This window comes from Pipra filicauda, unplaced genomic scaffold (genome assembly GCF_003945595.2).
Source record: "Pipra filicauda isolate LSUMZ 115617 unplaced genomic scaffold, ASM394559v2 scaffold4_size7858003_pilon, whole genome shotgun sequence".
NCBI lineage: Eukaryota > Metazoa > Chordata > Aves > Passeriformes > Pipridae > Pipra > Pipra filicauda.
Genome location: NW_024104643.1, coordinates 2,890,250 through 2,962,338, shown reverse-complemented (window position 1 = coordinate 2,962,338; position 72,089 = coordinate 2,890,250). Strand labels below are relative to the sequence as shown.

At 40.7% G+C, this 72,089-nt stretch overlaps 2 protein-coding genes and 1 long non-coding RNA gene across 4 annotated transcripts; 1 reads left to right on the top strand and 2 right to left on the bottom strand.

Annotated features, from left to right (window-relative positions):
- Nucleotides 1–7,729: 7,729 nt before the first annotated feature.
- On the bottom strand, nucleotides 7,730–12,770 carry PHLDA1 (pleckstrin homology like domain family A member 1). The gene is made up of 2 exons (XM_027747834.2): nucleotides 11,947–12,770; nucleotides 7,730–11,848 (listed from the first exon to the last, which is right to left on the bottom strand). The coding sequence occupies exon 1, from the start codon at nucleotides 12,408–12,410 to the stop codon at nucleotides 11,952–11,954; it is 459 nt and encodes a 152-aa protein (XP_027603635.1). The 5' UTR covers nucleotides 12,411–12,770; the 3' UTR covers nucleotides 7,730–11,848; nucleotides 11,947–11,951.
- A 5,276-nt stretch (nucleotides 12,771–18,046) lies between these two features.
- NAP1L1 (nucleosome assembly protein 1 like 1) lies at nucleotides 18,047–51,107 on the bottom strand. Of its 2 annotated transcripts, none has more exons than XM_027747833.2 (15): nucleotides 51,002–51,107; nucleotides 34,467–34,501; nucleotides 33,682–33,770; nucleotides 32,974–33,076; nucleotides 29,404–29,545; nucleotides 28,875–28,955; nucleotides 28,488–28,613; nucleotides 27,926–27,997; nucleotides 27,133–27,272; nucleotides 25,291–25,436; nucleotides 25,180–25,199; nucleotides 23,852–23,974; nucleotides 22,805–22,837; nucleotides 22,344–22,394; nucleotides 18,047–20,830 (listed from the first exon to the last, which is right to left on the bottom strand). In XM_027747833.2, exons 2-15 carry the CDS (start codon nucleotides 34,481–34,483, stop codon nucleotides 20,795–20,797), a joined length of 1,179 nt encoding a protein of 392 aa, XP_027603634.1. In that variant the 5' UTR covers nucleotides 34,484–34,501; nucleotides 51,002–51,107; the 3' UTR covers nucleotides 18,047–20,794. The 2 variants fall into 2 exon arrangements, with proteins under 2 accessions (XP_027603634.1, XP_027603633.1); XM_027747832.2 differs by having other exon boundaries at nucleotides 28,488–28,616; nucleotides 51,002–51,100.
- A 197-nt stretch (nucleotides 51,108–51,304) lies between these two features.
- Nucleotides 51,305–71,603, top strand: LOC114002070. Its single transcript, XR_005565621.1, has 6 exons — nucleotides 51,305–61,657; nucleotides 61,905–62,028; nucleotides 68,597–68,780; nucleotides 69,351–69,446; nucleotides 70,635–70,819; nucleotides 71,384–71,603. It is a non-coding gene; the product is annotated as an uncharacterized LOC114002070 (long non-coding RNA).
- The last annotated feature ends 486 nt before the right edge of the window (nucleotides 71,604–72,089 follow it).

The following is a 72,089-nucleotide window of genomic DNA, read 5'->3' as shown; positions in this document are numbered from 1 at the left end:
GCCGTTTCACCAATGTGTTGCTCACAGCAGAGGACTGAGGCTCTCCCTGTGCTTAGGCTGAAGTGCAAATGTTACGGTATGGCATGCCCTTCCCTCTGGGCCAGCCTGCATGATTAGGGGATCATTTTGCCAAGGAGGCCAAGCTGTTAATCAGAGGAAGAGGTGTGAGTTATGCAGCACCCTCCACTGTCCACTTTCCATCAACGTGCCAGCAGCAAATCCATCCTCTGCAGAACAGCCTTGCAGAGTGCCAGGGGACTACAGAGGAGGAATCTTGATGTCTCCATCAGGGACTTCTCCCCTTTGTGGGCAACTGGGCTCTGGTAGGCCCTCTATTCCACCACTCCCATGATTCACCATGGGGGTGCACACATTTCCACTTCTGTGCACGCCTTCATGCACATTGAAGTACAGGCTTTAATTTCTCCAGCGGAGTAGACCCCAGAGCTTTGCAATCATCAAATATGAAAAATTCTAGTAACAAATACTTCCTATGTCCTGAGCGTCAAGATGTAGAAATATGACAGCTTCTCAAGGGTGGGCAGTTACTGAACATCTCTGGCTGCTGAATGAACTGATTTTTCCTCAGTCCTAGCACCTCACTTACACATACATATGTGAACATGAAGGATCTGAACACTCTGAGTAGATGGTGTGCAAACCCGAGGCTGGAGATCTCTTTGAAGCTGCTGACAAACTTAGGAGCAAGGTTTCTTGGAGAGGGGAGGCCAAGTATACAAAAATTGTATGCCAGTAAAGGATGTGAAGGAAGAACAGTGACAGAGATTGTAAAATCTGAGGATTTTTATGGGCTGGGAGTGGACAGCAACTAGAACAGCTCACTGCAGCTCTGAGCTATTTAGCCCACTGATACTGTAGCATCTATAGCAACACTGCTAAATAGACCAACACAGTAAATTGCAGATACAGCTTTCCAGTGTCATGTAGTCAACATCTGGGAGCTGAAAACAGCTGCATCCCGATGCCTTCGTGCACAGGAACATGGGTGATGCTCGAGGGGCCCTAAATCTGGGCTAGCCCTGCCAGGTCCAGTGAATGCTGTGCTATTAGGAATCACGCTGAACAAGGTGCTGGCCCTCTGATACTTATTTCACCATGAACTGGGAATTCTTTGTTATAAAAGCATTTTTCTTTTCCAAGTGGTACATACAAACCTTGCCACCCTGACCTCTCCCAGCCTGCAGGTCAGTGAGCTACTGGATTTTACAGCAGCTCTGTGAGGTCAAGGCTAAAGAAAGGCCACACACATGCGATTTAAAGACCCATTAAGAGCATCACATAAATACCCTGTGCTTTCAGACCATTCCTTGCTTTCAGTGCACCTTAACTCTTGCCTGGAGCAGAAACACAGCAATGATGGCAGCAAAGGCAAGCCAGATTTCACCCTAACCAATCACATGTGGAAAGCAGTGTTAGCAGCTGTGAGAGGGGGAGCACAATTCCACCTCCTTAATGTCTGGGAATGATTTTCAGCGACTGCAACAAAGGTGTAATAAAAAAAGACCCCCGTGAAGGACACCAGTGAAGGATTGCTATTGTAGGGCTCTGCCTATCAAGTACCCCTGGGCCATTTCAGGGCGGACTGCGACAGCTGAATTACGAGCAAGCTCTAGCTATGCTGGAGTTTCATTTTACAAGGGCAAATCTCACAGAGGATGGCTGCATACAGACTGAGCAGAGGACGTATCTGTGGCTGCTCAAAGGCTACCATATCTTTACAGGACGCTAGCCTCCTCAGGAAGGCACACGTAATGGATGGCAGAACAGCTGCTATTATCATGGTTTGCAAACCTCTCCCACTAAATGCTGCATGCTCAACTCAGAGATGAGGAAAGGAAAAAAGAGGGCTGGAGAAAGACTAAGCATAACCAGAGCTCAGCAAAACTAAATTACTTCTCCCAAACTCAGCTTGATTTAAGGTTTCAACTTCAAGTAAAAAAAAATCCTTCAGTGAATACTCTGAAAATCAACCATTAAATCTACTCAGATTCAGTTAAATTAAAACATTAGGAAATCAAAGACAGCAAAATGATCTTTGTAGCCATGACAGATTTGAAAATACACATAAACTTTACTTTTATGCAATCTTTGCATTGTGTTAGATCCCTGCCATTGCCCAGAACAAAAATTAAATACTACATTAAGGCTACCTGTATAAACACCCACCCTTGCTCAGTGCATTTTATCAACAAAAGAGATTGCTGAGGATTTTCAGCTGACAGGAAAATCGACCAAATTATTTAGAGTTACTTTTGAGAAGAAAATACACTTTGGTAGGTGGCTCTATAGCTGAAATAAGCAGAATTAGGGAAAACCTAGGAAGGAAGGAAGGAAGACCCCAACCCTGCAAGAGAAGGTGCCACCAAGCATGGTTGCCACAGTCCCACCCTGGGATGGCTAGCACCTGGCTCACTGGGCAAGGGAACCTCTGTCCTCGAGGTACGTTTACCACACACCTTCAGCTCAGAGCACCATTTCCCCCCCCCCAGCCCCAAATCAAGACAGGTCACTGGACCTGTTTCTGAGGTTATTAGCAGCAGAACTGCAGAGTTAAAGGTGTTCTGGAGAGCCCTTTCAAGCTTTCAGACCTCATTCAACTGGTCATCTTCAGTGTTAGAGCTCACAGAACCCTGGCAAGGAACAGCAGCACTGGTGAAGCCACCAGCAAGGCAGTGGCAAGCACAACCCCAGAAGGCCAGTGAGTGCCTTGAATGTCAGTTATGACAAAGCTTGTTCCTCTTCTGTGTGAACCCCCATGGAGCAAAGGTGGTCCAGGAAGGCTTCTCTGATCAGATGTACCCAGCAGCAGGACCACAGAGGTGAGCTCAGAGCCCACAGCCCACCCATCTGCCTGCCCCAGAAGGCAGCTCCTGTCTGGGAAGCACCTCCTCAGCCTCCCTCCCAGATGACTAAGGATGATGGTGAGGAAGGCAGGCAGCTGATTGCCCCATGGCTGCAATTTCACAACTCTAGCCATCTGTGGGCCACAACTGCAAGCTTCTTAAGCCTCAGGAAAACACATAGGAACAATTTCCAGATTGTTTGGGAGTGAGTGCAGCAGCTTCCCTGGGGCAGCAGCAGCTAAGTGCTCCTTTGCAGCTGCTGCTCTCAACTCTCTGGGCTAAATCTTAAGCATGAGAGCAGGCCCACAGAGTAGCTGCAGAAATGATCTCAGTTCATCCCAAACACACCCACCCCGTGAGCTATCATCTTCCCCTTTTATGCAAGGTACTCTCTCTTCTCTAACAATGAGGATGGGAGAGAAGGGGGGGAAATGGCTAATTGTTGATAATTATCATCATGTTATTATGTGTTACTGCCATCTCAGCTATCAGATACCTCTCTCTCTTTGCACCCAACAACTCAGGTTGTACCTGCAGAATCATAGCAGTTGCTTTGGGCTCTACAGCTTTATAGGTCTGACTCTACCTCTGCTCAAAAAGAGATCAGCTGACCATCCCTCTCCATTTTTCTCAGCTCTGGAAGGACAGTCTATTTTAGGGGCCCAACCCCCAAACCACCAGCATTTTCCCAGGCCAGCTGGGTGCCCTGGTGAGGAATGCCGACAATCTGCCATCCCAGAGCAGAGCTGTCAGCGTTACTTCCCTACTGCTGAGCCCTCAGTCATCACTCACATAAGGGATAAGTATGCAGCCCGTTGCCTTGTGACAAGAGCTGTGACTTTGTTTAGGAGCCAAGCACTAGGAAAGAGTACCAGGGAAACATGGCTTAGTGGAACAGGAAATATTAACGATTGGTGATAAAAATAAAAAACAAGCAGCCAGTGAACACCTAACTCAGCTGGAAGCACTGCTCTATGACTGGCTAAGAGTAGCCACAGACTCACAAAAAGCCAATAAAGAAATAGTTTTTCTAGTTCAGGTCTGACTTTTATAAAGAACAGAGTAATTTTTCATGTGTTCATCTGTGTACAAAAAAAGGCTCTAAGCAAAGTCATCCGCATATTGCAGTAGCTGCTGGCACAGGAAAGTTTGGAGTTTGGCACATGGAGGAGTTTTCAGCTCTACAGATGGTTTAAAGAGCTGTTGTGAAAGCCCACAAAGACAGACAGCTCCGTCACCCTCCAGCAGCAGGTTAGGATAAGCAGGTTGGGTATAAGCTACTATAGCTTTGTGCATCAGTCATTTTTAATTTTTTTTTTTTTTTTCTGGTAGAAAAGCACATGATTGGGATGTTTCCAGTTATAAGGATTTCTCTCAAAACTCCTGTTTCTCAGTGAAATGGTTAAATGACAGTAGAATAGTAGAGAGAAGAAAATTATTCCCCCCCACCTTTTTTTTTCTTTGTGTGTTTTGGTCAAGGCAGGTACCAGGCTGGAAAAGCTGCATTAACACTGGATTCATATCTACAGAGTCCTTTCAAGTTATGAGACTGATAACCTCTCTTTGTCCTTGCCATCCGCAGTAAACAGAAGAGCTTAATCGCACCGGAAACAGGGAACAACTTGCAGATCCCTTCGTTCGTAGTACAGTGTTTGCACAATGCCTGGTGCTGGGAATAATCAGAAACTGATTTAATAATCCGAAGTCATCCAAAGACTCTGCTAGATCCCATGTGAAGGCTAAGTGTTTTTGTCTTGCTCTTGTCTCCAAGGGGTGAGTAGCTACACCATGATGAATTTTTAAGGCTGAAACTTAGCTGGCAGGGCAGTCGCCCACTGGGGTCTCCATCCAAGGACCCATGGTACTGATGGGGGATTGGACACTGCATGTGCAGGTGGCTGTAAGGAAGATGCCTACCAAGCACAGAAACCGAAGCAGCTTCTGCTGTGAGAGGCAGCATTTCTCCACAGGGACAGGGCCCCTGCCTATGGAACGCTGCTCTTCGGCTCCCAAGGCATGACCTTGGGCAGGCGGCATGGGCTCTCCGGTCCCGAGTTTCCTCTTCTCCAAAACAGAGATATGATATACAAGTGGGCTGAGAGCCTTGCAGAGAGGTGCTATCACTGGTACAGGGAGTTATCATCCCCAGGCCCAGGTCCAAAGCACACAGCAACATGGAGAGCTGTTCCCTCAAAGGACCCTGGCTCTGGCACCCAAGCCAAGAACAGGCTATATTTGTTCTCCAAGCTGCAGGTTCACTGCTGTACTTTTACCTTTGTAAAAGGCAGTAGGTGCAAAAGATCCTGAAAGCCGAGCCTCAAAACCCAACAGAAATTACCAATAATGAAATAATCTCCTCCTAGATGGTATATGACCCAATTCTCAAGCCTCCTGCAAGTTATAATCAAAGCCATATGTACAGGCATAAATATCAGAAATATTTACAAAACACTGACAAGATCTTAAAAACAAAAGTAGTGATTTCTTCATCTCACTGGAAGCCTTACAAAACATGGGGCAAATTGTCTTGATCAAAACATTCTGCTGACCACAGAGCGCTCTATGCTTCATTGTAATGGTTAGTCATTCTATACGTATTTACTCGTTTGGTTAATCTACTATGGCTGCTCACAAACTATTGCAAGGCAAAGATTATGAAGCAGGGTCATTAAAAATTTCGTTTATGCAAAATCCACTGTGGTCATAGCACAATACAACACAAAAGGTAAATCAAACCCCCATCCAAACAACCATTTCCCCTGCACTGGTGGCTAGCATTGCCAGAGACATCTAATAGAATGACCAGGAAGGGCTGTAAAAGTGGCTAATTTAAAGTGCCTGTGATAAATCTATAATCGGGTAAATGCCTCTGCTTTGATGTTTTCCTAAAAACCTGAACAAACCAAGAAAAATCCTATGCACTTAAGCACAGAAGCCTCACTTCTGGCTTTTTCTAAAGTCTCTAAGGAAAACTTGTAGGTGCTGCAATCCAACCAGGCTGCTGAGCAGAGCACGAGCTTCATGTGGGTGCCAGCTACCAGCATGGGCTCGTTTCCCAGTGCTTCACCCAGAAGCTGACGTCGATGTCCCTTTCCTTGTAAATTCAGTGTGTAACATTAGGCCAAGACCCTACAAATAATCGAGTCCCATTCTGAGGTCCCAAACAGCTCTCAAGTCCTTTGCGTGTTAGGACACCTTGAAGATGTTCAATTCTTAGCAGGACCAAAGGCACTTCTGCTCTGCTCACCTTCAGTGCAGAAGGCATAAAGAAAAGTTGTAAGGAGTGTGTATGAGGTTCCTTACCTCACACATCAAAAATCCCCCAGTGGAAACACAGAAAAAACATTATCACAAACACCTAAAGTACTGTTTATAACTTAAAAAAAAAAAAAAGCTTATTTCAAATTTATAAAGGACTTAAGTTGAAAGTTTTCACAACAGTTTATTTTCAAAAAAAAATTATATGTAGGTGTGGAAAGTAATTCAGCACTTTCTAGGAAGGACTAGGATGTTCCTAGTCCTTTGACTGCTAGAAACGAGCAGTCAAAGAAGTGAAAGTTTTCATTTAGTTCTGGTCTGGGTTAAAGTACAAAAAAAATTGTTCCATTTCAGCTGTGCTGTGAATTCAGTGAAATTGCTAGAAACCATTCTGGTCTAGATTTTATTTTGGGGGTGGGGGAAGGGAAGACATTTAGACTGGTCTTCTTTCCTATTTTATTTTGCTCAGAAAGCATAAGCATTATTTCATCTTCTTCTTCCTCTCCCCCTCATTTCATTGGAAAATACGAAAGACCAGAATGTCAGTGTTATCCTAGTCACACACCATTGATACTGGCACAGATCATAGGCAAAGGTCTTGCTCTGGGTTTTCGTTCCTGGGGTTTTTAAACCGAAAGAGAAGCAGCCACCATTTGTGAAAAAGGTCGGCATCTGTCCTAGTCTGGAAAAATTCCAGTTGATTTCAATGAATTTTGAATCAGGTCCAGATTTCCTCTCTGTACCCTGCATTGTACTTCAGATCAGAGAAAACTTAAGAGAAAACCCTAGTAAGACAATATTTCCCACTAGGAAAATAATGGCCCCAATTTCTAGGACCATTTCATATGTACCATGAATATGTGAACAGTCTTATTTTACATCCTCCTAATCAAAATTTAAAGCAGAGAAACAGTTTTTTATGCACTTTTATAAAGATGTCACCATTGCTGCAGGAGTAGAAAGAACCACAAATTATTAATTTCTTGTTCCACTACATTTATGCCCTTACAGAGACACTTACTTATCACTGTTACTAAAAGCTCATAAGGGATATCTCTAACAGCTGTAAGCAACAGTGGGTCCTTCACTAGATAATAAATCCAGAGATGTTTAATTGGCTTTTCAAAGCTGCTGAGCACCAGCGCTTGTGAGGTCAGGTCTTTAAACTATCATTTGCGTATCAAATATTAAGTTCAAATGCCTACATTTTAGATGTTTACTACTGGAAAGAGAATTTGTACTTGTTACAGCAAAAGTGTTCTTATGGAAGAGGTTACTGAGACCTCCCCAGTGAAGGCAAACAGCACCAACAAGTCTAGGTCAATGCACACTTTGTCACGGAAATTAGTACACTTTTGGAAGATGCCTGAAAGTGAGGACCTGCTGCAATACAAATACACCTCAGGGGAGTTCAAGGCATCCGAGCAGCTGCAGCTCTATGGAGACACCCAAACAGCAGAAGTCATCGTATATTTTTCTTGTCATACCTCATTTCTTTTCCCACAAAGCTAGAAAAGAACAGGTCGGAGCTCACGCCGAATGGTGGAAGTGTTCTTTCTGGACTACTTTCAGGTAATTTGAAATTCAAACAGTGCTTAAGATCCATAAAAAAGAGCAACAAGGCACATTTAATGCTTCGGTTTAGATTCCTAATGTCACACAGAGCAAGGCATTCACAGGTAAAGATTATGAGTCTGAATTCTGCGTCCCAAAGACCTGCTGTATGAGAACTGTGATGCCGAGTCTTACAGAAATCAGCTGGACTCAGTGTGGGTGCTCACACATCAAGCACAGCAAGAAGCAGAACTGAGGACTGAGACTCATAATTGTGCTATATATATATATAGATTAAGTGGAGCATCTAAGTGGATCTTTTTTTCAGAGGGTATCTACACAGGTTCAAAGCGTTCCTCTTAGGCCCTTAGATTCAGCTTGACATTAGAAAAGCTTAGATCAGGCTTTAATCACAACAGATAGCCCACCAAACCAATCATTCTTCCAACATATCGAGAGCTCTTTCAATAGATACCTCTTTATTTGAAATGGAATGTATCTTGAAAAATATGAAAAATAAATCACATCTCTCAGAAATCATCTATGAGTCATATTTACACACAAATTTTTTTGACGACACTGATATTTCTTCTCAGAATAGGATATGCTAGAAAACATTTGGTACATCATTGCAGCTATAATTCAGAAGCTGGCGTTTGTATATCATGAACCTTAAAAAGGAGGAATTCCTTCTGGATGTCACAGAAACAACATCCACTTGATCTTCCTTTCTCAGTTTCTAAATTGTCTTGGTCACCAGAGTTTAGATTTTCTTGCTGAATCTGCCCCTTATTCACTTTCTCTTGTGGTTTTTTTTTTTTGTTTGTTTGTTTGGTTTTTTTGGGTTTTTTTTTGGTTTTTTGGTTTTTTGTTTTTGTTTTTATTTTAGTTAAGACACATAATTTTGACCTTTTTATGAACTGACTGTCCCCACTTCTGGTACCTATATCAAGCATTAACCTGTGCTTTACAGCATTTTTGTTTATTCTCTAATGAATTTACTTCAGCCACGTGCTGTTAGATTTCTTTTTTTTTGGTAAGGGGAATGACAATTTCTTTACTTTCAAAGCTCTGATAAGATGGAGCATGATTTGCTGGACGTATTTTCATAGCCATTGCTTACAAGGCAGTAACAGACAGTATTTAATCCAGAAGTTCAAATGAAGACCATGCAGTAGTAGAGGGACAAGACAAAAAAAAGACCAGAACTACCTTTTAATAACATCAAACAATTTCTTGGTCTAAAATTACTATCAGTCAAAAAAAAAAACCAAAAACCAACAAAAAACAACCGTGGAATTTAGAGCATGAGAAAGTTGTCAGAGTGTCCACATCAGACAATTTAGCCTTATTTATACCAACAGGGCATGAGCCACACAGTCCGACTGTCCCCAGGGGACCCCAGCCAAATTGTTCCCATTCACTTTTGAGGAGAAAGTCCAGAGACACAAGGGGGAGGGATCCTTACACCCATCCCACCAGCTCAAGGGGGATTTTGTGATGTGACCACCTCTCACACTAGGACTCTGGCTGACACCAAGGTTTTTAAACAGGTAACAGAGCAGGCAATGGCAACCAGCAAAAGTTTGTTGGTGAGCTACCTCAGTCCAAAAGGTTTTCAGAGCATCCTTCAGACCAACTTAAAACAAGAAACATAAGGTGAAATGGGACATTGACCTTGAACTGGTGAAAAGGAGCAGCAAATTCAAAATGAAAGCTATTTTCTCATACCTTAATGAAAATTTTATCACTAAAATTTTCATCTTTTGTTTTCAAAGTACAAGTACTTCCAGAAGAACAGTAAAATTTCAGCTTTAGACTACATCCATAGGCTTTTGTGGCATTCAGAGGCATTCACTGAGGACAAGAATATCTGCCTCTCTTAGAGAAATACGTATGTCTCTGATCACACAGGAATTAATTTTCATCAGTTACATTTATTCTTCAGTAGGCTAAAATATATTTTAGTAGGTGAGATCAGTGATACGTCTGTGTATCTGAAAAGGTGGATTAGTTACTCAGTAAACTGTAATTAATTGCTCTAAATAGAGGAGCCAAATTACAAATTACAGTCTATTTTGTAAGTCTTTGACTAGCTCATTAGAGAATCCCCTTGCAGCTCTAACATCCAAGCGTTAGCAGAATGATAATGGCAGATGTACAGAGATGTGGAAATACCATTATGATTGCCAAGACAGCAACTCTAATCCTAGAAGATGTGGGGCACCTTTGATTTTAATTAATCTCAAAATAATAACTTTGTTAGAACAGCCGTAATCTACCACCCCAAGTTCATCATGCAACCTTGTCAAGGGCCATATTGGAAAGAAGCGCTCAGGAGTAACTACAGAGAATGGTCAGGATCCGGGCTTTAATTCTGTTACCATGACGTGTTTTGCACGTCTAGGTATGTGACTCCAAAACCTGGGGGCAAGGGACAAAAGAGGAGGGCTAACACAGATCCCAACTTTTTCCTTACTGACTGAGCTTAAGCTTAGGGTGCAGAGGAAGGGACTGACATGCACAATAGCCAATTCTAAGATCTTCCTTTGAGTATCACTTCAGCCTTTTGCTTTACAGAAACAGCTTAAACTTACAGAAACAGCTTGAACAGAGAATGTGGGGCTCTTGCTGTTAATTTACACCTCAGTTACACCAAAAAAACAGTCCTGGATGTGAAACTTTAAATGATTCTGTTTACATTCATGTAACTTGTAAAGGGGCCAAAAGCAATTTTCCTCACCACACTAATTAAAATAAATAGTTCCATGGCTCTGACTTTTTATCTTGAACCAGAGATAATTGGCCACATTGCTCTGTTCCACTTACAGCCTCCCCACTTCATTTAAACCAGAGAACCTGCTGTAGGGGCACACAATATGAAGCCACCCATCGTCTGAAGAGCCCAGTCCTAGAAAGCTCACCGGCCCACGCCCAACTCCCTCCTCTACACCGGCAAAGAGCTCTGACCCATTCCCACCAGCATCGACAGCCGAACTCCCACTGACTTTTAAGAGACAGAGGAAGACACAACAGCTGTGCAATTAGCCCTTTGTTTTCCAACTTCATTGCTTCGTCAACGTTTTCAGAGGCAAGATCATACGCCTCTCTCAACATCTGACAGTGCTAAACACCAAAATTAGCCTAGTTCATCTCAGCTAGAGAGCAACCTTATGAAAACTGTGACCAAAATAATCCATTTGCACACCAAGACATATATAAAATGGATTTTAAACTATGGGCTGCTTTAATGCAAGACATTTAAAAACCGCCATGAAAAAGCAATACAGATTGACAGCCCAGATCATTTAAAAAACAAGCGTGCGGAGGGAGCCCTGAACTTGGACAGTAAGAAACGTTCGTGAACGCCTCAGCTCTGGCCCGCCAGCCCAGGAGCAAGCACATCACACTGATAGCTGGAATCCAACTCAGATTCCTGCATCACAAAAGAAGTTGGTCGGGTTCTCCTCTGCTCATACATAAAACAGATGGGTTTTAACCTCAGAATAACAAGCAACATTGCTTTTTGAATAGTCAAGCATGAATAACTTTTTACCATCTTCCACCACGTTTAATATTTTAAAAGGCAATAATTTAAACCTCAGACTACAATTGTTATTCTCATTAGAGAAAACAGATTTCATATGCAGTATGGGTTTCACATTTTCCATGTTAGTGGAATATAGTGTATTTTGGATAAAAAACGGATAACTTTTTCGTCAAATTGCACACAGCCAAACTACCCAGAACTTTTTAGTTCCTTCAGGGAGCTAACATGCATATTGTTTTTTCCTTTGCTTTTATGATACAGCCTACATTCAGAAATATCCTGCAAATAAGCCTTAAAAAAAAAAAAAGAAAAAAGAGGAAAACAAAACCAAAAGAAAACAACTCTAATAAATAAAATACATTAAAATAAAGTTACAGTACATCATGTCTCCTAGAAATCCCATCGCACCAAAGTATCCTTTCCAAGGTTCATAAATAATAGATTTGAAATGCTTCTCGGCACCGAGGGCGGCAAAGCAGCAGCAGGCTGGGGTTCAGGATTTTGAGCCGCTTCTTTCCGGTCTACCTGCCCCTCCGGCGCTTCCCCAGTTTCAGACCCCCTGGCGCAGGTCCGCCACGAACGCTCTTAGTCCCGCTTCCCCGAAGCGCTCCGTGAACGCAACCTGCAGTGAGACAGAGAGCAGAGGGCAGCCCGTGAGGCGAAGCAGCGGCACCCGGAGCGGGCAGTGCCCGGCGGGAGCGGCGTGGGGCCGGTCGGTACCTGCGCTAGGCGGAGTTGGACGCGCCGCGGAGGCGCGGGCCGTGGGGCGCCGCCAGGTGTTGCTGCTTCTGCCGGGTGGAGCGCACGGCCAGGATGGCCTGGCGGTTCTTGTACTGCACCATCTGCAGCGTGATCGCCGCGTTCCAGCCCTGCTCCTGCGCGCACCGAAAGTCGATCTCCTTCCCCTCGGCCATCACCACCGTGAAGTACACGTACTTGCCCTTCCGCTCCACGCAGTCCACCGTCTTCATGTTGGAGAAGTGAAGCTCCTTGATCTTGGCCGCCGGCTCAGCCGGCAGCGGCGGCTGCTGCTGTTGCTGCGGCGGCGGGGGATGTTTGGGGGGGATGAGGAGCAGCCCCTCCTCGGTGAGGATGCAGCGCTTCTTCTTCCAGAGCTGCAGCAGCCCGTCGCTCCTCTTCTCCAGCATGCCCTCCTTCACCGCCTTGCAGCCGCCCTCCAGCATCCTTCTGGCAGGGTTAGGCGGCCTCCGTCCGCAGGGGCTGGGCTCGGGGGGCAGCCGGCACCAGCCGAGGACTCTCCGCCGGGCGCCGGCTCCGAGGCGGAGGGCCGGGAGCGCCCCGGCCCGCAGGAAGCGCAGCGGCTGCCGCCCGTGCCGCGGCGTGGCGGGCGGCGGACGCTGCCGGTGCGGGCGGCCGGGGCTGTCGGCGGGCTTTTCCCTGCCCTCCGCTTTTGAACGCGCCTCTCCCACCCCAGAGTGACACCCAGCGGAAACGGCGGCTCCTCCCGCCCGCCGGGCGCGGGGAAGCCCCGCACGGTGCAGAGCGGAGCGGAGCCGAGGGGCGCGGCGGAGCAGCCCCGCCCGCGAAGCGGGGCCGGGGGCTGCGCTCCCAGGCAGGGGGCCCGGCCCGGCTCCCCGCCCCTCCTCCAAGGTGCAGTGGCCACGGCAGAGCTCGGCCGTGCTGAGGCAGGAAGGGTTTCCCCGCCGTAGTTAACCACCGGTAGACTAATGCAGGGAGGTTAACAGGACAATTCAAATGCTCTATAGCGCTCGTTTGCCTTCCTCGGGGTGTTCCAGCAGCATTTGTTTGAAACAGATTTCCTCAGCCTGACCCCGTGGGGAATAGCAGCAAAGGGCCCTCCTTCTCCGTGTTTTTGATTCAAGCCCAGTATAACCGGTGCCAATTTTTAGCAACACCCTGATATTTAAGGGATCATCGCTCCATTAAACAAAGGAAACAGCCTGACACACAACCTGGTACAACGGCTTGATCCCTACGCTTCCGAACGGCTTCCGGCTGTGCTGGGGAGAAGCAGCTTCAAATGTATATATATATAAAAAATCCTCTACTTTCTGCAGCACTTCCAGTAATATCTAAAGAAAGCAAGTATCCATATCACTTCCCAAAGTAAACAGTAGAACCTCGGCACTTGGAAATTGTAAAAGCAGACTAGGGAAAACAAACAAATAAAGAAACAAACCCAAACTGGCAACAGCTACGACCATTTATCTGCTTTGTTGCCACACATTTGCTTATTGTTCAGATTCTTCCCCAAGGTTAGCTTTTTAATAATTTTATTTGAGCAGAAAAGTGACCTAAGGTTAATATGAAACTATTTTTTAGTCCTTTGATGTATTAGATGTAAATCAAAAGCCCACATAGCTGAATTTGGCAGTACATTATGGCCAAAGGAAACTGAATGCTGGAAGTTTCATACTACATTTGAGAGCACTGTTTTTAAACATGCATTTATCATGGCCACAAAGAAAACCTCCTTGCAGTAATCTTGGCAGCTAGTAAGCAGGTCATGCTGCAGCATGTGCTGTGCTCTAATAGCACATTAGGAAAAAAAAATCAACATTAATGATAGCTTTAATGGAGTTTATCTTTGATAACATTTTTAAAGGATTTCCTTTTTAAATCTTTTCCTCTTGACGTTCAAAGTTAATTTTGATAAATTGTTGAGGTGTAAACAATTAAGGTAATAACAGCAATTAGAATTTAGCTGGTTTACCCTTCCTGAGGTAACTGGAAGACACTCAAATCAGTAACAAAAGCAAATTGGCTAGCCACAAACTAAACAAAAAAGAGAAATGAATATCTTAAAATATCCATTTATGTAAAGAATAGTCCTGTCTCCTTAGAGCTGAATAGATATGCTCTAAGATACAGTTCATTCTCACAACCATCCTATGCCCATTTTAACAGAGGCACATGCTGATTTTCCAAAGATTTGAACACCATTCACTACTGCCTCAATCTGCAGTTCAATACCATTTGAACCTAAATTCCGCAGCACAAATATCTGCACCTTCAGCTGCTGGTGCATATACAAGGTGCCTCACAAATGGCCTGAGTGACATCCCTTTTCACCTGATATGTTTTGCACCTACTCCTTCACTCCTAATTAAGTCTCTGCTCATGTGACACACTTAACTTTGAAACTGTCCAACTAAACCAAACTGGTTAAAATGCATTTACCTATACAGAGCAGCTTAATTAAAATACCAAGTTTACATAAGGCATAGGACACTGGCCTACACCTACACAAGACCAATTTCTAACAATTCACCTGTTCAGTTCCGGTTGCTGCTCCATCGCTCTAAGTGAACAGTCATTTGATTCCTAGTAAATGCATTAACCGGTAGTGTGGAAATTCGCATTAGATTCAGCAGTCCCACATGTGACACTGTGTAACAAGCATTCAAGAACTTTCCCACCCTCGCAGAACACTGCACTGTAACACTTAGGGACAATAGCACACAACCTCTATCTATATACTTTAATGTGAGCTTTTTCGCTTGTTCTCAGTACTAAGAGTAAATTGCAGTTAACCAAAGGAAAAAAGTGAGACTAGTGTGGAAGGACAAATGTTTTCATCAAATATACTGGAGAAAGGGACTAAATTCATTCCACTTTGCCCTTCCATGGCATAAAGTTCTCTGAAGCATTGATTGTGGGATTTTTAACCCAACCCTAAACACTGAAGGACATACTCTGCTAATGTATAGACTTACAACAACTGTTTATTCCTGGTGAAATTCACCTAAGCATGTGATCAGAAGCAAACATGCAAAACATCCATTTAAACTTGTACTCTGTAAGCCAACAAATATTAAAGCCATTTAAAATACACTACATTTGACTAAACCCACCAAAAGCTAAGAGAATGGGGTAAGATGAAATACTGACAATTACATGGTAAAAGAACAAGATAACCCAATTTCACTGTGCAGAATTTGCTAGTAAAGGATAACAAACTTCATTTTCCTAGATGCAAGTCAAAACTGAACTTTTGTAAATATTTATGTTACTATTTTGAAAAACCACATTCAATACAGTTAAGCACACTACATTATCCCAGTGAGATTTTACTTTCCTTGTAATATACATTTAAACCACTGCAATTTTATTAAATGTTCCACATCTGCTACCTTTATTGCAGTTTCACTAAAACACCATGCAGGTTCTGCATCCACCCAGAAATGGCTGATGAGAAGATGCCTCCTACTGTCAAACCTGAGATACTACAACCTGAAAAAACACCTAATCTGATTCCTTGAAAGCCTCTACCATGTGAGATACATGTATTTCATACTGAATTTTTCCTTTTCTATGTTCAAAGTTGATACGGGTAACAGAAATGCTTTCTTGTTAAATACTCTGGTCTCCTGTATCATAAGCTTCCTAACTTTGTTGAAATTTTGTATGTGCAACCTTAATTAGAGAATAATTATGGTTAAGAGTATTTAAAGTCTTCTTTTTAAGTCCTGAGGCAAGTTAAACATTGTTTTGGGAAGTGACTGTGAAAAACTAAAAAGCTCATATTTTCCTAGTGTTCTGCCAGAATCTGCAGACAGCAGCTTGACATCACCTATCAACTATTAGTTTCAAAGGGATGCTAAACTTATCCTGAGCGAAAACCCTGAAGCATCATAACTTCTTCTGAGAAGTGACTAAAACAGAAAAAGGGTTAAGAAGGAAACTTAAATGAAATATGAGCTGGTCATTGCTAAACAGAAGGAAAATGAGGGAGAAAATAAGTCAGGGGAAATTTCATGAGAAATACATGACAAATAGATGTGTTGCAATATGTCATTAAAGCAAGTGGACAGTAAGTGGCTAATCCTTAATGGATTTTCTTGACCATTACTATCTCCCAGTAATTTCACTGGAACTTGCTGCTGACAGAACACTGAAACACTGAACAGGTGATCTCAGGGAGAGACTTCTTTTTATGAACTCCATCTCACAGACAGCTGTATATACCTCTTTCTTCCAAAAATATTAAAAAAGTACTTAAGCACACATTGTAGAGAAAAACTAGTCTGTAAAGGGATTTAAGTTTCTCAGACTTGACCACCACAGTAAAACATCCTGCAAGTTCAGAACATACTGTTTCTCCACTGCAGGGCAAACATAAATTTGGGCAATTACTCACAACACTGAAGGACATAGAAGCCAAGCTCATAAGAGGGTCTAAGCCCCTCCTGTATCTGCAGAGCCAACTCATGTTGTCAATTTACATGCTTTAGTTAAATGCCTGTGAACAAAAGAACCCTTCTGCCGCAGCCCCTCACGCCTTGTACACCCATTTCTGGTATACACCAAGCAGAGCCAAATATAGAATAGCTTATCTGTACTTTGTGTGTCATCCTGCCTGCTTTACTTGTTCTGATTTTCCTAAAAAGCTGAGAAACAAGTCACATGTGGAAGACTACTAGGCCTTGCCAAAGGTCTAACAGGAGGATTTAAAGAGCAATGAGATAAATCTTGTCCAACATCCCACATGGACAAACTTCAACTCCTCTTGCTAGTGTATAGGAGTAAGACTTACTATTTCCAGTAGGGAATTTATGTTCTCTTCAGGTAAGCATTAGGAATTATTTCGACACCTTTTTGAAAACCTGAGGGGAATCAGTGCATCTCAAACAGAACTGAGCAGTTATTATGAAACAAAACTGGAGGTGTGGTAGCAACAGCTTCTCCAACCTGCACAAGAAAGTCTTGGACTGAAGGAGGACACATCTGCACAGAATAAAGGAAAAAGTGCTGTAGAGCTGAGTCGACCTACTTCAATATCCATGCACCTGTAGCCCCAACCTAGCAGACCATGAAGGCTGTTCCATACAGAAATGCCTTCATTATCAGGCTGCCCCCTCTGTACAGAGGGGTTTAGCATTTTGCTTCCTTAAGCCACTGAAAATGCCACACCACAATCCTCTGCCCAACAGAAAGCATCTGAGAAACAACTGCTGCATAGATACTTTAGGAAATAAAAAACTTTCGGCAGACAAGGTAATCGCCCATCCGTATATAAGCTTCCCATCAATTTCCAAGTCAGGTCTACAACAACTAGCCTTAAAACACAGGGAAAGTTGAAGTACCAGCTGGAAGGCAAAGATGAACACATTCAATTTCTGTATTTTTCTATATTCTAATGAGGTTTTCACTTAAAAACCAAAACATGTCAAAATTACAGTATCTGCCATTAGCTTGGGAAACATCAGTTCCAAGAATCCAAGTAAGAATCCAAGCTTATGAAGCTAGTTAGCTGTAGGAGACATCGGTAAGCAGCGTTGCTATGATAGTGTTCATGTAATCCAAGGTAACACTTCTAACTGCACCTGACATCACCCTTCTCCAAAAAGTAAACCCTCAGAATACTAAGCTTAAATTTGGTCTCCTTTATTTCAGGATGCTGTCGGGTTTTTTTAATTATTATTTTTTTTAACACAACCAAAATTCTATCAGACAAGCAAACTCTTTAGTGCTAATGTAATCTAATCTAGATTGCTAAAAGTATAGAATTATGAAGAACCATCCCCTCTCCATCAAGTATAAACTCTGAGCACACTTCACTGTCATTCAAGTCTCATTAAATTCTCCTACCTCTTCCCTCACCAACCTCCCACTTTTCTTCAAGATAAGTCACCCTTTGATACAGCAACCAAAACTGGACAGAAGACACCATTTACACAGATGCTAAACTTTGGTGTGGTACTGCAACTACTGCCCAAGAAATTCCATTTCAGTGACATATTTTCCTAGCATGAACTTCTTAACATGGTAACTTATCCTTCTCAAATACTAAATGAGGACATGCTCTATGTGAAAAGAATGAGTCATAACACTCCAATCAATGTTGAAAGTTTAATGTTCCTGCTACATACTGCCTTTCAGAACTGCTAAACAACAGTGTCGTTGATAACAAAACTATGTTAAGCACCAGAAGTTTTTATTTAACCAATGCCATAAGAAATGGCACCTTATTTATATTTTATCCTTCCTTTTGCTGCAGTCTGGAGACCACAAGAACTGCTGCTTTAGAACTAGGAAGTCAATCCAGAGAGAAGCTTTCCAAAATCTGTCAGTAAAGATGGATTCATGGCCCTGGATCTTGCAGGCTGCAGGTGTGCCTTGACATGTACCAACTCCCCTTTTGAAACATTGTATCCCATTGTATGTTATGAAGATGTTAAACGAGAAAGCAATCAAAGAACAAGCCAAATTTGTTAAGTACAGTGAATTTTGAAACTTAGACAACTTTTAACATTTTCTTTTTAAGATACGGATTCCAGATGCTGTTAGCAAAAATGGGCTAGATCTAAGTAAGGACTTCAGAGACTTCGCATGTCCAGAAGTATGAATCCCGAAGCCCCATATTAATGACTGCTCAAGCTCATAACATGCCATTAGTTTGGTCTCCACATGCCCTGAAGTTTAAACTTAAACCTGGGAGATGCTCAGCAAAGAGACCATGTGAAACCCAAACACCTGGCAGGGTCACTGCCTCAAAGGACACGCATATTCTGGTATCACAAGAACACAACCACACCTACTTTAACACACAGCTACTAGAGAACGATTGTTAACCTTTCATAACTGCGTTTTTCTATGCTATGATATATGTGTTACTTAAAACCACCCAAGATCACAGCTTCAACAGTCCTGTTTTATATACAGCTATAGATAACATGAGCTCCTTTTCCCAAATCCATGGATATCCTGAGAGGGACAAAGCCCAACAGGGATTCTGAAATGAAGCAGTGTGATATTTAAACCTTCAAGGCATTAAAAATAAGAACAAATAAAACAAAAAACAGTTTAGTCAGAGGACACTAGACCCACATCCTCTCAGGGGGCCTGATGATTCAGAAGGGCACTTGGGATAAGGTTCATTCTGCATTACTTACCCTCCAAGCAAGAGACACGCTAGAGAAACTCTTCTACCAGCCCTATCCTCATGTTATTGACTCCTGCTTGCCCTGGTCTTTCCAAACTAAGTCAGTATACGAGTGGCACAAAAAAAAAAAAGTAGCTACTGCAGAAATAAATCCACAGATAGCTGGACATTTCTTTCCAATCCTACAAGGACCCTTCTATGCCCAAAAAAGCTCTCTAACTACTTATTTAGAAGATCAGAACTGATATCTGTGAAGGACAAGACTGCACAGAGTACAGTAGCATGCTACTGACTGGGAAAACTCAGCATACATAAATTCAGTCTCCTTCAGCTGAGTGAGTTCAAATCTACATCTCCAGCATCATCCAGCACCTCCACTAATAGGCTAGAGGCAAGGTTAGAATAAGAAAGGTCTTCTAGCCCATGTGTTTCAACTGAGAATAAACATCCAATATGGACAAAAGTATGAACCAGAACGTGCCAACACAAGCACATGATCAGAACATTAGGTGAAGAAAGAGGAATTCTTTTTGGTTTGTTTCCTCCTCTATAGATAATACAGTGAGGACAAACTAAAATAGAGCTAACTGTTCTAGCACTCCCTTCGGCTGCAGGGTAGGTTTTGTTCAGGATAACACAGCTCTGTTCTACACAGACTGAAAATCCAAGGCACTTTGCTTCAGATTTCATACTAATATGCAATGCCTTAAAGTCAGGCACGGCAATACCAAAGTCCTTTATCAGATCTAGCCCCATTTCTAAGGACTTGTCTTCTCTAAAATGGCAGTGTGGACCAATCACTGGAACATCTAGCTCAGATTCACAAGTATCACACTGCAAACGGAAAGTACTGATCAAACTTTCCAAACTATTGTGTTTGTTTTTCAAATGCTATATAACTTACTTGTCAGTAATTATCAACGTTTGTTTCAAGTAAAACATGAACTGCAGCATGTAAGATACATCTTACCAGTTTACACGTGCAGATACAAACATAATAAAACAAGACTAGCTTCTGAAAATACTAGGTTTTATTCACACCCCAGTGGTAAACAATAACCTTAATATGATGACTAGGTTTCTTTTGTAGATCACTGTGTCACATAAAATACAAAACCCATAGCATAAACAAGCTGACAGTTATGAATGTTTAATGTGGTCTCATCGGAAATTAAACAAGTTATACTAGTCTTCTCAAGTAGTCAAATTCAAAATGCATCATCATCTCCTAGTTAGTACAAGTCACTGCCATTTCTATAACAAAGTAATGAAGGCACAGCTAGTGCAAGCAGACTTAAACCCGTTCAGACTACTGGGCTGAAAAATACTTTGGTTGGTTCTTCAGGAGAGAGTTTTCTCTAAACAAATATTGGTCTCAGTTAACAGTTCTGATAATCTTCACAGCTGCAGTCTAATAGCTACATGACAAAGACTTCACAAGAACCAAACTATGTAGCAATGAATTAACATTCATGCTTTAGGGAATTTACTGCATTCTACATATTGGCAGAAAATTATACTGTTAAAATGCTAGGTAGATTGAACCTACATTTTAAACTGGTTCTTATGTGTTTGATTTCTTTTTTTAACAAATTGGTTACTTAATTCTACCAAGATACAAAACATAAGGCTGTAAGTAACTAATAGTTGTGTTTAGGCTATTACAGTGCAGGTAATCCTCAAGGCCACATACACACTGCTTCACTGCTGCTTGCATTCTGCTGGGTTTTGATCCTTCTGTTGAGAAAAAAGGAAACATTAGTTTACAGAAATCTGAACTTTAAAAGAACTATCAATATTGCTAAACATGTGTTCTTAAGCTGCAGTATTCAAGTTCTTCTTCCATCTTTTCCCTTGCACTAATTGCCTAGTATTCGCAATACTGCTCTCTTTGGACACAGCATTTATTTTGGCTTTGTTAGTGCATTGGTATACAATCCAGAACAAAAACCTGTTCAGAACCGAGTGTGGCAAAACACTCTGAAAGACACTGTAACTGTAAAAAGGAGAAGTGTTACACGTAGTAACAAACAACTCAGCTCAGAAGAAGCATCCAGGCCTTCTACTCAGTTTAAGACAAAACAAACTTCCTATGGGCAGTAAAAAGGGTATGTATGTTCAGCCAAGTACTATGGTCTTATTCTGGTCTTATTCCAGAAGCCACCCTAGAGTAACCACCCATTAGATCAGAGACTAATAATGAAGATCACTACATCTGGACAATTGTTAACAACTCAAAAGGTAGCTTTCGGGAAGGATGAACTGCTAAAGTTGACTAAACTAATGTGATTTGGAGAGCAACTCCAAATCACAGTATATTCTTAACACTCTTGATTCCAAAACTTCCTTGACTAGGAAGCAATTTGAATACACTATAGCAGATGAAACATCACCAAGAGGCTGTACATTTTGATTAACAGTTCTTAATCTATGTCTTAGATTACGTAATTCTTTCAATAGTACTTTGATAGTAGCTCAAACCACAGCTACTGAAAAACACAGTGTCTCCTCATTTGAAATGGAAAGGACATTTTACAGCAGGCATTTCAGAGTACTTCAGACTTCATTTCCATGACTGCAACTTTCACCTACTACCACCAGATGTTTTTAGGTGGCCAGATGTGCCTTTCCCTCAACTATTAAAAAGGTATGAACTAAGTGGTTCACAATCATTTTTCCAGCCTGATTAGTGATTTGCCCTTCCCATGGATTAAGAAACCTGTCAATTGCGCTTGGCTCTTCACATTTTAGTACTTGGCTGAAGATGTACTTCCTGAACCTTGACTTTTGCTACCTTAAACAATAAAAGACTTGCTATTTATCTCCCTTGAAAAAGCCTCAGTTTTGTATTCTGCTGGGAAAATCTGTGCCAGAGCCAGCTTGTAATATGTTTCTAAAAACTGAACCTGGATACACAGTTGTCTGCATCTCCTTACAATCACTACAGAATATTTACATCATTAGCAGCAACTTGGTGCAAGACAAGTTTATAGAAAACCAAGCCTGACTAACCTCAGTGCTCAAAGTCAAAAGTTACTGTAACAAAATGATTCTTGGAGAAAAAACTTTGTAGAAGTTTCTCTGTCAACATTAGTTTGTCCGAACCAGGACTGAAACGGCCTCAGCCAAAACATACTCACTATAGGAACTATTGATTAAATACTTAAACTAAAATAAAAATTTAATGTACATAAAACTTTAAATATCCATATGTGTACACAAACTTCAAACATTCGTTTTAATTCCTTACTTTTGGGTCATAATCAGGATCATTTTCTTCATCTGCTTCTTCTTCCCCCTCCTAAAAGAAAACACTTGTTTATATTTCTGTAGCTTATTCACATTCAGCCTCCTGAGCCATTTTCATGAAAATTAAGATTAAATTATATTCAGAAATACATTCATTACAACTTCATGCTATACATATTGTATTAGCTAACCCTCCACAAAGCATGCTATCTTTTGACATCAGTTGCAACTTAAATTTGTATGATACCTTAAGGATTGTCTTAGTTTGGTTTCCATTTTCTTGTTATTCTGTTGTTTTTAAAAAATTATTCATCCTAGATCCACAAAATAATATGTTCTATCTTACTTCCTAAGTAATTCTTAAACTTAGTGTCCAGAGCTTTCAAAAACGAAAGGAACTCTTATTCGTATAACAAACTACAACAGAGAAAACATTTGAACCAAAGGCATCTGTCGTCTTACCTCGTCATCTGCCTCTTCACCTTCTTCATCATACTAGGAGAGAAAATAAGTGGTTTTGAAAGCATCATAAATGCAGCCATTTATAGCTCAACTATAGCCAGATAACTCAAGCAGATGGCAAAGACCACACTGTATGGTGCTCTTGAGAGAAGTTCCTGTATCTGTCAAATTTAAAAATGCTGTATGCATCAGCATGAGCAATGTTTAACCTCTCAAGCCAAGCAAGCTCCGGCAGAGGAGACAGCCAGAGCATCCCTTTCCGCAGCACTGGAGGAGCCATGAGACTGCGGTACCACTTGTGGCCGGCAGGGGGCCGTGCAGCCCACAGCAATCCATAGTCAGCTCCTCCCTCCTCTGCATCCCCACCCAAGGCTTTGGACCAAGGGTTAACAGTTTAGATTCTAAAAATTACATGTAAGACAGACATATCTAAGCTATCTTAACTGTCAAACTGTCCTTGCTTAAGGGGAGGCAAGGGACAGAAAATATTTTACCTGTATAAAATTCTAGGGGGATTTGTGGTTTGTCGATTTAAAGCTTAGCTCTTTAAATGCACTTAATTTAAGCTTTTGCAGAACTTGCTTTGAGTATTTTGGCATGCTTTGAATGCGCTTATCTAGCAATTTTTAGTAAGAGTGCACTCTTGAAAGGATGAGGCCTGAATCTCATGAAACTTCGTATCCCAATATCCCTACAAGCACAAAGAAGAGCTGAGCAACTAGATAAACAGATTGATTTGTTCTCTGGCAGTTCATTATAATTCTATCAAAGTATTGGGTACACCTCTCTAGAAATGCCTTTACACAAAATTCTGCTAAGACATCCTCTAGAGGTTCAGCTTCCACCATTACTTTTGCCACAAAACTCTGAAGTCACTACTTCAAAGATGAATTACTTTCATGCTTCTCTTTACTCAACACTCTAGGAAGCTCTGCTGAAATCAACATTGATGCATCCCATCTAAAGATACCAATGTCAAAAATAACCAAAGTCTTTAAGCAGCAATATTTCAAAGTTTTTAGTGTTTGGAATGAACACTATACTTACGTCATCATCATCATCTTCAATAGCTTCTCCCGTGAAGTACAATACTGATCGGGGGACTATACGTTCACGCAAGAAATGACCTATTTCAAAGTCTGCAGCGAGGATTGCCTCAGAATCATCATCCTGCATAAAACAACATTATTTCCTAAACCATAAGGTGATAATAACTACTTTTGACAGATAAACACAAGTTGCACGGATTTTGATGGGGTCAGATTTATACAAATCCCATGTACTGATTTTTTTTGTTTCAGGACCTGCTTTAGAGAATTGAAACTGAGGAGCCAAGTTTGACACTTTAAACAGCCCACCTACATTATGCAGTGGGAGGCTGCTGCATCAGTAAGCTTAATTATACAAAATTCTGGAGTTGAACTTCTATTCTTCCCCCACCCCCAACTTCCTTTTGTTCCAAGCAGAAAGATTGTTTACTCTTAGTCCCATAGACTTCAGTTCATATGCACAGTACCCTTAAAGTAGCCAGGTAAGCCCATCTTAAAGATTTTACAACCTACTTCTGATTCCTACAGTGCATCACCTCCATGATTCTCATTAGACAAGCCAGTGTGAAGCACCTGAACACCTAAAATACTCTCTGATCCAGTCCCAGTCTCTCAATCCTTTTGTTTTCACACCAAGTGTTCTGCTGTCTTCCATCTGAGAATTATCTTCAATTCAAAAGGCTTCTTTTCTGGGTTTGTTTTTTTTCTTTTTAACATTGTGAACATAGTTTTTGGTGTCCATGCCAACTGGAGTTCTAACTGCATGCCTCTGGAACCTCAATGTCATTTCTCACTCAAGCTGCATAAGGTATTCCTTCCCAACTGTTGAGTATTTTTGGTAGTTTTTCTCCTAACAAAACCACGGCTTATTGCCACAGTGAGCACACAGAAAAGTGGGTTCTCACAGGTTTCTATTATTGTTTTATTACTTTCTTCAAGAGTTAATAGCTCGGGAAACTTTCAACAAAATAAAATACAACCAGATACATTCAACCACTAGATAAAATCATCTAAACAATGCCTGAAGGGAAAGACTTACAACCACCCATTAGATCAGAGACTAATAATGAAGATCACTACATCTGTACAATTGTTAACAACTCATAAGGTAGCTTCCAGGAAGAATGAACTGGTAAAGTTGACTAAACTAAAATCTACCAACCAACTCAACAAACACTCCTTCTAATAAAGAAAACTCAAATACATACTAGTCCTCACAGGTATTATCAGTTAAATATAGAGGCAGTTAAAGCTGAAGCCATTTAACAACTTCCCATACAATTTTCATAAACACGCCACCACCATATTTTAAATAAGCCAACTCACCAGATCTCCACTTTCGGGAACTGTATAAAAAAAAAAAAAAAGAGAAGAAACAAGTCAGTGAAGTACATTCTACATTATAAGTTAATGCAGATAAACTAGCATTCAGCTTACCTTCAGGAGGACTAAAGAAGTTGAAGAAAGAGTCATTGGAAACAGTTTTTGTCACAGTTCTAACTGTTCCACGGCCCTTATGTTTCTGCTTCTTCTTAATGGTCTTCAAAGTAACATTCTTTCCTTTTTTCCAGTCTATTTGACAACTAAAAAGAAAAAAGGGAAAAAAACAAACAAAACCAAAAAATGAGCTGCAGCTTAATCACATTCGCCTTGTTACAAGTACCTACTGAGGCTATCACAACTGCAAGACAGTGAAAAGAAAATACTAAGGTAGTATTTATTCAGTGCTATCTTTTCATTCCTTTATATGTGGAGAACAAGAGTAACAGGCTCATTTTAGGATTGTTTCCATCCAGAAATTTTTCCTCTCCACTCAATCTCTGAAATACTAATTTTTATTAGATACCAAGTACTGCCTATTTTCCTATCAGAGAACAGTATCACACTGATGAGAGCCACTCATCCACTATAATGTCATATTTGGTCATGTTAGTAATATGCCAAAGTTCACCACATCTATCATTACAGTCAATAAATCCTTAAAATAATGCATCAAGCAGGTGTGTAGTTTTTGGTTGATTTTGAGTTGTTTGTTTGTGAGGGTTTTGTCTTCTTGTGTTTATTTGGGTTCTGATGTTTTGGGTTTTTTTTTAACTCTATCCTGCTTCCAGAGCCAAATCATACCCACAGACTTCTCTAACAGTCAAAACATTTTGGTGACATGTAAATGAAAATGTCATATCTGTGAAATTATCTGCATTTGCAGAAGTTTCTGATTAGATTCCTTTAAAGACTCAAAGGAATGAAGCGAGTTGCTTCAGGACAAGAAGAGGCTTTCTTAGTTAAAAGACAAAACAAGGACTAGGAATTAACCATTTTCACAGAAGCAGAGTGTGACTGCACATCATACTCTGCCAGGATTCATGGTTTTCAAAAACAGTCCAAACTGGGAAAGACAAAACAGTTTGATCAAAGCTACTCAAGCAACTAAAACTAAATCTTACAGGAGATTTGCAAAATATGTTATATTAAGTGACTGGGAAATGAAGTGGTAAATAAGTCAGTACCAGCAACTGCAGATTATTAAAAGGGTAAAACCAACCATGACTTTACAGTGATAATTTGTAACTTAGTTGCTATCATTCAGAAGACCAGCCAGAACATTAGAGATACGAACATGAAATCAACTGAACAGGCCCAAATGTACCCGGATAATTATGTATGATTCAGGTTTCTCTCGTCCCTGTGTTCACAAAAAAAAAAAATTTAGCTAATTTAGAACAAAAGATTTCCCTGAAAAGGAGTGTGACAGCTTTTTAGACTAGTAGCCTGGAGTTAATAGATGACTGCTCTCCATTTCTCAGATAGACACTCTGAGGCAAACATCTGACACTTATAAAACAAAATGGAAAACTGCAGTGTAAGTAGCAAAACTGGAATAGACTTCCCAAAATGCTGCATGTCAGAAATACAAAAAGATTAAAAGAAGTTATCAAATAAATTTTGGATAAAGCTATAAAGGACTACTAAAAGGTAACACTATCCACCTTCCAATTAATCTTTAGTGATTTGCAGAACAGGATTTCTAAATAAATACTGATTACATGTTTATGTATATGCATATATAACATTTACACTTATAAATCATGTAATATAAATAATATATTTTCTATACTATATTGAAGTTATAACAACTAAAAAATTCAAGACAAACCCAGCTGTTCACAAGTTATTAGAAGTATCTTTTCCAGCCCCTTCCCAAGATGCTGTAAAAGCCTACAGTTGGTTAATACTAAGGAAGAAAGTGTTATTGCCTTAAAGCTATCTGTTAGCACTTACCCTGTACAACCCATGATTTCCGGTCCATCAAAGGAGAAGGGATCAGAATCATCTGGTTCTGACCTCATTCTGTATGTCTTTGTCAACACTTCATTTGTGAAGTAGTCGTTTGGTTCAAAATGAAATTCTAATGTGAAACTCTTAAAAAGAATTGCAGAGCAAGAACTTTAGTAATTTACAACACATACCTTTAATTTCTGAATATCTAAAATCCAAACCCAAGAAAAACCACATGCAACAGAATACACCCTTCTCCTCCAAAACATCCATAACTTATTGTAGAATTTGCTACCCAAGTTGTACAAAAAATCTTCAAATATTTTAATTTATCATGTTGATCTTGTTCTTGTTAGTTAATATACTGTTTGCAGTAATGACAGAAGATCTCCTAGTGTACAGCTTTCCTGATGCCAATGTATAAGAGAGTTTAAAATTTAAAAGAGAGTCTAAACTTAAAAATATCAGAACTTAGAAAGCTGCTTGATTTCTGTCAGGAAAATATATCAAATTGTAACAGTTACACAGAGAGTACCTAAAGGTATCAAAATGCAAAGGTGAAAGTCATCAGATATTAAGGCCAATCTCATCAGAAGTTGAAGGTTAAATTTAGTATAAAGTCATTTGCAGGGTAGAGCAAGAGTAGTACAAGTCCTTGTACTGTTTCTCAGAAGAAACAGCTGTATATTTTCTCATGATTTCCACAAGACAATTGGCTATCACAGACCATGTTGCTAATATACAAATAAGTGTTAAGATAACACAAATGTAATCTTGTTTAATAAGTTAAACTAACCATAGGCTGTCCAACTTCTGAAAATTTCACTTTTATATCTTTTAAGTGTTTCAGGATAGGTTCATCATGTTCCTGAAAAGAAAACACAGTGTATTTAATTTTCATAACATTACATTATACACAGATTTAAGACCCTGCAGAAACAAAAATGTTTAGAATGAGTTTTCCTTAAATAAAAACCTTGTTCCAGTACTGAAATACTGTCATGAACGTGACCAGCAGATGGCAACAATGGCTGTACAGACTCTCTAATGCAGCACACAACCAAAATCCATGCAAATACCACATACAGTTTTTAGCAGTGTCTAATACATATCACACACACTCCTATAAGCACAGAAAATGTATTAGTATGGTAAAATAGGTTCCAAAAATAAAACAGTGAAGAAATATTTCAGCGTTCTACACTCTCAGTTGAATGAAGTACCAGAGATGAGAGCCAAGTAATGGTTCCATTTTCACTCTTCAACAGACATATCAAGCAATGGAGTGTTCCTTGCTCTCTTCTTAAAGACACTTGGATTAAGTACTAGTACTACTATTTAAATAAGCCTGGACTTACCTGCACCATATCACTGAGCAAGTCCACATTCTTGAATACTGTCAGCCAAAACTCAGGAATTCCTTTGGGGTCTTCTTTTTCTTCATCTTTTTTTTCTTCTTCAAGCTTGGCTTTCTCTTTCATTTCCTCCTTAACAAAATAAAAATGTTAGGTTTCCTTAATTTTAAAAGAGTGCCCATAAGATTCACTAACAGTTTCATGTCAATACCAGTACCAGTTTAAGCTTCACGTGCATGCTTTAAGCAATCATTAAGAATTAATATAGTTATTATAAGCAATTAATCATTAGGAACCCAATCTTTCTTTATTTTAAACTTCAGTTACTGTATTGAATCTTGTTTCATGCTAAAGCTTGAGATATTGATGAGAACCATTTAAGATACTCACTGAAATTTCTTCTTCAATATCTGCTTTCCATTCACATTCTTCTTCTGTAGGTTCATAAATTGCATTGATGATTTCACTTCGCTGGAAGATTAAACCAAGAATATTTTTGAATTTCCTAGCCATTTACAATCAGCAATACCCATATCAGTAAATTCTTAATCCTAAATTACACAATTAGTACTACATTAACTATTTATCAAAACATTTTCTTCTGGCTCTAGAAGGCAGACCCAGTAGTTTGGAGGTTTTCAACACACTAAAACACTGAAGTCCCAGAAAGGTTACAATATCATCTGACATCTGCTTAATTAAAATGAAGTCTGGTATACTGAAGTGATTTTGGTAACCATGAACCTTTCACTCCCTTAACTTAATCAACGTTCACATGGATGCCGAAATTGTATCAATTGAATTAAATGGGCACATATGAGACCAAAGTAATTCTGAACTGCATAAGCATTCAGTTTATTATATTCCCTTGTATTTTAGCTGAAGCCTTAAAGTACAAATCAGAGTAGCATTAAAATACCTTGTCAAATAAGGGTTGATAGAGAGCAGCATATTTTCTTTCCAGCTCATGAACTTCCTCATAGAACTTTGCTTCTATCTGTGCACACTGAACTTGAAGGTTCTTGAGAGCATTCACACGTCTTTTAACAACTTTAGGCAAGCTGAAAGATTCAGTGACAGAATTGTTATTAACTCTGCTTTCTAAGCACATATTGATTCTTCCTTAACCAGTCCCCTTGCAAGTTAACCAGCTTGTATCACAACACGTTTTGCATTCTACTTTAAGCTTTAGAAAGCTGTACAAACCAAAACTCTGACCTACTGCACCACAGATTGAAACCGTTAGCACAAGCACTTAAACTGAGCTTTAACCTCAATTCGAATCAGAGTATTCCACACCTGGGTCAATCATACGACAAACTTGAGCAATAAATCTTCATCCTAAAAACAAGTTCTACATTATCAATGAGCGGCACAGTAAACTCATAGGGTTGAGCATTATTAAGAAAGGTTTTATCATTAACTCCCTTGGTTTTATGAAAGAAAGTAATTTTTTGCTAAGGAATTTGATCTTCAAAATTCACCTTTTTGTTTCACTAAGCAAAGCAACTGGTAGAACTGTCTTCTAAAATACTCCCAAAGTGAGCCAGAGTATAGTATAGTTAGTATGGCCAGTCTTCGCAAATGAAGATTTGGGAAAGGTCATTACCCTTCGAGCCTGCGCAGTGGATTTTTTAGGTGAGACACAGTGTGCGCTGAACTGAGCCCACCCTTTAATACTGAGGTTCATCTGCCGGGGCCGAGCGAGCTCGGACGGTGGCAGTGAGGTCCTCAGGACGTAGGTTTGTTTAGAGTGACCTTCTCTTAGATGGATGGCCTTACAGGGCTGACGAGCTCCATCTGCCCGGAGGGGTTCCCTGACCGGGAATCGAACCCGGGCCGCAGCGGTGAGAGCGCTGCATCCTAACCACTAGACCACCAGGGGGCCCCCTAAAGTGAGCCAGAACTGTTTTGCTAAATGAGCCACCATATTACAAATGTGTAAAAGGAAAGCAATTAATGCATTCCTTATTATAAATACTGGTCAGCTACAATTCCAGTATTAGTTTTGCTTTAGTAAACTAAGCCAACACTAAGTTACTGTTAGGATACAAAGTTAGCTACACCGAGGCTACTGGTGAGACTTACAGGGTAGACTGCTGACAGCCTCCACTGGTGGACCAAACCCCAGCATATGACTACATAAGATTGTTATGTTAGCTTCCCATATTTATTTTATTTAAGCAGTTGTGCCGTGTTATTTACAACAAAGTAGTAAGCAACTGCTTTGAAATGTTAGGACCAGCTTCAGATTAGAGGAATTACCCAAAAATATATTAAACACTGAGGGTTCATATTAATTATTAAAGCTATCTTATCTCTATTAGGCAGGACAAGCACACGATCCAACATCCCTGTTCACTTTAAATGCAGAATCCTTCTCCCTGACATCTTTATGAATATACTATTTCTGTTTACTAAGATAACATGCATTCCATCATTAAATCAAGGTTGCCCTTAACCTTCTAATTTTGGCAAAAGTACATCTGTTACACAAACTATGAAAGCCACATAAGTTCAGGCGTGTAAGCTCATACAGGGCTGATAGCATTCTTGTTATTCTGGTATTTTTCCAGAAGTTAGTCAAGTTAATAATTTGCTGTAACTTTATCAAGTACAATATCAGAACTAACAGCAATTTAAGAAACAACTTGAGTTAGAACAAGAAAAAAGTATTAAGGAAGAATATTAACATGACCACACATCTAAGTCATACAACAATCACCCACTTAATGCCACATGCATATATCTAGACTAAGAGTACTGGTCCTAGCAATTGCTTGTAAAGCACTATGAAATTTCTAAGATGTGGTGCCATACATGCAGCATGTCCAAATCTAGTTTGTCAAGAGTAAAGATTTCAACCTCTTTATTAGAGAATCTAGAATCTTTTGCATGTGTCAAGCTGCATTTCATTACATTCCACGTCAAGAAGTTCAAATTTCACAATTTATATATTCATACTTTTATAAACTTGGTACTTTTAAAAAAATAAAGGTAGTTTCATGAAAGAGACAGCTCTTACAAAATAAATCCAAAATGGAGAAGCAGACCAAGAAATCTGAGCTGGACTGCACAAATATAACAACAGCAACTAGAACCTGTTGCTCTGAATACAAGCCACTAGCAAAAGTTATGATCACACAAGCATACAACTTCCTGTGAACAGCTGAGGGAAATTCAACTCTGTGAAAGTAAGTTTCATTGAAAGTATTGTGGCCAGGCACAGGTAAAGGGGTAAGTTATTGGACAGTTGCCAAGCAATTAGCATGAGCAGACAGCTGTTTTCCTGGAACCTGTTTAGCTTCCCACCAGTTTATGCATCTAGTTCCTTAACAGCCCATATAACAGGCTTTTAGGATCCCACATTCCTGCTGACTTCTATGCCATCTCAGTGTCTAGACTCTGTAGATAAATAAGCTCTAAATAATACTTGGAGAGACATGTAAGAAAGAGGCACCAGAAAAGCATGGTTAAGTCAGCATGCATATGTTGAGAAAGTGCAAGACTCCAGTTACATGTGTCTTCCAGATACTTTCATATTGCAAGTTAGGTAAGCATTTGGTAAAATGGTGAAGTTGCAATGCTTTTGTGGTAGCGAATGCACTGCTGTACTTGGACTTGGTGAAGAAACAGTACAGCAGCTGACTAGAAGAATGCAAAACAATGTTAGCACTTTTGTTCACTTCTTAGATCAAGGACCTGAAAGATTAGTAGAGGTTAATTAATATCTGTTGAAAAACAGAAGAAAAATATTGGATGTGAAAAGCCTATAGTGTACAATATCTTTGTTTTGGCTTATTTTTGTTTAGGCTTTTGTTCTATGCTATAATCTGTAACAGGAAAGTGGTAGGAGTAGGAACAGCAGCAGCAGCACCACTGCCTGTTACCCAGTAGCTGCCCCAGTTCAAACCAATAGCAACGTAGGACTCTACCACAGCAAGAGAGCTGTAAACTTTACACTTCCTGGGGATGTGGTGAAATATTCATACACAATCAGAAATTACCCGAGAGTCAGAAAATTCTATCTGTTAATGCAGATCATGCAAAGAAACTTTTAGCAAGAGTTTATTGCAAGTGAGAATACCACATGAAGTACTGCTAATAAAACCTGAAATAAAAACTCTTCAATTCTGAGATGCACTACAGACAGACTATATTAGTTTTTCTGCTATCTGAGCAGCACAGTGGTTTCTGACTACTAATGCCACAGACAACAGAATCATAGAATCATAGAATCAGCTGGGTTGGAAGGGACCTCCGAGATCATCAAGTCCAACCCTTGATCCACTACCACCCTGGTTACTAGACCACGGCACTAAGTGCCACATCCAATCCCATCTTAAAAACCTCCAGGGATGGAGAATCCACCACTTCCCTGGGCAGCCCATTCCAATGCCTGATTACCCTTTCTGTAAAGAATTTCTTCCTAACAATGTTCAGAAAGCAAAATTTATACCAATCTGCTCATACTGACCAAATGCCGTACCTTTCTACATATCCTGCAGATGTTCCTACGAGACCATCAAGTCTTTCCTGAAGAGCTGCAAGAATCTGAGGATTTTGCATCATCTGCACAGTCAACTGCCGAGCTAAATTAAAAAAGAAAATTACATTAAGTTACATTACATTAAATACAAAGTATGAATAAGACTGTTCAGCACTGGCAAAACATGTATTCTGATACAGGCTCATGTTTTTTGTTGAGGGGGGGAAAGAAGAAGGATTTATTGATTTTAAGAGTGGTAAACACTAAGCATGATTTTTGTTCTGTTCACAGTCTAACAACTCAGCAGCAAATTACTAAGTAACTAATCAAAAAATAAGAGATACACACACACACATATGTACACATGAATTTTTTATACCCAAAGCTTCACAGGTGAAGTTTTTAACTGTTGTGAGTTTTGAAAGAATTCAATCGCATATCCACAACAATCCTGTCTTTTCCAGTTATAGAGGTGGCCAGCACTGCCTGAACTGGTATTAAGCATGACTAAAATGAGTAACTGCAGACAAATAATAAAAATCACATAACTTGGGGAAAAAAAAAAAAAGCCCTTGCTTCAGAATTTTAACAGTTGTACACTCAAAATTGTTTTACCATTTATTGTTGGTTTTAGCAGTAAGTTTCTTTTAATACATTAACTAGAAAGCACATGTGCAGCTGTTTAGAAACCCTTGGTTTCAACATTACCTTTGCTGTTGGCATCTTCACCAGTTTCTTCTTCTTCCACTTCTTCAACATCTTCCATATCCTGCTGATCAAGTTCAGACTGTTCTTTGCTATTAAAAATATTCAATAACAGGATCAAGAAGTTAACTTTATAAAATACTGTAATGAGCCTAAAGAGATCAAACTAGAGATTATGAGAGTAGAAGCAAACTGTTGCATCTTTCATCTATGACAAACTAGCAGTCTTAGCAGCCAATCGAAGCCAAATTTACCTTCATAGAAGTTTCATATCTGACAATCTTGGAACAGTTTAAAGAACTAGTAACTTTCCAGAACTACAAAGTTTCCTTTTTACAGAAGAATTCCTTCATCTCCTGTGCTTATCAACCAGTCAAAGCCTCCTGCTCTACAGATCTCTTTATTAAGATGTGCAGGCCTTGACAACTGTGGGTAGGTTCATCTTAACTGTACTTCAATTGCACAAAATGTGAGCAATTCAAAGTACAGAAAAAACCTACATACAGTGAAACAGTAGTAATGGGCAATACTATCTGTTTTTCCCCTCCAAAATTCCAACTAACATAGTAAGTTGACTTGTGCCACTTTTAGATTTACTTCCAATTAAGATCCCAAACCCAGTTGTTGTGAGCAACTCATTTTTCTCCCAAATCCTATAAACCTCACATCTTGCCACAGTGCAAAGGTCAGTATCTAGACTCTGCCCATCAAGTGTCTGGAGATCCCAGCCATCTCAAGTACAGCACAGGACACGGTCAGAGCCTCAGTAACCTACAGATTTTACTTACTTGTCTATGTCTGCCATTCTGCTAGATTTCAATCACTAGAAGAAAAAGAAAGAACGCATAAGAACAGCAGCACTAGATTGGTGTTACAAACTCTAAAGTGCTCTAGTACTTAAAGAAACACAAACCATGTCAGCTTTATGAAATAAATACATATTATACTCTGAAGAGTGGCACATCTGCCATGCACTTTTTGAGCTCTCAGTCTAAAACATACAGAAGCACTGAAAAACTTTGTTCTGGTTTAAAACCAGAATACTCACATAAATTAAAGTACCATAAAAATGCCATGTTGAGTTTTATATCATAGCACTGTACTTATATCATTGACTGAAAACTAGTCATAAGTATAAAATTGAAATATAACTTGAGAAAAACTGAAGTAAAAAGGGTGCTGGAACCCTTCTGGTAACTGTTTACTCATTTCCAGCATGTAATTGCAGAGTATACTTACAGCTAAATCAGTTTAAAACTAAAGATGCCTTTTTGTGGCTTTACTTTTAATCCCAACTTTACAAAACCAATCCGAGTAGTTCTTCAGAATACACACAAAATTCCAACATTTTACCCCCAGAAAAATTATGCCAGGTGCCAAGCTATTTAAGATGACTTTATTTCTTAAATATCTCAGTATCATCATAAACACATTGTAGACACAGTAACTTTTGACATCAAGAGTATTGCAAATCTTGCACACCATGAAGCATCTATGTTCTCATATGTATTGTGCATAATATTTTCTGCCAGCAAAACAGTACTTAGGAATCTAGTATCCAAAAAGATGTTTCAGGTGAAGTCGAAGATAATACTACGCACAAGAAAACACTTGTCCTGTTACTGCCATCTTAGGTCCAATAGTTCAGGAGGCTCCAACTACCAGAAATAATTACATGTCCACAGAGCATGGAAACCATTGCTTTAGAGTCCTCATTATAGTTGCTGTCCTGTAAGCTAAATAAATTCAAGTTTCGTTCAGGAATTTCAACTCCTTATAATGCATTCCAATAACAATTTTAGCAAAGTGTTGGAGGGATATGTTCCAGAAAAAGTGAAAATTGCATTTGATCTGTCCAAAGTGTAACACAAAACCACAATCCCAGTAAGATCAGGATATTAACAGTCAATACGAAAAAACATGTTAGAATCTAGACTTCAGAATTAAACACCTACATTCTATGTAGACAGAATCAAAACATTTTTTCTGGTGTCATAACTACATCCCAACAACTACATGGAAAGCAAGTGTTCGATGTCCTCATTTAGAACCACAACTTTACAGTGCCATTAAAGTATTTAGAAGACTGCATGTAATAAAAAAAAATTCCCTAATATGCAGAAAAACTAGAGAACCAACTACCTGTCCATCTATTTCAGAAAAAATAATACAGTACTTGCTATCAAATAGAATAGCAGCACTGCTGTAAACCAAAGGACATTTAACAATGCAATAAGAAACAGAGGAGTTACAGTAGTATTCTTAACTCATTTTATTCAGATCTCATTTGCCTGTCTTATGATTTCAGGTTTGCACATGTATGCAAGCTGTCTATAAAACAATTCCAGAGTCTCCTTTGTATATTGGTCTCAAAGCTAGCATGGACTGAAGACCTATAGAAACTGAGAGCATGCTACAATTACAACTCTCATTAATGGGTCCCTGGTTTTTTTGAGCAACAATAACAATTGGCATTATTTTTTCTTTATAGAAGACTTTATCCATTTTATACAGCTTTTTCCTTACATAATTCCTCTTAACTTGTTCTTAACTCAGGAGCTTTTCAAGGAGATCGATAGTATTGCTGTACAAAAGAGCACAAGATGCACAGTTCCCCTGCTTTTCACATATTTTTATGCAAATGTGACAGTGATGCTGTTCACCAACTATTGCTCCTTACTGAGACCAGCATTTCCACTCTCCATTCTTCTCATCAAATACTGCTTCAATTTCCATACAACTAAAGGCAGTTCTTTCAACAAGGGTGTGACCAGTTGCAGCACAAACCCTGTGGTCTCTCCAAAGCAGTGGGCTAAATGGTTAAGAATTCCCCCAGAAATCCTTCTAGCTTTCAATCATGTTCAGAAAAAAACACACTGGCTCAGAAATGCAGGTATTTGACAATGTCATAATCGATTTTTATTTCATAAACTACTCCTCATTTTCCTCAAAACCATGCAGGTAAGCTGATGATATCAGTCAAGTATCAAAGTGCTAAAATCCTGCTTCTGAGTTGCAATATTCAGCTCAAAGTCAGATTTTTCTATACTGCGCAACCCTATGGCAGAGGAATTTTCACCAGCGGTCTCTCTGTTCCCTGAATTCCTCAGAGGGCCCTTGTTTTCACCATTCTGAACAACTACTTGTCATCAGCAACTTTTGTCCATCCTTTCACTGATCACCCTCTTTCCAAGATCATTTCTGACCATGCTGAAGGCATTCATCTCACTACAGCACCCTGTGGAATTCCAGCATCTGCCTCATTGCAACGGGCAGTTATCATCCTCTGCTTCCTGGCTTTTAAACAATCCATGCAAGCACTGTATGTTTTCAAATTATGACCCAGTTTACTCAAAGACTTTGAATAACATTCTTCAAAGATTTTTTTGAAATTAAAATAGACTGTATCAAGCAGCTGTCAACTTCAGAGCCTCCCTCTAGTGTTTGCCTATCTCTCATACCACTTTTTCCCATTTTTGCGTCAGTCTTTTTCATGACCCATCCTTTAATCTTCCCTCCACTTTTTACACAACTCAGTATCAGAACATTTACAGTTAGAAGAGTTCTTCTGCAAACTGAGGAGATAGTACTGTTTGTCATAACACTGACATCTGCCAGCTCTAAACAACAGTTTTTGGAATGAGAGCTGCCAACAGAACTACACTGGCAGACATTTAGACTAATCTGTGCAGCCCACTAGCATGGAAGGTATATAGTTGCATCACATTTACTTTACTGTCATTTACCTAAACAACATAAGCTTCTCTGCAAACACAGCTCTACTGGTAAAAAAAACTCCAACCAACAAACAACAACAAAAAAACCTGAACAGATAAAAGCAACAACAACGAAACAAAAATAAATCAATCCAAAAAACCAACTGTAGAAGAAGAAAAGCAGTGAGAAAATGCATTCCTTGAGAGTAAATAACCTCCACTATCTTTGCACAATGCCCAGTACAAGGTCCCAGTCTAGTCTCCAGTATTTTGAATATAATATGTACCACAATCAGTAATACTAAAATACATCACCCCAGTATTTATTTTCCAGTATCTCCCCAATACTAAATATTTCACTATTGTACTGGTATCACTTGGTGTAAGACACAGCTGTCCTTCCCAGTTCATTTCATAGGTGTATTTCACAGGTGCATTCCAGATTGTAAACAGCAGCTGCAACTTGGCACATGAGCATCAAGAACCACTCTTGGCACTGGCATCACTCCCTGAAGCAGACCCAGAGAGATACCAATTCACCAGTTGTCAATGCAGAACGTCTGGCTACAGCTGGTATGTTACTTCAAGCGCAGTGTCTAGGCAATTGCTTTGGGCTGAGATATTACTTAGAATCTAGGCCTCCTGACTGCAAGAAGAAGCTTATGAGTACATAAAGGGTAGCCTAAACCCCTGTACAAAAACCAGCACGCAAATAACCTCCTTATTAGTAAAATATTTTACTTCTCTTTACTTGAAGAGCTACAGCCAGTAGCACTGCATTACGGTCAGAGGTGCCCAAAGGCTTCACTTACAATGTTTTGCTGCTCACTGTAAAAATATGCAGAGAAAAAGAAACAGTTAGGGCTTGAAAGTGAGCGCATAGGAAGTTTTTGCTACAAAAAAGCAAGCAAAAGTACAGAAAAGCAAGCTACGATGCAAGTTTTCTAAAGGTTGAAGTGTAAAACCTCTTTCATATAGGCAGCTTAAGCTTGCCTGCCATCACAAGAAAATGTGTTCTTTATCGGAATGGAAAGGTTAGGAAACTTAATCTGGCACAAGCTTAGCCACAGTTTTGAGTGCATCCCACAGAATTACTGAAAATTGGAAAAACCCTCTTAAAATTTACATCTTACCAAAACAGTATAACAATTTGCTATTTTCATTATGCTTAAAGAACTCGTCCCCTTTTTAATCTGACATGTTTTTCAAGAAATGTAGTTAGATATATGCAGAATCTAATAATGATATTGCCATCTATTCATCCTCAAGTTACCCATTAGTAAGTTTCCAGGGGTTATTGTTTTTTCACTAAGTGATTTTGCTCAAGTGAAGGTAGAAATATAAACCCTAAGCGTTCAACACTGCCTAATCACTCCTTCATCCACACAGAAACTAGTCTGAGTTTGCACAGCAGCATAAGCCATGTTACATCTAGGACACACACACTTTGGTGAGAAGCCTTTTCTTTTTGAAGATCAGCTTTAAGTGTCCCAAGTAAGTATGCCAGTATTAGATTACCCGGACATCCGCTCAGCCTCGGGAAGACAGGTCACAGCAAGGTGAATTGTGAGTCAGCTGAGGAAGCAAGACATTGCTGAGACACAGTTGTTCCAGCAAAACAACAGCTTTTTTGCAACAAGCCCTAAGGCTGGCAGGCCACCAACATATCTCAGCTGTTCAGCATCTCTGATCATACCACACCAAGAAGAGTACCCATTCCCTCCCTTTCAAGAAATACCTTTTCCCCTTCTCTAGAGGAATTGCTCACACGATTACCTTGGAGTGGCACGTAAGAGAAATTTTGCAAGTTGTTCAAGAAACACAAATGGGCTTTTAGAGGCTATCAGACCCTTCCTACATCCAAGCCATGTTAACTCACATTTTTACAAGAAACCTACCCTTTTGCCCAAACTGATTTCCTCAGTAGTCAGTAATTCAGAGCACAGCAAGTCAGCCTGTCCATATAACAGCATATCAGCCTCTTCCTGTCTCTGGCAAGCCTTGGGCAACTGAAAGCAATACATTAACAGAAAATACCCAAAACAAGTGAGCCCTACATGGGATTAAGAAGCTGCAGTGTAAGATAACAAACTAAGTGGTGGACTAAGTCAGATGTCAGTGAAGAAAAGAGAGGTCCAGCTGGAGGACAGCTAGTTGTATTAAAAATATCATCAGGATTAAGTCCTGTAAGCTATTTGCAATGTGTGCAAAAACGAAAGGTGCCAGACAAATGACATCATACCAGCCAAGTTCAACTCTCACTACACAGACTGGGAAACTTGAGAGCAATATATTCATTAGAAGTCACTTCAAACTGATGTTCTTGCCTAGCATTCCAGAAGGACAACTTTTAAGATTTCTCTTATAAAGAAAACAAACATTAAAACAGCAGTGTAGAGATCCATCAGAAGATACTCTTTGACTGCAGATGTTCAAAGTAATTGTTTGGTGTACTTTGCTCAAACCCTCTAAGAGAGGTTTGTAACTTTAGAGAGATCAGATACTCTGATAGTGATCTTCAAGGTCTTTTCCAACCTAAACAATTCTAAGAGAAATGGGAGAACTGTTTAAAAAGTGCACAGTACATGGTAGAGAGTTTCACACTTCAAATGTCTCGGTACAGCAAGACAAAAAAATACAACCCCCAAAAATATTAATCATTTCACAACTGTTAGTAGAAGCTATGGTACTAATTACCAGGTGGGAAAATTGTTACATGAGAAAGGATCATACAGTTCAGTAGTAACTAGGAGAGCATTTAGCTCCTCTTCCAAAAGCAGCAATTGAATAATGTATCGGGTTAAAAATGCCATTTCAAAAGGGAATAAAGCAGAAGACCAAGTGTGTCCTTTATACTTGTGTGATTCAATTCACGCATCCATTATCATTAGCATGAAAACTGGTCATGAAACAAGGAGATATTATACCTATTAATATCCTGAGGGGAGACCTCATCACTCTCTATAGCTACCTGAAAGAGGGTTGTTGTCAGGTGGGGAGTGGTCTCTTCTCCCAGGTTAACAAGGATGAGAGGAAACGGCCTCAAGTTATGCCAGGCAAGGTTTAGATTGGATATTAGGAAAACTTTCTTCACTGAAAGGGTTGTCAGGCTGCCCAGGGAAGTGACGTAATCACCAACCCTGGAAATGTTCAAAAAAATGTGCAAACGTGGCACCTGGGGATACAGTTTAGCAATGAACATAGCAGTGCTGGGTTAATGGCTGGACTTGATGATCATAGATGAGAAGCCTTTTCCAACCTAAATAACTCTGTGTTTCTATGATTAACATGGCAGATAAATGATATAATCTGTAACATATTTAGCTTATGGAAAAGTATGCCTTCTTAGGAAAGTTGAAGGTGAAAAAAAAAATCAATCTCAATTAAGTGAGCAGAGTAGCGGAAGTCTAGAACATAAAGATACCACATCTATTTGATGAAAGACATTATCAGCCACTGAACTCCAGAGACAATTTCCTTTTATTAGTGCCTCAAAGTTATTCTGTTAACAAAAAGATTTCTGTTAATGTAAGAGCAAAAACAAAGTTTATTTAAATTTTCAAATATAGAGTAGATAATTAAAATTGTCTGCCTGAATACAAGCACAGAAGACAAGAGTATGATACAATAAAGAAGACAGCACTAATATAAAAGTTATCAAGTTTTGGATAGAATTATAGAATCAGCTGGGTTGGAAGGGACCTCCGAGATCATCAAGTCCAACCCTTGATCCAACATCGCCGTGGTTACTACACCATGGCACTAAGTGCCACATCCAGTCTCATCTTAAAAACCTCCAGGGACGGAGAATCCACCACTTCCCTGGGCAGCCCACTCCAACACCTGATTACCCTCTCTGTAAAGAATTTCTTCCTAATATCCAACCTAAACCTGCCCTGGCACAGCTTAAGACCATGCCCTCTTGTCTTACTGATAGCTGCCTGGGAGAAGAGACCAACCCCCACCTGGCTACAACCTCCTTTCAGGGAGTTGTAGAGAGTGATGAGGTCTCCCCTGAGCCTCCTCTTCTCCAGGCTGAACAACCCCAGCTCCCTCAGCCTCTCCTCACAGGACTTGGGCTCAAGTCCCTTCACCAGCCTCGTTGCTCTTCTCTGGACCTGCTCCAGCACCTCAATGTCCTTCCTGAACTGAAGGGCCCAGAACTGGACACAGTACTCCAGGTGTGGCCTCACCAGTGCTGAGTACAGGGGAAGAATCACTTCCCTGGTCCTGCTGGCCACACTGTTCCTGATACAGGCCAGGATGCCATTGGCCTTCTTGGCCACCTGGGCACACTGCTGGCTCCTGTTCAGCTTCCTGTCAATCCAAACTCCCAGGTCCCTTTCTGCTTGGCTGCTCTCCAGCCACTCTGTCCCCAGCCTGTAGTGCTGCAGGGGGTTGTTGTGGCCAAAGTGCAGGACCCGGCACTTGGCCTTGTTGAACCTCATCCCGTTGGAATCAGCCCAACTCTCCAGCCTGTCCAGGTCCCTCTGCAGAGCCCTCCTGCCTTCCAGCAGATCGACACTCTCTCCCAATTTAGTGTCATCTGCAAATTTGCTGATGGTGGACTCAATCCCCTCATCTAAATCATCAATAAAGATATTAAATAGAACCAGGCCCAGCACTGATCCCTGAGGGACACCACCAGCTGATCCCTGAGGGACCGGCTGCCAACTGGATGCAGCACCATTCCCCACCACTCTCTGGGCCTGGCCCTCCAGCCAGTTCCTAACCCAGCAGAGAGTGTCCCTGTCCGAGTCGTGGGCTGCCAGCTTTTTCAGGAGTAAGAGACTAAGGAGCTAATGGTCAATGGAAACAAGGAATCCATGTTCCTCAATGAAGTAAGAGAAAGGTGCCACTGGACCCTTGCAGTAACTCAAATCCCTCTGTTTTGATGCAATTTATTGTTCAAGTACCAACTGATCCACTATGCCCAAAAGACATGCACAGTTAACAGCAGAAATGCTAACTGGCATGGCAATATTTAGGAATCTTTAGCAAAAGCTTAGGTAGGGTCTTCTGCACCAAGCAGAAAAGGATAAGAAATTCAGACGAGGAGCAGTTTCACAGAACACACTCAGAATTCTAGCTACGTGCATGCACTTAATTATCCAAGATGGGAAGCACTCATAGCACCATGTGGGAGATGTGTTACCTTCGTAAAGGGAACACCCAGTTTCTCTTCCGAATGATCTTCCAGTTAGATAAAGCAAATACAATTGGCAAATCCTGCTGGAAAAGCTTATTGTAGTTCTTCCTTAGCTATGCGTACCCTTTCCTTTCAATCAGCAACATGTGAATGATTGTAAAGTTAAAAGAAGTTCTAAGTATTTCCTTATACAGTGCTAGACCTGCAGTTGCATGAGCAATAGCAGGGTCAAGAGATGGAGGTTGCCACAGGCAAGTACCTTTTGTAACAACTCATGAAAAGGGTTGGGCAAGTTTGAATTTACTGCGGAAACTGTACTGCTACATCTTACCTTATGGTAACGTGGTAAAATGCAGAATCTGGCTGCAGAGAATAAAAACACTAAAACACGACAATGATGAATCAAGTAACATAACACAGTTATTCAAAACTCTGCTCTCTCCCGTTCAAGTGGTATTTTTTTGCACTTCCTAATGGCTCCTGAGGTAAAGGCATCAACTTCAGCCATTTGCCAATGCAACCATTTCATTAGTGCTTGCAGGCCTCTGCACAATACACGTATACATGTTACAGCATGAAAACACATTTTCCACATTTCAACTTTAAAGCGCTCTCTGCTTGCACTAGAACACAAGTTACTTGATGGGAAGAAGTCAAAGATTCTTCAAAACAAAATGGAATGATAATATATATAAATAACTCTGTTATTAGTAACTGCAGGACTTGTTTTCAGTCATGTGGAAGGAAACCCTTGTTAAGCTCTCCCCTTGACTAATTTTTCTATTAGGAAATAAAGATTCAATCAACAAATACGGAACTCCGATGTTTGTAGCAATTTTATTGAATTTTAGATAGTGCTTGTTTACTCTTTCAGCAGAAAAGAGTCCTCAAAATAAGAAGGAGAAGGACTACAAAATTACAATTTAAAAGAAGGCCTAAATTATATCTTCGTGTTTGTCTCTGCTACTGACCTGAGCTCCCTCATCGGGTTCTAAATATAGGGTAATTAACACACAATGTTGCCTTTGTTCTGGATGCCAAGATTCTGTAGCAGAAAACCTACCAATTTCTATTTAAAACAATCTTTCATTATTAGTAAAGTAACAAAGAAGTTTAAATTCAAATCTGGAAAAAATAAACAAAGATTTTTTTTTTTAAAGGAACTAGTCGGTTTATTACAGGTTTTACTTTCCATCACTGATAATGGGAAAAATGCAGCCATTCCGATGGGTTGAAATCAAAATCTTTATGTATAAAGAAATATTTAAAATCTCCTAAGAGTATGTCTCCATACTCAGTTTGTTTAAAAGTGTCAAACTAACAAAAGTAACAAACCGTGTTTTAACAAAGTTCTTCAGGTAGCAGAATGCACTTTAACGTGCATTTAAACTTTAACGTTTAAAAGATCAACTTGCAGTGTCACAACATCCAACAAATGAAAGGAGAGCGTCTGTTGGCTACGAAGATCGCCACATAATTAAACACAACCATACTGGCAGTTACACTGCTATCTGCAAAACTCACACACTGCAGCATTAAAGCTTTTATCCAATTTGACTTCAAAAACATCTAAGCATTCTTATCTGAAAAGAAAGTTAAAAAACACTGAAAAAAATGTGTACAGGTTTCAAAAGTGTGTGTTTTTACTAGAACATCTGATGAACGCAATATTTTAAATTCATTTACTCCCCAAGAAGCTACTGAAATTCCTAAAATACATCAACAACTTTTTTGTTAGCTTCAGTTCAGGATTTTTAACATGGAAGCCAAGCCACCAAGAACCTACCACCTTTAAAACATCCAATTTTCAACTAACAAGCTAGCTTGTACTTAAAAAAGAACACAGTCACAACTTGACACATTTTGGAAGCTCTTAGGGGTGAGATGTTACAATTGGCAGTTAAGACCAAACAGAAGTATGTACATGGTTATGGTTTCAACAAGTCACTTTCAAATGAATACAGTTGGTATAAAAAGCAATTGTAAATATGTACTACACTTAGAGAGTATTTGAACCACGGAAATGAGCATTATTTACAAAGTTATCTACATAGAAACTTCCTTGTGAATTTCACTCAATCACGCTTTTGGCCCCAATACCTCTTGGGAATCTGGAGAGGTCCCAGCTGACAGGAAGCTGGTGAACCTTGTCCCAATTTCCAACAAAGGAAAGAAGGGGAACCCCAGAAACTACAGGCCTGTCAGTCTCACTTCAGTGCCTCATAAAGTTATGGACAAGATTATTATGGGAGGTATTGAAAAACACCTGAAAAACAATGCAGTCATTGGTCACAGCCAGCCTGGCTTCAGGAGAGAAAAGTCACGCTTACACAATCTGATTTCCTTTTATAACAAGGTAACCCACCTTGCTGATCAAGGGAAGCCAGTTGATGTCATCTTTTTGGATTTCAGTAAAGCTTTCAATACTGTCTCTCACAGGATCCTTCTGGACAAAATGCCCAGCACACAGCTGGATAAACACATCATGTGGTGGGTGAGCAATTGGCTCATGGGTCAAGCACAGAGGGTGATAGTGAATGGGGTAACATCAGACTGGTGACCTGTCACTAGTGGGGTTCCACAGGGCTCATCTTGGGCCCTGTGCTCTTGAACATCTTCATAAGTGACTTGGATGCAGGACTAGAAAGGATACTAAGCAAGTTTGCAGATGTCACAAAACTGGGAGGAGCTGTTGATTCTCTCAAAGGCCCTGCAGAGAGATCTCGACAAATTAGAGGACTGGGCAATCACCAACCATATGAAGTTCAACAACAGAAAGTGACAGACTCTGCATCTGGAATGGGGCAACCCTGGATGTTTGTACAGACTGGGGAATGAGGTGCTGGAAAGCAGTGCCATGGAAAGAGTCCTGGGGGTCCTCATCAATGGCAAGTTGAATATGAGTCAGCAGTGCCCTGGCAGCCAGGAGCGCCAACCGGTGTCCGGGGGGGCATCAGGCAAAGCATCACCAGGCAGTCAAAGGAGGGAATTGTCCCACTCTGCTGTGCACTGGGGCGGCCTCACCTTGAATATTGTGTGCAGTTTTGGGCACTGCAATATAAGCTATTGAAGAGTGTCTAAAAGAGGGCAACAAAGATGGTGAAGGGCCTTGAGAGGAAGCCGTATGAGCGGCTGAGGTCACTTGGTCTGTTCAGCCTGGAGGAGACTGAGGGGAGACCTCATTGCAGTTACAACTTCCTTGTGAGGAAGAGGAGGGGCAGGCACTGATCTCTTCTCTGTGTGAGAGGACCCAAGGGAATGGCCTCAAGTTGTGTCAGGGGAGGTTTAGATTGGATATCAGGAAAAGGTTCTTCACCCAGAGGGTGGCTGGGCACTGGAACAGGCTCCCCAGAGAAGGGGTCACAGCACCAAGCCTGACAGAGTTCAAGAAGCATTTGTGTGATACTGTCAGGTGTGACTCTTGGGGATGGTCCTGTGCAGGGTCATCCTGTCCAGAGTTGGACTTGATGATCCTTATGGGTCCCTTCCAACTCATCATATTCTGTGATTCTGTGAAGATGGTGATAAAAGAATCAAGAGGCTGTGTCATGAATATCTCACCAGGTCAAACAGAGCAAGCATGTTCCTGATGATGCTACCCTGCACACGCATAAAGCACCTACACCAGCTCATACTTAACGCTTCAAAGTCAAGATGAGTAATTTCCAAAACTGGGGTGTCACAGAATTAAGAACTGCTTAAAGCAGTGACCCAAGCAAGGCAAAATAAATAGTATTAAAACCTAAAGTAACACAAACCAAAAGATGCAATTCCAACTAACTTAGAATTCAAAAGGTCGAAAAAATTCTGCGCAAAGACATATAATTGCATGCAGCCCACTAAAGATTTTTACTCAACATGCAGAAGTAGCAAGATCTGAAATGAATGCATGGTGACTAAAACACACAATGCAAAATATGATCATTATACACTTCGGTAATGTATCCTTAATAAAAACACTGTATTCACTGTTCAGGTTTCGGAAGAGAGGAAATAGCTCAGTTCAGGGCCTAGCAACATGAATACCTGAGGAACATAAGCAGTTTATGTCTTATACTAATAGTATGAGAGGTGAACAACAAGAAATGACACAAAAATACCTACATTAACAAGAAGTTCAAAAAGAACTGATTCAAAATTGTTTTCCATGTAAACAGTTAATTGTTTTATTTCATGTCTCCTCCCTGTGTTCCTCAACTTGATCTTTTAATGCTTAAGTAAAGTTTTTAACTAGGGTCAGACCTAGAATGACATTCTCCCTTCACGGGCAAGTCATTCCACAAGCAATGTGAAAGAACTGCCTTCCTTTAAGCATCACATATTAAACAACACCTAAATAAAGTAGTGGACTGAACTAACCTTAGTGCAGATGGTCAGAAAAGATAACAAGCATTTTTGATTCTAACCTGGGTCTTAGAAGTTTAGGTGTTTGTCCATTCCAGATTTCAGGCACCCACTTAGTTAAATCTCTTAAACAGAATTTTCAACACTTCTAATATCTCTCATGCTTTGGGTGGAGGTTTCTTCATTGTCTGGTTGTTATTTGGGTGGTGGTAGTGCTATTTTTTTAAAGAATAAATGTAAATGTAAAATCAAGCAATCGAATGCTTCAAGGCTACAGGTACCTCCAAAAACCAGTTTTCACATCTAAAAATTTGCTTTCACCTTCTGATCATAAAAAGCTACTAAGGATAAACTGCTAGTATTTTGTTCTAAAGTCCTCAAAGACCAGGTGAAATAGCTGACGTAAAACTGTCTATTTATTATGGCAAGTTAAGCTTTAAAATTAGACATCGCCATTGTAAATCATGTCTGTGCAGATTTACATTTAAGCACACATTCAGCTCCCAAATGCATTTGTATTCTCCTGCACTAAAATCTGAACAGTTTTCCATTTAGGGAGATCTCCAGTTTAACCTGTGACAAGTAGTTAAGATGTAGATGATGTTTTCATTCAAGCAGATGATGTAAGTTCATTTAAAAGAATAATCTTTAGGAAGAACATAAGTTACTTCATATCTGAAATTATTTACATTTTTAAACTAAACATAGAGTATCAAAGGTAAGTTATCAAAATGTTCCTTTTTTTTTTTGAGTCAACTGAAGTTTTAGTCTTCAATATGTGTAGTCTTCCTGAAAACTTAAGGTCAAAGTTATGGCTAAATACCATATCAGTATTAGATTTTTTTTCCTTTGCATCAACTTTGTTGAATCACAAAATCATAGAATCATTTAGTGTAAGAAGTCCTCAAAACCCTCACACAGTGCTTCTAAATAGCTTAATTTTTCAGAAGGTCATCAAATGAATCCCCAAGCAACTTCTTTGATGCCTTTCAGACATGTCTGGTTTTCTAGACAAACACATTGACACCAGACCTACTCTCCAGATTAACAATGTTAGGTGATGAGGAAATGCACTAACCCTGAGCTGAGTGAGAATCAGCTATATTGAATTAGCTTTAATTATAATCACTTTTGAGCCCTAAGTAATTTACAAATGAAAACTGACCTAAGCATTAAAACTATCATCACAACCCTTCCTATGCAGTTCTACTCTATTATTTACTAACTGCTTCCCTAACGAGAAGGTGGATTGCAGTTGCCCAGACCAGATGCTAACTCAGAAGATTCCTCAGCTCTAGTAAAATAAAACCAGCATTAAGAAGTCTTGTTTCTGTCTGCAAAGTACTGTCTTCTGTGCAAGTGCCTGCTAGTACCACACAAATATCAAAGCAGTATCAATTCATGGAAAAACACAGAGCTGAAGTTCCACTGAATGTATATACCAATGCAGAAAAGCAAACAGGCATTGAAAGAACACCTGCATCTCCATTTTCTGCAACCTAATTCCTGAAATTTCTTCAAAGAAGCAAGAACCAGATCCTTAGTTTGAGATACACCATGTTTGCAGCTGTTTCACAAGAACCTTAATGTGAACTGGGTTACAACTACATTAACAAAAAGGTTAAGATACCACACACATGTCCATTATACCCCCTGGTCTACTGGAATAAACTGGCTTTCACCAAAGGATTGAACCAAAATTAAAAATAAAAGATTCTTAATTTATTCCCCCTGAGATTTTTCTCTATTGAAACTAATATCCTCAAGCTATATTATTCCCTGAAAGAATACAATCTCTGCCACAACAGGATAAGCTGTGTTACAATTGCTTCAACTTCTACCTTAGTGAATCAACACCTTTTTACCAAATGTACAGGGTAAGCCAAAGTTTTCTTGAAGATCTGGAGTTATGTACTGGAGAAAATGAAGACTCAGGTCTCACTCAGGGTTGTGAAAACTCTGTTAAAGCTTCATGACATCCATGCACATGGTTTCATTCTCACTTGTGTGCCCATACTCACTGTCAATTACACAAGAAGCCAAGAGAAAACCAGACCACCCATTTCCAGGATGCTCAGTAAGCAGGTCACCATAATTAGTACCCCACCTCCTTCCAGAAATAGTTTGTGAGGCAGGGGCTAGATGACACACAAGGGTGGCAGGAGCATTACTCTGCTGTACACAAAGACAGTGCTGCAGATCTGGCACTTTGGGCACTTCTTGCGACACTGGGCTGGCAGCACAGATGCAGCATGGTGCTTCTGTGTGCTTCCAGCCATCCCAACACTTACTTCCTAGTCCTGTGCAAGTCAGAAAAGGACCAGAGGCTCTGAAAAACACCAATCTACCACCTGTGCACAGGACCATCATTCTACAATCCTCTGTCCTCAGAAACCAGAGCACATGATATGCAAGACCTGTCACAAAACAGAGAAAAAGTGGAGGGCAAGGAGACTGCTGATATATATCCCTCCCACAGGACTAAGTGGGCCACATAAATGTAAGATCAGGTATCAATGGCTTATTATAAGCACTTAAAACAACGTTTCAGGTACCTGAAGCCTGAGTGGCCTAAACTTTTGTCTGGTACAGAGGCATCCAAGTCACTCAAATTTCCATGGATACAGATTTTAAATTCTTATTTTGCTCTATGGATTAATATCATTTCTGTATTTACGAGGGACTGGAAGCCATTTAGCTTGCTTCAATCCAAGTACAGTGCTTTTCTCATTCTTTAAAGAGTACCATTGTAAAAGGGGCACAGCAGGAAGGCTACTAACAAGCTACTAACATTTTTGTCAGAAACTACCTACAGCAGTTCACAGCCTTAGGCCTTAGCTCTTACGTTTCATTTCATGATTGTAATTCAAATTATCAGGCATTATCTCCTGCCAGATTAATGTAACATCTACCAGCAGATGTTAAAATCCCAAGAGGGGCTGAGCAGCAGAGTATTTGTCCTACCTTGCACACACGGTGCCCACTTCTCCTACCCTCCTCAAATGAGTTAGAATGTGAAACAGAGGTGTATCTCAATAGGGCCTCAAACACAAACGGACACGTACACAAATCTGCAGTATGCTTGGAGATGAATGGTGGAAGGTGCCGTGTTATTACTCTATCAGTCATTTTAAAAAGTTTTGTGTTTTCTTCTGCAAGTGAATGAGGAAAGTTTTTATTAATTATTGAAAGCCTCACAAGTATTGGCAGTGTAAGTCCCCTCATCATTTAACAGGGAGTAGATAAGAGTTTTATATGTAGGTAGATATTTATGAATGCTGAACACAAGACATTACTTCCACTTTTAGTTACTAAACCTTCCAGGTAGCTTCTTTGCTTTCTTTGGTGACAGGCTCATATTGGATGATACTAGCTAGCAGACACCCGGAGAAGCGACATGTTGAACTCCCGAACACCGCTCTACCCTGAGGCAGGAAACGGGACTTGCTCGTCCTCTGCCTGAATCTCTGGGTCCCCCTGCCAGCAGCACAGCACAGCACACCCGAGCCGCGGCTCTCCACGGGAGCAGGAACAAGGCGCGGGAGGGGGCACAAGGGGCCACGACTCACAGCCATCGCCGCCGTCCCCCGCTCCGCCATGTGCGCGCACACGGCCCGGGCTCCCCACCGGCCCGGCCGCGAGATCCCCGCGCCCGGTCGGACACGCTCATCCGCTCCTCCTCCCCGCGCCGCTTTCCGGCCCCGCAGCCCTGCAGCTCCCCGGCCGCGCCGGGCAGGGCTCCGCTCAGCGCCCACGTGTTGCGGGGCCGACCCGCCTCCCCCCGGCCCGGCCAAGCCGCACGCCCCAGCCCGGCCCGGCCCGGCCCGGCCCCAGCGCTCCGCGGGCGCGGCGGAGGGGCGCGCGGGAGGCGGCGGGCAGCGCTCCGCGCCGCGGGCCTGGCCGAGCAGCGGCGCCGCCGCCCCGCGGGCCGCACGGGGGGAGCTCGGTGCGGCGCGGGCACCGCCGGCCCCCCGCGCCCCGCCAGCCGCGGGGCCCCGCTAGGCCGGGCCGGCCCCCGCGGGCTCCCCCCCGCGGGAGCGAGGGCCCAGCGCCCCCCCGGTAGCCCCCCGCACTCCCGGCCCAGGGCGGCGGCGGCAGGAGCGCCCCGCGGTACCTGCGCGGCCCGCGGGCCCGGTGACTCAGGAGCAGCGAGGCGGAGGCGCCGCGCGGCCGGCGGTGAAAGGACCCGCGCTCCCGCCGCTCGCGCTCATATAGAATTAACGTCACCACGTAACCCCCTCCCCCGCGCGCCCCGCGTCTCGTGGCAACGCGCGCGCCCTCGCGCCGCCCGTTGGCCGAGGACGGTTGGGCCCGAGCGGCGGCGCGCGCGGAGCCGCCCCGGTGCCACCCTCGGGCCGCGTGTCCGGAGCCACCTCCGGGACGTGTGGCCGCGCACGTACCGGCCCCGGCCCCGGCCCCGGCCCTGGCCCCGGCCCCGGCCCCGCCCGGGGGGAAGGTGCCCACACGGCGGGGCACCCGCCCGCCGTTCCGCCAGCAGCTGCCGCCCCTCCCGGGCAACTGCAGCGCCTCCGCCCCGGCGGACCAGCCCGCGAGTCAGGGTGTGATGCTTCCCCGACCACTTGGGTGCTGCCTTAAACCCGAACTCGGGGGGTTTCTGAGGGCATCTGACCAGAAATAGAAGTTACTGGGACAGGTAAATCCTGTTCACACAGGCTACAGGTACCATAAAACCACAGTCAGCATTCGCTGACCAAGCTGAGCACCGTGGTGGTTCAAACCTTCATTGATCAGAGTTTCGACCATTCCTGCCTTGGCCGGGATGGGCAGACAAGGCAGCAACAGCTTCAACCCTCCCATTTTAACTTGCCATACTTGCCTACCAGAGTCCTGTTTTCTGACAAATGCCTGATTGTGAGCTCCAAGCAAAGCCTTCCCTAAAACTGGTTATAGGGTTTCTCCCCCATACTCATAGTCTTGAGTAATAGCACGGAGCATACTTGGAGAAGAGATCTGTGATCTACACTGAACTTAGAGAAATGTCTTTGAGACTTCTGGCTTCCCTTGGCTGGAATGATCCAATGATTTCAAGTATGATTAGGTGGGATGGTCAGACACATGGTGTGATGGCATAAGAGCAGTTTGCTGAGGATATATTGCGTAATATTTAATGGGTATTCTTCAGAATTTACCAGGTTCTTCCATTTGCTTGTCTAAAGCAGTCTGCTGTATAAATGTAGCTACTTAAATAATGAAAGTGACAACAGAAAGCAAAGCAAGAAGAAAAATGGTGGATCTGCCTAGTATCTGCAACACAATCTATGTTAAGAACAAGCAAAATACAAAGGTTCCTATTCTGCACTGCATGGTGCCACACTAATTTTGTTCGTGTTTGGCAGTAAAATCTCAGCCCCCAAAAGTGGATGTGTTTGTGGCAAAGAAATCCCATCTGCAAGACAGAAGTTTATGGAAAGAACTTAAGAATGCCCTATTCCCCAGCACAGTGAATTTCAGAAGGTGGCTTTTTTATATCATGCAATTTTAAAAAATGTAAAGAAGAAAAAGAAGGATCCCGGAAAAAGGTTGCACAGCAGAATCCAAGTGATAAGAATTAGGGAGAAACAGGGATGGAGATGCTATATGATTCTAAAACTAAAGTAACTGTACCCCCCTTGCAACCCTCAGATTTTAAAATTGTACTAGGTACTAATGTCTTATTTATCCGAGGTGTTCAGTGCTAGGGAATATGAAGAGGACAGTGATGTACAGAAGGCATCTGGTGAAAATTAGCAGTCAATTGCTTTTATTGCAACACGAATTATATTGCTATTGCAGGTGTTCTCTTTATTCAATCAGCTAAAGTAGCAATCAACTGTAAAGAAATTATTCACAAGGCAGTGGCTCACCTTGCTTGTCTTTCTGAGACCTACCACCTGAGGTGGCACCCAGTGACCCCTATGAAGGAGTACAGAAGAAATGGGATGTGCAGAAGCCAGCAGTGTGGAGTAGAGAGGACAAGCCAGTCAACAGCTGTGCCAAGAAGTGGGCACAGATCTAAGCACGTCTAAGCTGGAAATGTGCCTCTAGGCTGGAGGGAAATGCCTTTTCATCCCAAATTCAGAGATGTCTTTTAGGGGTTTTGCATTAGTCAAGTAAGTTAACCCCTTCTCATGAGACCAAATAAAACCAAAGTCCTTATACTAGGGCTTTTAAGGAGTTTTTGAAGAACAGTTATGGAAACATTTTTCAATAAGAAGCAGTTTTTGTCAACAGCTAAGTAGAAAGGGACAAGGAAGAGGACATAAGGACATCACTCCTGCTTCCACGTGGCACCTGCCATCACACATGTATGGAAAAAGGAAAAGACCAGCTTATTTCTTACAATACCTGAACTGTATGCACATGCAAGCTTTCTAATTTGGGTTGTTTTGCTGTCAAAACAGTTCAACTTATCCTGACATTTGTACAGTCATGAAAATGATATAAAGAAACTTCAGTTAGACTTGAGTTTTAATGGCCCATACATTTTTTTTTTTGTTTGTTTCCTGTGTGTTTCCCATGAGCATACTCAGAACTATTTGTTTCAGCCTATCTGGATCATTGAAGTACTGTCATGGGATTGCACAAAACATCAAACTAACACCATTGTTTGAATAATGAGAATCAAATCACCTGAGAATGCATTAGATATTGACACAGGTATATTTTCCTCATAAACGTGTTATTTTTTAAAAAATATTACATCTTGTAGCTTTTTTAAAAGACTTAGAACACATTTGTAAGAAATGTGCAGGTGTGGTCACTGAAAGCCCAGAGACACACCATTTTCTCCACGCTGAAAGAACTTGGCACTAGGAGAACTGCTCTATGGCATAGTAACTGGGGTTTGTCTCCCGGGGACTGTGACTTGAGGTCAAATTGCTGCTCCAAACCAGGGGAAGAAAAGTTTGAACTGGGTCCCTCACATGCTAGTTGAGTGTCTTACTCACGGAGCTGTACCACAGCAGGGAATCTAACCTCTCCCTTGGGTGCATAGGCCTTATCAGCAATGCTCACTTTTGGGTCCTTCCCACTGATTTATATGTTGGCTGCGGAGGGGGGCTCAGGCAAGTGCTGTCTCCAGGCAGGGGCCTGGGCGGCACTCAAGGACGGAGCACAGCCCTGAGTTTGTATGTGGAGGGGTCTGAAGGTCAAGCACTGGTGATGTTACAGGAGACTAAACCAGTATTTCTCTAACAGCCTGTTGCAACAAGTGAGTTTGGTATTCAGATCCAGGCTCAGTCTTGCTAAGCACAGTATGCATCCAATGTGGTTGAGCTGCATTCAGGCTACAGCTAAGCTAAAAGCAACAGTGCCTTAGCTTAGGAAAATGTGTTGGTCATGGAGCTTGGTATGCTTACTTTGGATCAAGAACTCCACTGTGGCAGGCGATTCCTTGAACATTTAAGCTCTTTTCAGTCTTTTTTGTACTAATAGAAAAATGCAAAAATCCTTTGTATGAACATGTATCTGATTACCTGAACACCTAGACACCCCTTCAGACTACTAGGCCAGGCTTGGCACCTACTAAAGGCTCAGTTTTACAGGATTCACATCACACTCAACACTGCAAACCTGCAATGTATGAAAAGCTATGAATATACATTCTTTTCTGATCATAGCTGATTTCAGATTAACTCACCCCTGACGGTTTTCCAAAGTGCCAGTTGCCTAATGTCACCCTCTCCTGAAATCTCTTGGCAATGCTCCTCATGTGAGCACTGAGTTACAGCAATGGATGATATGAGTGCTCCTTGTCTGCTCCTGTCTTTGGTAGCTGGCTGAGCTACAATCACCATGGAAGTTATCATTAGTCACTGAAAATGAGAACACTCACTGAACTATTTACAGAGTAAAAACCCCAAGTACCACAAAGAGATGCCTTTTCCTTGGTACAGTTTCAAACCCCAGTGAAACCCTGTGCGGAAGTACTAGGCTAGTCAGTACACGATGAAAACAGAGAATCCAGAGTATTCCTTTTAAAAGTGTGGATTGCTTTCTTATGGCTAAAAACAATTATTTCAACATGGCTGAAAGCAATCATTTCAACTCTTACTGAATGATTATTCCAAGTTACATGACTAGAATGATACAGCACAAAGCTGATTAGTTTTTTCATGTACTGGTTACTTTTTGAGGAGTTACTTGTTTTATAAAGGAAAGTACATCATTCCACAAACAAGTCATAGTTTATAAACAGTACCACAGGCAGCACAGAAAGTTCTGCTGAACTATCACATGACAAATCATGCAAATCCCCCTGCAGAGCTGAGTGAACACCTCTCCCGGATTTCTGGTTTGCACTTGCTTCTGCTTTTGTGAAAAGAGAGCAAATTTTCCCTCGGGGAACACATTTGCAGGAAGGGATAGCAGCAACTAAAGAAATACAGCATGTATAACAATTGACATACTGTAATAAAAGGCAAATAAAAGTTACATTGTTTGAAAAAAAATGAAATGCTGAAATGAGATTATATATTTTTTGATACAATAAATCTTTAACATCTTTCATTTCTCAATATTTTTAACTGTCCACAGACTAAATCATGACTCTTGTCTTACATTAGAGGGATTGCTCATAGATATAGAAAGTATAAACCAAAAAGAAAGAAAGAAAAAAAACAAAATCAAAAAAACATGAACTTAGGGGAGAGATAAAGAAAATAGGGGCAAAAAAGTAAATGATTCAGATGTTTTGAAATCAATGAACAAATGTATATACAAGTACTTTAGAGGTAGTACAGAAGGTAAAATCTCAAGTACAGTGCACTTGGTGTTTTTTAGGGTCATTGCTGGGGGCTAGAACTCACTGAAGTTTGGGGTTTTTTTAAATATTGCACTTACTGTGAAATTTTGAGGAAAAAAAGCAACAGTGCTAACTGAAATGTCACTGTAGAATAGACTTTAAAGAAGCTGTATGAGGAAACTGATGAATTATTAAATCATTACATTAGAACATCTTTTTATAATGTATATAAATTAGTTAAGTAATTAAAAAAAAAAAAGATATTCAGTAAAATAGATATGTACCTCTTGTAGTGCCTGCAATTGTTCCTAATGTATCTAGCTCTAACACAACAGCAAAATTATGTCCAGAGGGATTTTTCTTTCTGGTATTATTGGTCATTTGACTTGATAAAATAACATGCCAAGAAAATTGATAGTTATAGTCAAGGGGTTTGCTTTGGTCTCATAAGGATGTAAATAATATATTGCCTAAAGGGTGCCCAATACCTTACACATGAAAGGATAAAGCTTAAACTACTCCTGGTTCTTTGATCTTCACAGGTTTAATGCTTTGGAGTTTGGTTTGATTTTTGTTTTTTCATGGTAAGAGAGTATACTAGCCACTGCCAGAAGTCTCTGTTACTGCTAAAAATGCTCACAGTAGCACCCAGACCTAAGCAGGAAATGGTTTGGAGTATGAAAAATTGGCATCCCAAATAGGGAGGAAAAGACAATAACCCATTCTTGTGGATTGCAATCCTTCCCTCCTTTTTCCTCCCTAAAAAAAAATCAGAGATGGAGCAATTACGAACATTCCATTTAGACCATCTTTAATTATTTAGTTTTACTTTTACTATTTCACTGTAAGTTTACTAGCATTAATTCCAGTGTTTGCAATTAAAATCATAATAAAGCCAAATCTTGCATTTTATAATTTAAAAATATCATAGAGAAACTCTGACAATTTAAGCACTTTTGTCCCTTATATGTCTTGAGTTGAAACATTTGCTAGGACTAACTCTCTTAGATGAGCAATTTATATTCAATGAATTGACAATTAACAATTTAATCTATGACCTTGACCTTTAAAATAATGTTCTCAGCAGCTCTAGTCAGAGTATGACCTGGCACAGGAGTGCTAGGTCCTCCACCTCTTGCAGTCTGATTTCTCAGAAGATGATGAACCTTCAAGGAACACAGTCACAGACACAGACACTACTTGTTTTTCTCAATACATTTTTCTAAATCTTTGTTTTCTTCAGCAACATAAACAATACTCTTTTTTTTTTTCTGAAGGTAGGTGCCTTAGCACCACGTAGCAGTGCAGAATACGGGTGGAAAGAATTGCATCTAGTTCAGTCAGCAAAAAAATTAAGGGTGCCTCAAAATTACAGTTCAAAACACAGCACTTTAAGTGGATGGTGTGCAAAGGCTGATCAGCTGCATGGCAGAAGCTGTCTGAAGAATGTCAACATAGGGATATGAACAAGCTGTATTAAGTAAATTTGTAAGAAAGGGTGCATATTTAATTTTTTTTTTGTAACACTCATTTTCTCTCTTTGCTCCTGTACTGCTTTCTCTGTAGCTTTGACTTGGGGCTAGAGCTTAGAGGAGAAAAAAGGAAAGGGAAGGATATTTTAGCTGAAGATCTTTGAGTTTGGGTCAATGGCTGCACTACCTTGCATTATGTCTGCATGTTCCCAGATATGGATTCTCAGGACAGTCTGTCAGGGACTGACACCAATTCTGTTCCAGAGGGTGTCTGGAAGAGTTTGTACTGATGGGGTTCTAATATGCTCAAATCCTGTTTATTGCAATAGCTAAAGCAAACTTTTGATCAGAAGACCATTCTGGATATTAATATTGCTCAAAGCCCCCATCTACCAAGCTGAACTGCTGTCTAGGGAGGTTTTCTACTTGCTAGAGGCTTAGTGACATTGTGGAGACACTGATGTGGCTTGTCCAGTCCTCAGAATATTGACCTCTGCTGCTCTTCCAGGTGGACACCAATGCTGATACCAGGGGAGACATGGGGTGTATTGAGCATGTCTACATGACTGAGGGTGAGAGCATGAGGGCCAAATGGTTTTGTCTTTGATCCTACTGGTTAGGGCAAAGGACTTTACAAGGAGTGAGTGAATCCTTTGGATCAACAAGTACTGTGCAGCTCGTGTCAATGACAGGGATTATTTTTTTATGACCATGGGTCCTTTGTGAGAATTAAAGATTGTTGGGGAAGAGGTGGGATCCCACCTGACTAGGCAGGCCAGAAACATCTTTGACAACAGGCTGGCCTACTTGGTAAAAAGATAGGAAAATTGGAAAGATGGAGGAAGGAAATGGAAACCCATAATCAAGTGAGGGGCTGGGCTGGGCTGACAAGAAAAAGATGTAGCATGAACAGGAGAGACCTTGAAACCAGCAGTGCAGGACTGAAGGGGACCTAAAGCATATACACTCAAATAAGGAAGTGCTAAGAGGACAACATTATAAGGGAAACTCTCACACTTTTCCTGGGAAAAGGCCTGTCTAGGGACCTTCTTAGAGGAATCCGATAGGAGATGGACCTGAGGAGAAGAGAGTTCCAGGCGAGTTTACTAATTTTTCAAGGACCACCTCCTCCAAGCTCAAGAACAGTCCATACTGATTTGCAGAAAGCCAAACAGAAGTGGCAGGAGGTCTTCACAGACAGACAATGAGATCCTGATAAAACACTCTCATGTAAAGGAAGCATCACAAGAGGTGGGAATAGGGACAGGTGACCTGTGAGGAATATAGAGATGCTGTCTGGGCATGCAGGAATAGCATTAGAAAAGACAAAGCCTACCAGGACTTGAATTGGTTAAGGGACATGAAAGGCCACCAGAAGGGTTTCTACAAGTGTCTCTGCAGCAACGGCCCTATGTTGAATGGAACCAGGCAACTGTAACAAATTACACAAAAATGGCCAAGATACGCAATGCCGCCTCTGCCTCAATTTCACAGATAAGATTTACCTTCTGGAATTGTAGGTCCCTGAAAACAGGGTGAAAATTTGGAACAAGGAAGACTTACCTTGGTGGGGGAGGATCAGGTTAGGGAACATTCAAACCAACCACACACGCAGAAGTCCATGGCTGACAGAGGCAGCTATGAGTGCTGAGGGAGAAGCTAATGTCATTGCGAGGCCACTCTCAATTGTCTCTGAAGGATGTTGGCAATTAGGGGAGGTTACAGAGGACTGGAAGAAAGCAAATGTCACCCTTCAGGAAGGGCAAGGAGGAATATGCAGGGAACTATAGGCTGGTCAGCCTCACCTTGATCCCTAAAGAAGCTGATGGAACAACTTGTCCTGGGAACCGCTTCCAAACACATGCAAGACAAAAAGGTGACTGGAAGTAGTCAGCATGGATTTACAAAGGGCAGATTGTACCTCACCCTACCAGTAGCCTTCTACAATGAAATGACTGGCGTGGAGGAGGAAGGGACAGCAGTGGATGTTTATTTTTGCTTATGTTGAAAGCACACTTTCAACACTGTACCCCATAACATCCTCATAGACAAACTGATGATTAAATGGTGAGGTGGACTGAAAACTGGCAGTATAACTGGGCCCAGAGGGTTGTGATCAGCAGCAAGAAGTCCATCTGGAGGTCGGTTACTGGTAGTGTACCCCAGGGGTCAACACTGGGGCCAATACTGTTTAACATCTTCATTAATGACCTGCGTGGTAGGACAGCATGCATTCTCAGTGAGTTTTCAAAACTTGATCCAACACTGGGGTATACAAGACATTTGAACTGCCTTGAGAGGCTGGGTAAATGGGTTGACAGGAACCTCATGGAATTCAACCAAGGGAGATTTAAAGTCCTGCCTCTGAGGAGGAACAACTCCAGGCACCAGGACAACCTGGGGAGTGATAGGCTACAAAACAGCTTGGCAGAAAAGGACTTGGGGGTCAATACCAAGTTGACCATGAGACAGCAATGTGCCCTTGCAGCAAAGAAAGCCAACAGCCTCCTGGGTTGCACAGGTCGAGGGAGGTGTTCCTTCCTCTCCGGTCCACTCTGGTGAGATATGTCTAGAGTGCTGAGTCCAGTCCTGGGATCTCCAGTAAGACATGGACATACATATCATGTCTGGAAAAGAGCTGTTCTGGTTAAGGAAGTGGGGTATTTCTCATATGAGGAGAGGCTGAGAGAGCCGGGACTATTTAGTCTTGAGAAGAGAAGGCTCAGGGAAATTTTATCAATATTTATGAACACCTGCTCAGGAGGTAGTAAAGAAGACAGAGCCAGACTCTTCTCAGTGGTGCCCAGTGAAAAGACAAAGGGCAATGGATACAAATTAAAATTTAGTAAATTTCATTTAAACATATGAAAAAACTACTTCACTCTGAGAGTGATCAAACACTGGCATAGGATGCCAGTTTGAAGCCTTGGAGATATTCAAACCCAATTCAGTACAGGCCTCAGTAACCTGCTCTAGCTGTTCCTGCTTTGAGCAGGGATTTGGACTAGATGATTGTCAGAGGTGCCTTCCAGTCTCAGCCATTCTGTGATTCTATGATGTTTACATAAGAGCCTTGTTGACATTTGATGTTCAAGGATATGAGATTGAAAAGCTGCAAAAAACCTCTTGGCTAAATTTTTCATAAGGAAAAATGCAATGTAATACCATTAGTTTAAAACTACCAGAACAGTAGCACAACATGTCTGACATACACAATGCTCACATGTCTGATTAATTTGAAAGTGTTCATGAAGAAGGCAAATCCAAATTATTCTCTGTAGTTTGCATGACAGATTCGCATGGGGAAAGAAAGCATTCATACCTGGGGAATTGGAAGTTGACTATATCCTCTGTTGCTTATTAGATCTTTTTCTAGAAAGCCATGCTGAGTCCCAGTTATAAATATAGCATTTTAGTGTTCTGCAGAAGAGTAGACTGCTTCTGCATCATTTAATCTTATAATCTCTATGCATTTCAAATAATATCTGCAGCCTAATTTAGGCTGTTTTCTTATAAAATATAACAGTATTTAAAAGGTGATAGTACTGATAAAACTGTTTTGGCTTTTTTGCTTGTCATTCTGTTTTGTTGCTTTATTTTGATGCTTTTACTTTTCATCTTTCTATGTCTCCCATTGCAATAAGCAGGCCTGGCATTCTTAAGAACTCTCTGGTATTGCTACCTCATCTGAAAAAGGATGAAGGGCAGAAACTAGGCAGAAAAATAAAAGGAAGTTGCAAAGGATGGGAGAAGAGCAAAGGAGAAGAAGTTTGGTGAGAGTTGTGGAATTCGCTAAGTGAAGGAACCAAAGCCTTTAAAAATAAGGGGTGGAATTAATTCCACCTCACTTCAGATGTTCTCAACTTGAATCTCTCTACTGGGTTGCCTTAATAGTGTAGAAAGATAAGCCCTTGTACTGTGTAATTCACCTGGGCTGTTTCAGTTGTCTGCTTGAAGACGGGAGGACTTGCATCCTAGAAATACCTCTTTCTGTCTACTGACAATACAAGGCCTAGAGGATGATCTCAAATATAAATGTGTGCATTTACTGAATGAACGTAAATTCTCTAGTAATATTTTCAGCACCTAAAGTGAAGAAAAGGAAGCTGAACATCAGAAGCAGTCTGGGCAGCTTGTACCTGACAAAGTGGAGTGTCCTAGAGCACATGGAACAAAAATTACCCAGTATATTCATTTTGAAAGTTTCATGCTGGTTTTCCTTTCTGTTTTCTCCAGTGGTGTCTGGGTATGAAATGCTGAGAGTATACATAGCATCAGGTTGTTTGGCTTGGGTTTAGGTCTGTAAGGGTAACATCTCCCAAGTTCACCTGGCTGCCTGAGCCCCTTCTTCCCCAGATACTCTGGAATTACTTGATGCAGCTTGATGATGGTTGCAAAATTCCAGATATGAGAAGATATGCAAATCTTATCTGATGTGTTTCTCCTTTCCATTAGCGCAGGTCTGTTGTTTCTTAGTATTATTACAAATGCCAGAAGAACAAGAAAGATGGTTAAGATTCCTGGGAGGTCTAGATGACAGCCTAGAACTGCTGTGGTGAGTATGTGTCCCTTGGGTGAACAAATCTGCATTAAGCTAGAAATACTTGGTTTCAAAGCAGCATTTAAGCCTGGGGGATTCATCCAAACAAGACACCTTACAGGTGAAGAAGTAATCTGATCCAACAGTGAAGCTACGCAGAGAGAAAAGACAGAAAGCAGATTTGTTAATCCAAAAATGCATGTGTTACATAAACAACTTCTTGAAAAAACATCACTGTAGAATAGCTTTTTTTTTTTTTCAGCTCAAAAGGAATAATTAATAGTGGATAAAATAACAAGGAACTCAAAAGAAGTGGTGAAAAGTGCCATTCTGCAAAATCCCTGAAGGGATTCTGAAAAAAATTTTCCCCCATGTCAAAGACCCAGGTACTGATTTTCTGATTTCTTCTTAATAGCTGATCAGCCAGTCATGAATTCACTGTTAATGCACAATGAAAAATAACATGATTTCAACATAAATAATTTATAAGAACCAGCCATCATCGGCAATACAGATGTAGTTAAAAAGGATTCCTACCTTCTATTTAGGAAAGGACAGACATAATTAAATCTGTTCTCTAAAAGTGAGGTGTCCTATATAAACTGAATATTATACAATTAAATTTTATAACAAGTCTTCAGTAAATTCCAGAATTCAGAAAATTCTACAGAAGTTTTGTCTGCTTATGAAGTAAATTGTACCTTTGAGCTTTCGTGATTTTTCTGTGAGTTTTACATTTAGGCTAACATATTGTTTTTAAATTATCTGTAGCTATCCAAGTAGTGGTATTTCATAGATCAATATATTATATACCATAAAATACTAATACAAATGTTTACTGCTATAAACTAGTACATTTTAGCATGAAGTCTATCAGTAAAGCATTTTTTTAGAATATTGTTCCCTTTTAGATATTCAGACCTAAATATCTGCATTAGAATATCATAGTATTTAAAGTATGTTACACATTACAGAGCATTTTATAACATTAAAGTGGAATTACTTGTATTATAGGGATAGGAATACAATAATTAAGTAATTTGTAAATGGGATATAAATTCATAGGCAAGCAGTGCTCCAAATATTTATGAATGTCTACCATGCTCAAAGCTCTAGTTTTTTTAAATGATAAAATAGGAGTTGATGAAATACTGCTTTGCAAATATATGCTCTTGACAGTCAATAAACTGTAGGAATCCTGCTTCATTAAATTGATTCCTTACTCCAAAAATATCTAAATTTACAGCTACTCCTCCCAAATCCCATGAGGCAGACAGCAGCAGCCAGCCGCCTGAACGCTTTTCAGTCTCGCAGGATCTCATTAGATGCTGAGTATATCAGCCAGGCTCCTGTTCCTGCTGCCCACATTCCTGCTTCTAAATAACCAGTCTAATCCCAGCCTTGCTGACTCCTTGTCCAGGGCCAAAGCGGGCAGTATTGGTGTGTTCCCCTCCAAGCTCAGCTTCTGGACATGGTCTTGTACTAGTCTTTGATGTGTATGTGGCCTGAAGCCAGCTCAAGTCTCACTCCTGTGTGGTTTCGTTTGGTGCTGTACTGCAGCTCTGTGGAGTCTCTATCCCTGGCTCCAAACACAATTTTAGCCTTTGGTTCCTGTAGTCAATAACTGTGGTTGATAATTCTTATTTAAGGTCTCACTAGCACTTATAGGGATTTGTTTCTGTATTCCTATCAAGGAACTGAAAACACCTGCTAGCTGGGGCTGGGAAAGCAGGTACAGCGAAGTGCAGCTCCAGGGCCCTGAGGGTTCTATAACGAAAGATGTATAGTTTTTCAAATAAAAAGCAATAACTATTGTCTGTTTGAACTTTGGTATCTTAATAAAAGACACCTTTGACAAAGCTAAGATGGGAGATCAGCTTCGAAGGAAATAAAAATGTGCGTGGCCTCTTGAATTTTAATTCACTGCCTGCAACTAATTGACTATTAGCATTGTCTATGTGTATAAATGTGTTCTTTACTCTCATTAGCTAACTTATCACTGTGGTTTTGCTGGAGGGGGGAGGTTGGAGGTTTTTTGGCTGGTGCTTTTTTTTGTGGTCATAGTGTTCTGGAAAAAAAAATGAAGCAGATGCAGTGATAGGTGATTGTGGGCCTAAACTTCTTCATGTATTACTCAGCAATAAAAATAATGAAGCTGGCTTATAGTCTGTAAAATGTTCACTTGTTGCTTTGGGCTTAGAAGGATGTTGTCAAGATTGGTTGAAGTACTGGGACAAGTGTCTGTACACTCCAGGAAATACGTGGAAAAAGCAAGTTTTGAAAATCCTGCATAGCCATTGGAAAAGGATTAAAAATCCTCCAGGATTAAGCAGCAGGCAGGGCATGCATCAGCAAATGAAAGAGTTACACATCTTGCTCCAGTCGTTAGGAGCATTTCTGCATAGATTCTGAACTGAACAGCTCGGCATCTTTCAGCCATACCTAGAATTGCTCCTTGCTTTGATTTTTCATGCTGTTACTGTGCAGCTTTTGTTTAATGGGATTATTGCCCTGGAACAGCGTAATTGAAGTTCTTTTCTTCTTTAGTGTAAGCATGTGTACTTTGTCTGCCTCATCTGCATTAATCATGTTTGCTGGGAATATGCAGCCATTAAGTGGGTCACTTGGAGTGGTCCTTCCCAGTTCTCTCTCACATTTGCTGTTTTGATGCATTAGCCCTCATGGGTAGGACAGAGCACTTACTACTCTGTTCCAGTGTTCCTGAGAACAGAGAGACATCATTCTGTACTATCATTTCTTATTTTGACAAATTGGTTTATTCCTGCTGGCAATAGAAATTTCTGCTTGGAGCCCTGCAAACTGCAGCTTGACACTACTTCTCTTTCTGTTCTCTCCTCCTTTCCATGGGAGCCTGGTTTGCTTTAGAAGTTACTCAGGTGGGCAGGTGGCTACTAATGGCCTCTCTGTAATTTTATGGCAAAATTTTAGATTTGCGGGCTGTGTATACTTTTCTTAACTTCATAATTATGGCATACTTTTAGAACACTTTCCAGGGCTCTAGACTTTTCATTTAATCTGTGCTTTGCATTCAGAATAATCCCTGTCAGGCACAGGCGGCATTTTGCAGGTGGCATAAATGAAATGTAAATTTGTGAAAAACAAACAACAAGGCATATTCTAATTTAAAGTATGTCTAGTAAAGCCCCAAAGACATTTTGCGTAGGAAGTATGTAATTTTGGAAGGGTTTTGCCAAGGGAAAGGATGAGGCAGCTGGGAAAATCAGACTACCTACTTGTTCTTGCTCCTCCTTTGACCTATCATTCCTTATCCTGCACTTAACCAACAACAGGTGACACCTAGTGCAGGTTTTCTCTGTTCTCTGTGGAGTTGATCTGAGAGGTAGGAGCTCCCCTGTGCAGTACAGTCATTTCATTAAGACAGCATCTAGCCCAGAGCCTTCAGCAGAGCAAGACCATTAAGAGCATCAGCCTGAGCATCTAGCAAGGATTTCCTGGATTACGGTTCAAGCTGATTTTACATCAAAGATGAAGATGGCAGATGAACCTAGAGGTTAAGATTTTTCTCTGTTCCTGTTGGATCTTACTAAAGGCCATGCAAGCACTGTAATGGGCCTAACAGGTAGGATTGCTCATCCTGAAGAATGAAGAGAGACATGTACACAGCATGTGTAGTCACCCACCCCTCTTTGTTGGCCTACATATTTGACGGGTAAAGTAATGTACAGAATAAAGATGGTCTCAGGTCCCTAAGTTAATGAACTACATGGAACTTCAAAGGCAAAGCAGAGATGGCAGAAAAACTGGGGAAACTCAGGCAGGATTTTAATGGCCAGGGACCTACTTCCAGTCATGGTATCATCAAATAGAATTCCATTTATAAAGGATGGTCAGGCCTTACAAGCCAAAAAAATTCAATTCTTTGCTCAGCATATGAGGCAAAAAGGATCAAGAAGAGGAAGAAATATTATGGGTAAGAAATTTCTGACTCTGCTGACTTCATCAATGCACTCATTAGCACCTTTTCAATTATTAATTGCTCTGCAGCTGCAGTTATTACTGATCCATATTAATCCTCCAAGGAACACGAGATGACAACACCAAGTCACGACGACCTTATCTTTCCATATGCTACAGCTGATCAGGAATTTTCCAATGAAACAGCTGTTCACTGTAAAGTGTGAATTTTTAAAAATATTTGCCTTTGTTGGAAATAAACATATTTCATTGATTTCTGTTGGGAAAATCTTTTTGGATCTGACATAGCCTTCCTACAGCTGATATTCATGAAGAGGATTTTTCTTGAGGATGTTAGACAAATAGGTCTTTTTTCTTCCTTGTAATTCATACAAAGTAAATGAGAGGAGACTGAGGAAGACCTAGACACAGACTGCATTCTAGGCTGACCCACTTTCAAGAACAATTTTGCCTACACAGGCCTCACACAATATAGCAGACAAAAACAATAACTCCAAACCTTAACAAAACAATATGGAAGAATATGGAAGAGGTATCAGGCTTTGTTATTTTTCTCATGAGCGTTTGTGACATTTTGCAAGAGTCACAGCTGTATGAGAAGGAAACTTCAGAGATTAACTTTCAGACATGTCCTAGTTACAGGGGCTGGGACTAGTTTATCACTATGTGGGTATAACCAAAGTTGTGTATTCTACACCCTCTGTGTAATTTCTGAGGGACTGTTAATAAATGAATCATTTGCAGCAGCTGCTCAGGGCACACCTGACACCTCAGGCTACAAGCTGGGTGTTAAAGAAACCCTTTGAGGCAGGGGAGTGTTTCTTTGTCTTCACACCAATGATAGCTGTGACAACTCCCCCCCAGGGAGACATTAGCACCTTCACACTCGGCCTGAGGGGTCATCTCTGCTAATGGGCCACACTGGACTGGCATAATAGGCAGCTGCAATGACCTAGACCATCAAAGATTCCAAAAATATCCCATGACTCACAGAGTTAAGTCACCCATTGTGAAACTCTCTGCCCTGGGGGAGGTACTGGGCATTCCCACTTGAATTTAAGCATATATAATCCTGCAGGTTTGGGACTTCTGGTACCACTTGGTGAGTCCAGAGGAGGATTAGAACTTCAGCAGGACTGCGACTGCCACTCTTGACAAGACTGAGATCATTACTTCGACAGAACTGCGACCATCATCTGGACCAATCCTTTTACTTTGCACCCAGGGGGACCATGTGGTGCTCAGCACAGGGGCCAATGAACACTGTTCTATTCTTGTCCCAGGGTTCTGGGTTATACATCTGGTTTTGTGGGTTAAAACCAGTTTTCTCTATATCATTATATTTATTGTAATCTTTTTAGTAAATTGTAACTCCGACTTGTAATCTCTATTGAATTGGGTTCATTTCTCCTGCTGGTTTACTTTTAAACCAGCACAAGATGCTATCAGTTCAACCAAGTATTAAATTAAGTCTGTTGTATTCTGAAAGCAACAGATTCTTCTTTTCAAGATACTTTAAAGTGTATCTCTGTCATTTGGTTCAATATCTTCTTCCCAAAGTCCCACCAACCTCCAACAAACCTAGAAACAATAGTTCTGTGTGCATCAAAATGCTTTTTAGTATTTTTGTATATTTATAGGGGTTTTGTCTTTCCTTTTCTTTTTCAATACTCCTGCATAATTCAGTGCTCTTTCTGCATATTCAACTGGGTAGTGGTTCTGTGCAACAAAGAATTATAAGTCTGTGATTAATGGTTATTGAAATGAACACACTTATCCAGTTGGGGAAATCTGCTGGAAACCAACAGATCCAAAAAGATATTAACTCAGACTTTGTTATCATCAAAGTTTTTATTCATCTTTGCATGTGAGATGAACGGTGGTCTTTAGTAGGTTCCAGAGAAACCAAAGAGTTGTTCTTTATAGTGTGAGAAACAAAGATCAGGAACAGCAACTAAATTACCAGTATGTGACTTACAAGGCCAAAGTGGAAAGAGGCAAGAAAATGCTAGGAAAGGGAGATGAAAGAGGAAAAAAGTAGAAGAAAAGTCAGACCAACAAATGAGTGAAAATAAAAAGAGAAAGCTGGAATCTGGGTTTATAGACTGAAATATATCAGACATAATATTTTTTATTAATTATTATTACTTTTATTATTATTACCATTACTATGATTGTATTCTTTCCTTTTCCTTAGCAATAATAGTATTAAGAAAAATGTGAGGAGTTAGGGCAAAATTCCTATAAAACTTGCAAAAGGCTCTTAAGGAGGGACAGAAATCTGTTTAAGAGTTATCCATTCTGGGTGGTGGGTAAAATGTCTCCCACAATTCTACATTCTATTCTAAAAATAGTGGAAAGTTAATATTTGTGCAGTGACTTGGAGGCAGGTGTTGTCTTGAATGAAGTAGAATTAGAGGTGATCAAATAAATGTGAGACTTTTTCAAAAAAGAATTACCTGCTTTTTATACCTTCCCCAAAATTAGGAGTTTCCGCAGATTCCAAATTAAGAGGAGGAAGGGGGTATTTCCTTTCCTCTTTCTAACTAAACCTCTCCATGAAAATATAAACCCTCTAAAAGAACCCTGTGTTTTATATTTTTGGTGGCCAGTCAACCTAATTAACAACTAGTCAAAACACTGTCATAAGCTAAAGCACACATCCTGTCTCTAGTAGCTTAAAATCAGCTGCTTAGTGATTACAAGTGGCTGATTACTGATCAGAGGCTCTAAAAAACTCCTCTGTAATCTGCTGATGTGCAAAGGTAAACTAGGTCCAGTGATGCCAGGATAGAAATGGGTGGTATATGAAGTTCTTTGAGGCACTGGCTTTGCTGCAGCAGATACTTTCAGAGTAGGAAGCCACTGAAGATGTTTATTTTTCCTGATGAAGGAGGGATACCCAAGGCTGAAATGTTCTATTTGCACTCCCAAATCAGCAGCAGAGATGTTCAAGAGAGGATGCTCACGTGTCAAAACTCTCCCTCTGCTCCCCAGAGTAGCATGGCTCTATGGGAAAGGGTGTTCAGGACCTGAAAAATCTCTCAATCTAAAGCCACAGAGATGTTTGAGGGTCAGTCTGGACTGGATCGCCTACCAGGCACATCAGGAAGACAGTGAAAGGATTCAGCTCAAGGCAAAAACATAACTTGCATTTTTGGGTTTTCTAGAGGAGGAAAAGGTGAGTCGTCCTCACTTTTAATTTAGATATTAATCAGAATGTGAGTTTAATTGAATTTTATTTAAGCAGGGTCTAGAAAGCCAAGCTCCTAAATCCCTTAAATAAATTAAATTTGAATTAAATAGCCAATGACAGGAGCAAGCACAGTGGGAAGGAAACATGATACCTACTTTTGCTCAGAGGCTCATCCTTTTTCATGGGAAGGATAAGGGAGTCATAATCCCTCTAAGTATGCTATTGAACTCATGGCAGCTTAGGAGAACTAAAAAAAAAATAAAAATGAGAATTTGCAATCAAACTGTGTAAGAACAAAATATGGAGCAGCTGAAATAAAATGGATGCTTAGTCCTTAAAGTCAGAATATCATCATGTGGAGCAGGTCCTTCCTTTTAACTCTCACAGGACACTGCTTTTGCTATTCACCCATGTTTTTTCAATTCTCTTTTATTCCTAATCAGTGGAATTTAATAAAACTGGATTGCATGATAGGCCACAACTATGTTTTCTGAACATTAAGTACAGGGAAATTCCCTGGACTTCCAGGTTTTGTTTGTGTTCCTTTCTCTACAGCTTTATATCCACATGGGAAAGCGCTTTCAGTGCTGGAAATCACATTGCAAGTGGTCTGTACAAATGATCCTTCCTTAAAAGAGAAAACTTAGCAAGGTAAGTTAGTTTAATAATAATTTTCTGGAGAAGCTATGAATAATCCTAAGCAATAAAGATTTTTGCCTTTAATACTTTTCATCCTCATATTTTCTAATGAAAAAAGAAAGAAAGTGTGAGAAGGAAGGAAGGAAAGAAAAGCATGTTTTTCCCTGATTTATGTGCGTTTCAGTTCATGATGAATGATCAGAGGTAGTGTGCAGGTAGAATGGATTTTTAGCAGCCAAGCAACTTGTCTGGGTAAGGTTTTTCTCCTTAATGCCATTTAGCACCACTATTTTTGAGTGAGATGTTAAAGAGAGAAAAAATGGGCCATGTGAAAATATGCCACGCCATGCCTAGATGCAATTTCCATGTGAATAATTTTAAATCTTCACCTGCAAGATGTCAAATGTTAGGGAACAAATGCAGACAACCTTAGCTTCTTCTCTGAAGGAAATCGTAAGTACAAGCTCACGTTTTTTGTCTGCCTGCCTACCAGTCCCCCTCTTGCCTGTCCCATTTCTTCCACTCTATGTTGTAAGCCACTGATGGATTTTAGCTAAGCCAAGGGAGAAGTGAAAAACAGAAGTAACACAGTTCCTACCAGCTCTGTAAAGCAGCCACATGAAGACATAAGCAAGACCACAGGAAGAACCTCCTGTCTCTTATCAGGTAACAAAACACTCCAGGTAGAAGAGAGAGCTTATCAATGGCCCAGTTTTGAGATGGCCTTCAGTGAATGTTGCAGTTACAATGAGTCTACAAGTCCTTGATCTCAGTGCTCAGCAGCACTTGTTGATATATCCTCCTACAATCGCCTTATCACAAAAGAAAAGATAATGCACAATGCTGATACTGTAACTCTATACTATTGATAGCAGTGACAGTATTATATCAGCATTTTATTCAGAGTTCCTGCTCTGTGTTGTACTCTCTTTTTTTGTACCCTTTCTCTTCTCTCTGCTCAATGGCATGCACGCAGACACTCCACAAAAGTTTTGGCAGAGTTTAGTTTTGGAATCCTGAAATTGAGAGTAACAGCCAGAGTTTTTGCAGGGAGAAACACTGGGCAGATATTTCAGCAATGGGCTGGGACTCGGCAGGCTGATATTTAATTCCTCATGCTCTGCATCTTCTGTGCTTTTGTTCCTTTCTCTCTAGAATGGGAATAATGAAGTTTCCTTTTTCACACCTTTTTTCATGTAGATTGTAATGGCTAAGGTTCCTCAGTAGGCCTAGCGAAGGTCTGATCCTGTGTGAACATTGGGAAAACCCCTCCTTGGCAGGGAGAAGTAGAAAGGAATATTGCTTCATCTCAGCCAAGAACTGCAGAGCAGATGTTTTGCTATCCTTATCCAGACAAAAAGCACCATCAAAATGAGTGCAATCAGGTAAGAACTCATATCCTCTCACCATGCTGCTTCTTGTGATAGTATACTATCACACATTGCATGTTATTCCTATAAATTATTAATTATTTTAAGCACAAAAACTGTATCTTGACTTTTTGCTTAATTTCATTCTTTCAACAATCAAGGTCAGATGATGCATTAAAATCTCATAATTCCAACTTTGAGCAGGCAGTCCTTGCAGCAGCTGTAGAGATCATTCTGTGCCTGTGTTTGCAATACCTTGATCTGTTTATTTATAACTTGCCAGATCTTTGGCTGGAAGCATTCCAAGCATAAGGAAAAAAAAAAAAACACAACAAATTTATATGGAATGCTATATTTTAATTAAATGGTTTTATATTATCCTAGAATTTATTTGCCAGCTTTCTTTCCTGATTAAAAAAAATATTCCATTAGTAACAATGTACTTGTCTTTCATAGCTGAAATTATTCTTGAGTGGAAGTTCCTACTAAAAAGGATTTAATTTTTTTATTTTGATGGGAAGAAAAGATACCAGTTTTGCATTTAGCTCTTCTCCTTACCATCTCCATTTACATTTTCAGGAGAATTTGGAGCTCAGAAAAGGTGCCAGACTGACAACACTGGAAACTCAGTCTCCATTTATCTGCAGGCTGCTGGATTTTCATAGAATCATAGAATGGCTTGGGTTGGAAGGGACCTTAAGGACTGACTAGTTTCAACTCCCCCTGCCACAGGATGCCATACACAACATACAAGTCACTCAGTCTCATTCAACCTGGCCTTGAAAACTTGCAGGGATGGAGCATCCACAGTTTCTCTGTTCCAGTGTTTCATCACCTTCACAAAAAGAATTTCTTCCTAATATAAAATCTAAGCCTCCCCTCTTTCATTTTGAAGCCATTCCCCTTGTTCTGTCACAACATGCTCTTGCAAAAATTCCCTCTCCAGCTCTCTTGTAAGACCCCTGAGGTACTGGAAGGTGCTATAAGTTCTCTCTGGAATCTTCTCCAGACTGAACAGTTCCAACTCTCTCAGTCTGTCCTCATTTAACAGATGCTCCAACCCTCTGATCATTTTTGTGTCCCTCCTCTGGACTTGTTCCAACAGGTCCACAACATTCCTTTGCTGGGAGCCCCAGAACTGGGTGCAGTACTCCAGGTGGGGTCTCACCAGAGCAGAGGGGCAGAATCCCCTCCCTCAACCTGCTGGCCACGCTCCTTTTGATGCAGCCCAGGACATAGCTGGTGGTTTTGCACCACTACTGTGTGTCAACTTGATAGGAAAGTT

Excerpts from the sequence above, each read along its gene's own strand:
- PHLDA1 (XM_027747834.2), bottom strand. The coding sequence starts at position 12,410 with ATGCTGGAGGGCGGCTGCAAGGCGGTGAAGGAGGGCATGCTGGAGAAG.
- NAP1L1 (XM_027747832.2), bottom strand. Across the intron at positions 28,617-28,874 it reads ATATTGAAGAAGAAATTTCA|GAGGAAATGAAAGAGAAAGC; the intron begins GTGAGTATCTTA and ends TATTTTGTTAAG. Across the intron at positions 27,998-28,487 it reads TGCTCAGTGATATGGTGCAG|GAACATGATGAACCTATCCT; the intron begins GTAAGTCCAGGC and ends TTTTCTTTTCAG.